Source organism: Eucalyptus grandis, chromosome 1 (assembly GCF_016545825.1).
Source record: "Eucalyptus grandis isolate ANBG69807.140 chromosome 1, ASM1654582v1, whole genome shotgun sequence".
NCBI lineage: Eukaryota > Viridiplantae > Streptophyta > Magnoliopsida > Myrtales > Myrtaceae > Eucalyptus > Eucalyptus grandis.
Window position 1 is genome coordinate 26,861,655 of NC_052612.1, and position 72,089 is coordinate 26,933,743.

At 39.5% G+C, this 72,089-nt stretch overlaps 3 protein-coding genes and 3 pseudogenes across 3 annotated transcripts; 4 read left to right on the plus strand and 2 right to left on the minus strand.

The window, feature by feature from the left end:
* The first annotated feature begins 3,394 nt into the window (after window positions 1–3,394).
* Window positions 3,395–6,680, plus strand: LOC104457109 (triacylglycerol lipase OBL1). The gene is made up of 5 exons (XM_010072049.3): window positions 3,395–3,805; window positions 4,853–5,046; window positions 5,275–5,308; window positions 5,396–6,000; window positions 6,306–6,680. The coding sequence occupies exons 1-5, from the start codon at window positions 3,502–3,504 to the stop codon at window positions 6,558–6,560; spliced, it is 1,392 nt and encodes a 463-aa protein (XP_010070351.2). The 5' UTR covers window positions 3,395–3,501; the 3' UTR covers window positions 6,561–6,680.
* Window positions 6,681–16,373: 9,693 nt separating this feature from the next.
* LOC120296286 lies at window positions 16,374–17,729 on the minus strand (annotated as a pseudogene).
* A 5,459-nt stretch (window positions 17,730–23,188) lies between these two features.
* On the plus strand, window positions 23,189–25,675 carry LOC104416785 (triacylglycerol lipase OBL1). Its single transcript, XM_018859928.2, has 5 exons — window positions 23,189–23,735; window positions 24,262–24,455; window positions 24,580–24,613; window positions 24,699–25,303; window positions 25,400–25,675. The coding sequence occupies exons 1-5, from the start codon at window positions 23,432–23,434 to the stop codon at window positions 25,658–25,660; spliced, it is 1,398 nt and encodes a 465-aa protein (XP_018715473.2). The 5' UTR covers window positions 23,189–23,431; the 3' UTR covers window positions 25,661–25,675.
* Window positions 25,676–30,746: 5,071 nt separating this feature from the next.
* Window positions 30,747–34,381, plus strand: LOC104416638 (annotated as a pseudogene).
* A 1,721-nt stretch (window positions 34,382–36,102) lies between these two features.
* LOC104416637 lies at window positions 36,103–38,558 on the minus strand (annotated as a pseudogene).
* A 1,187-nt stretch (window positions 38,559–39,745) lies between these two features.
* On the plus strand, window positions 39,746–41,945 carry LOC104416781 (F-box protein PP2-B1). Its single transcript, XM_010028129.2, has 3 exons — window positions 39,746–40,134; window positions 41,221–41,339; window positions 41,480–41,945. The coding sequence occupies exons 1-3, from the start codon at window positions 39,859–39,861 to the stop codon at window positions 41,943–41,945; spliced, it is 861 nt and encodes a 286-aa protein (XP_010026431.2). The 5' UTR covers window positions 39,746–39,858.
* The last annotated feature ends 30,144 nt before the right edge of the window (window positions 41,946–72,089 follow it).

Consider the following 72,089-nt stretch of genomic DNA (forward strand, 5'->3'; position numbering starts at 1 on the left):
TACACAACTTTCTCTCTCTCTCGAATGCATGAGATGAGGTTGAGAGTCGACTCATCAACAACATACATAATCCAAGAAAACCTTGGGAAGAATATTACTTCCAGGCCGAAATTATTGAGGTTTGAAGTTCAGGAAATAAACATAAAGAATACATACAAATGCCAACAATTGCTAGGATTATTTTGGCTGTCGCTGTCCTACTTTAATAATTGTGTAGCACAAGGCTCCGACACTCGCAGTGATATTCCTGTGTCTACGGTCAGAGAAACAGTAAACATAACAGTAACCCTTTAACACATGATATTCACGTTGACGAAAAATAAACAAAAATTGTGTGAAATCGTTTTTATTTCTGTGAAAAAAAAGGGCCATTTTTGTCGATGGTCTGCCAAATGCAAGTATGAATTATGATTAGCTATGATGGTACGAGTGCAGATTATCTTAGATTTTGTCGGTTAACTATCAAGACCCATTTGATCACGCTAATCTACTTTTAAAATGCGCCAAGAGTCAAAATCTTCGGCTGTGGATAAGTCCTCTCATCTCAGTATTTCCATCAATGAAGTTTTGAAGCTCTCTTTCAACACGAGTTTCTGCACGTGTGGCAGTCTTCCTATCTCGACGTGTAGCCCCATTAAATTTCGTCAATTTGCAACTATGGTAAGAAAGTTTTTATATATATATATATATATAATATTAGTTCAAACACCAGTGCCATGGGACGTCTTCCTTGTGATGACTTGAATGTTTCAAGCTGCGAAGTGATAGTTTGCGACCTATTTTATCGAGCAATTACGTGAGAATTTTATCCTCCTCTCGGTTGACTTGGATTGCTAGTTATGAGTTTATGCATTATTAACAACAGATTAGGTGGGTCAATTTTACCAAAAAAAAAAAAAAAAAACAACAGATTAGGTGGGTCAAGTTTTTTTTGGTCGATTAGGTGGGTCAAATTCAAACCACTGTATATGTATGACTTTCTTGTTACCATAAAAATGACGAAGCTGGGATTTAACCTCACCATTCAAACTTTGTCTTGGAAACACATGGTTTTACTTAATCGACGACCGACTGAAAAATGGATCTCTCAAATTAGTGAATCTCAATCGAAGCTTATGAAGATCGTGTTGTGGAAACCTACATATTATTAAGGTCATTTTGTCAATTGCACACCTCTTCTTTGACTTAGAGGCAAAACCACATTTTAACGATTTCCAGGGAAAACAAGTCTATGTTAGGAAAGTTTGAACTGGACTCTTGCCAACAGAATCCCGAGTGATGCAAAAATGAAAATTAATTTCCCCCAAAGCTTCTTATCCCTATTGGAGTTGAAGCCCATTTCGACGTCCGATAATGGCTTTCTTTTTTGTATAACAATATTCTTTTTGTTGGATTGTGGGTTTGGTCTCTTCAGCATAATGAGTACGATTTATAGCTGTTAATGTGCAAGAGCGCCGTGGCTTGTGCTGTTCGCTAATTACATTCAATTGTCATAATTTCTCTTTATGGTCTTATTGTTTGATATATAGTGAAATCATATGCTATTCTTTCCTTGGAGTAATTGGAAAACTAAAAATTACTGAGAATATTTACATGATTTTAGTGTGGTTGTAATATTTATTGTATCGCTTGATTTATAGTGAAATTTTGTATTGCTCTTTTTGTAAGGTATGTTATATCAACTAGATCATGTAAATTTAATGTCTTTTTTTTTTTTTTTAGTTTTTTTTTTAGTTTATTATCATGTGTTTGGTATCTTGATTCTACTCTATCATACATGCTGAAAATATCTAGAAACAAAGAAAATAGAAAGTTGGGTTGTATATCAAATTCAACCCACTGAAAAATCCCTCGGAACAATGATCCAAATAGCAATTGCATACTTTGGACACACGACATTTGATTCTCTGTTGTGTAAATTGAATTAATTTTCTCCATAAATATTAGGATATATATCTCCTATTTGAATTTAAAACTTATATGTGGGCCACATCACAAAAACCTGCACGCCTGATTTTTTTTTTGCAAAGTTTAAAGCGAATGATTCCTACCGTCTTTAGTGCAACGAATGATGGTAGGGCCTGCTTAGATCTCTCTAGTCGCTACCATCCATATGACATGTGCAACATTAAAAGTGAAGGAAATGAATCTCATGGGATAATATCAAATTTGAATGTGAATGTTTTCTTAAATAAATTAAGACATGCCGTAGCCAAGGCCACCGAATGGGTGGGTTTAGATTTGGGTTGGCTCGAAAATGATCTAATTGAAATCAATCCATTTAACATGTTTTGACTCATTTATATGCAATACAAAGTTAGTGATCCATACCTGGTTCATTTACTAACATACTTCCATATTTAATCCAATTTATGAAAATCTGTATCCATTAAGTTAGACCGCTTTAATCTTTCTATGTGTATATGTTATTTAGATATAGAATTGCGTAGAATTTTAATTTTTGTATTGATTCACAATGAAGAATGAGAGAAAGTTAACTTGGCAGTAAATTTATATAATTACAGTGGCAAATAACGTAAAGGAATTGAAATCTTAATTAGATGGAATATAAGATATTGAACAAGATAATTTATGTTGACTACGGAATGCAATGACAAGAACTAAGATTACAATATTTCCTAAAACATAACAATGCCAAATGCAACCAAGGAAATGTATATTGTAATAACTAACATATGAAACTTACAAGATTTGTAAAAATAATAAATAATGGGGTAAAAAGAAACCATCTTGAAATTTTTAATAAGGGTGAAGTCGGATTCATTTTGCAGGCTAATCAATATTTCTTTGAACTTAGAACGATATGAAAAGTCCATTATTTTCTCATAAAGGGTGAATAGAAAATCACGAAGGTAGGTTGTGTTTGGGTAAACTGTAAACTCATTTAACAACCATATATATTTAGGCTTTGCAATTCTTAATCCATTCATGAACATAACTAACCCATTAAATATGAGTTTAAAAAATTTTTTAGAATCTATTTTGACAGGTCTAGTCATCACCCCATTTCTTGAATAAATTAAATCGTGTTGTTACCACCTTCGAAATGCAGAAATGGGGTCGGAGATAACCACAGAAAGAGACCCTGCCTCTCAACGCGTTAGCTTCCCTTCACGAGCCCATCAAAGTTGATCAGCTTTCATAACAAAGAATTATAATTTTTTTTCGTTTGAGTAATCTCAAATACAGGTGGACAGCTCAAGAATTGGACCATGTACAATCAACACCAAGTCAAAAATTGCTTCTATGATTAATATATCAGTTTAATTGTCGACTTTAGTACACCTGTCACTTATTTATTTTCTAACCAGGAAGAACAAGAAACAGAGCTTTGTTAATCAGCCAAGGAGCCCTCTATAAATAACCCTTTGAAGCAAGTTCAAGAAGCAGCACAAGTCTCATCCAAAACAACAAGTACTCAGACCCTCAAAAACCAAAAAGAAACCTAGCTGTCGTCTCTCTCTTCTTTGCCTCAAAGCCATGGCCTCTGACAAGAGTTTCTCCAGCAGCCACATGCTGTTGAACCCAGAGAAAGCCGGTGTCCTTGATCTCTTTCGCATTTTGATCCACAGTGATGTGCACAAGAGAGAATTCGTGGACTCCTCCGAGGAAGGAAATGAGAGCTTCGAGCGGAGGCAGATCATGTTTGTATCCACTCTCGCGCAGAAGCTTCTGCTTCTCGTGGCCAAACCAATGGCTTGGAGCGGGTCGGCGATTGAGTTTTGGTTGAACCTCGTGTCAAGCAATCGGAGCTTCGGAAGGCTTCTTGTTAACTGCTTTCGAGGTCAGTCTGCATGATGATTTATAACCAATATGCAACAGCAATGCTTTATCAAAACAATTTGAAATGAGTCTATGTAGTTACGTTGTTGCTTCACTAGTAAAAAATTCATTGCTGAGCGAGGTGAATCAATTGGTAAATGTGTGTGTGTTTCTGCGTCAGTCACTACCTTGTGCTTTACTCAGCCTGTGTTTGGTATGAAGATTCATTTCATTTCACTCTGGCGTATCGCCGATACAGCATGATCCCACATTTCAGCGTTTTTTTTTATTTTTCTCGAAAGGGACAAAAGCAATAATGGCACATGATTAAAAATAAAATGCGCGGTTGGACAAATGATTCCATTTCAATAGTGGTGCATGATCATTTAACGTACCTTTCACCGATAAATACTGACATGTTCGTTAATGAACCATCTAAAGTCCCTTGGTTTAGAGTTTCCCATGATTACTTAAGATAAAATTAGCTTAGATAAGGTGAAAAAAAATCCTTTGGTTTAAGTGAAAACAAAGGCACATTGCATATTTTTTTTAACCCGAGACTCGATTTCATTGGCATAGAAGGCAAGGCAAGTTCATCGAGCTTCGATAAACTTCTTCAAGCTTCCCAACACAAAAAGCACTTCGGCGACTTCATTGTTAGTTCCGAGATAGAGTTGATCATGTATCCATTGGTCTACAGAGTTCATTAGGCTCAAAGTATAAATGGCCGAGCTTTTAAATATTACACTTTTTTTCGGATCCGGCTCGCTCAGATCCAAACATTTCCAGTGAGAATCCATTATAGTAAGAATGGCTGAGCTTATTTAGTACCTAATTAGGCTCATCTGCGCCTGTCGATCATGCCTACGCGAGAACAACTTCTTATGATTTAGTTTACCGACCATCAGAAGTTTTTAAAGACTGACCAATTGCTGTATCCTCTGGAAAATACGTGTGGGTGAAGAAATTGATCAAGCAGTTCACCGCTCACAAAGTATGAGCAATCTACCTAATCTTTGGGACACTTCACTTGGAAAGACGTTGACTTGTTATGTGTGGTTGTGAATAGGGAGGGTGGTGATGCCGCACAAAGAATCGGGGAGCTTCCTGTCCTTCATCGGCAACTTGGACAAGAGAGTGGAATTGGACAACCGCATCAGGCCTGGTGACGCCGAGTACCATGCGGCTCTCTCGATGATGGCTTCGAAAGCATCCTATGAGAACGAGGCCTACCTGAGAACGACGGTCACCCACCACTGGCAGGTCAAACGTGGGAGAGAGAGAGAGAGAGAGAGAGAGAGAGAGAGAGAATCTAAAGCAATATTAATCTCTAAAGCAAAAGTAAACTCGTACCCAATTTGAGGTTAATATATAAATGAAAGCATGGTTGATGTTTGTGACCAAGTCAAAACGACGACCAAAAACGAGAAATCACGAGCTAATCCATTCAATTACTCATTTATTAATAATAGTGTCCGTCCTTTTGTGCAGATGGAATTTTTGGGGTTCTACAACTTTTGGAATGGTACGGACGTATACCGCCATCACTGTAGGCATACATTATACGCCAAGATATTAGTTGCCAGATGCCTTATTCGTCCTTCTTTTGCAGATTATCAAGGGAAAGCATCCACACAAGCCTTCATGCTTCGTGACCGTGACACCATCGTCGTCGCCTTCCGAGGCACGGAATTTTTTGATGCGGATGCGTGGTGCTCGGACATCGACCTCTCATGGTACGAGTTACCAGGCGTCGGAAAAATACACGGTGGGTTCATGAAAGCCCTAGGGCTTCAAAAGACCCTGGGTTGGCCGAAAGAGCTCGACCCGCATCTAAAAACGCCCGCGCCGTTGGCTTACTATGCCATAAGGGAGAAGCTAAGGGCACTGCTCGGTGAGAATGACAAAGCGAAGTACGTGGTGACGGGCCACAGCTTGGGAGGCGCGTTGGCAATCCTCTTCCCGGTGATCCTGGCCATGCACGGGGAGAAGTGGCTGATGGAGAGATTGGAGGGGGTCTACACGTTTGGTCAACCAAGGGTTGGAGATGAGAAGTTTGGGGAGTTCATGGGGATGGTCTTGAAGGAACATCAGATTGAGTACTTTAGATTCGTCTATGGGAATGACATTGTGCCTAGGTTGCCTTACGATGATTCAGCTTTCATGTTCAAGCATTTTGGGAGATGTTGCTACTTCAATAGCAAATATCAAGGAAAGGTGAGGATCTCTCTCTCTCTCCAAGGCTAGTTATATTAGTTGGGGACCAAATGGTGCTCAGAGTAACTTTAGTTATACGATTAGTATATACATTGCATATTTTGCCGAATTGAGATGTGGATAATTAATGTTAGTGCCGGCCATGCTACATAGGATGGCCGACATTCACTTTATTGATTTCTGGCCAAAATTAGTTAGAAAGACTAAATTTCAAATTAAAATGTTTATGACTGAATTAATCATTACATAGCAAATTTAGATTTTTTTTTTTTTTTTGATAATTTTTCCAAATTTTTCGTACGCAGATTGTTCGTGAAGAACCGAATGAGAACTACTTCTCGCCTCGACAAGCGATACCAATGATGATGAATGCGTGGTATGAGCTCCTGAGAAGTTTCATGATTGCTCATGAGAAAGGACCAGACTATAGAGAAGGATCATTGTTGAGGATTTTAAGAGTGATTGGCCTACTAATTCCAGGCATACCTGCTCATGCTCCTCAAGACTATGTAAACAGTACGAGGTTAGGAGCGTCGCAATTGTTCCTACACCAACAATGACTATGAATTGTAATGACATATACAATGTAATTTTGTCTCTTAAGATTGGATTACCAAGATCAAGCGGTTGTATTGTGAGAAAAGAAAGAAATTAAAACACAAGTGTGGTTGATTTCATTAGGAGCGTAAGTAGCAAGTCCATCCCATTTTGTATACTTATGTAATATGTTTGCGCATTTCCTAATTGTTCGAAAATTAATGCGAACATGAGAAATAAATCAGTAACAAGAAAGAACATTAGAGATTTTTATGATTCGGTTCTAGTGTTGGTGACCTACTCTATCAAGAGAGTCAGCAGTCAATACTTTACTAATCACTATGAGAATTATAAAATAATAATTGCTTATACACTCCAGTATCTTTCAAGTCAAAATCACACATGAACCCACAATATTTGCAAATAAAACAACTCAATTTAAATTCACAACTCACAAGCGCAAATCCACCCGAGAAATCTCTCGTTTCCATTGAAGAAAGAAATCTCCACTCTCGGAAAAATCGCTGTAGTTTTTAAAGAATGAAAGTTGATCAAAATAACAAAAGGAAAGCTTCAACTGACAAGAAACTTCTTCTCGTTATTCCCCAGAAGATTCCAACTTCTCACAAACCACACATTAGGGGTGAGTATGGTCCGAGTTGAGTTGGTCCAACACCTAACCCAGGGACTAACTTGTATAGTAGTGGTTCTTAATTTTTGAAACCAATGACCGATCTTGTTGAGCTTGGGATTAAGGACCGGACCAACCCTATGGTTTAGTTTTGGTTCTAGGGTCAATCTTGGACCAATTGATTATTATTATTATTATTTTTTGCATTTCCTAAAATGACAAGCATATTATTTCGAATTTCATATCTATCAACAATGCAATATTGAGTAACTAAATTATGAATACAATACATATCAAACATATATATAAGACAAGGTAATAATAGAAAATTGTACTTCCTAAAAGCAACAAACCATAAAAACGAACACACGAGATGATGGAATAGAGGCGGGTGGTGAGGTGAGTGAATAGTGTCACGACCTCCCTTTCGAGTGCACTTACGCACGGGCACGTGTGGAGGTTAGTGGCTCATTAAGTATTAAGCTTAGTCTGAGCTCTCTTAAGCCCACTAATTCATGACTTATGGTATAAGTATTTAAACTGCAAGTCAATTTCAAATATGAGTCACCTCTAATCGATTTTGGGTGAGTCAATTAGAAACTCAAGTGAAATATCTAGACTCTTGGGCGACCAGAGAAATTAGGATTAGAGATTTAATTATACTAGTTAATCACTAATGTCAGCTAACTAATCTTATTTAAATATTAAGTAAAGCACTTAGGCAGCATTTTATGCCAATCATGAGTTCTAGGATTCAATTCCTAACAGGATTAATAAAAATCCATGCATAATAATGACGCAATTGGATAAGCCAACGGTTGCTTCCAATAACTTAAACTTGATTTCATTTTTTTCTTTTTTGATTTTCGAAGATTTTCCATGTATTTGTTTTAAAAAAACTATATTTTTGGCTTTTTTTTTTGGAAAATATAAAATATTTTTGGATTTTTTAACAAAAAATATTTTTTTAACATTAAAATAATATTATATCATTTTATAGGAAGAAAGCGGATCCGGGTTGGGCTATCAAGCTTGATCTGGCTTAGCTCGACCTGGATTGACCAGCGCTTGCCAAACTGGGCCTTTGTCTCGAATTTGAGGGAGCGGGCTCCAAAGAAAAGCCCACTTCGAATTTAATCTCCTAGGCCAATCTCAAATGAAAGAAAGGCAAGGCCCACAACTTTGCAAGCCATCGCGTGTTTGGCCCGAATTAGCTAGATTCCGACCCGGCTAAGACCCGCGTGCCCGACCCGATTCTTAGTCTCCGACTTGACTGTTAGTCACGATTGAGAGCATGCTCGGCTTGAAATGCGGGGGCGGTAGCGGCAACAAGTAGCAAGCTGCTCGGCCAATGAGGTTTGAGATGCAGGGGGTGGCGGTTAGGGCTTTCGGGTGTGAAGCTGATGGAGGTGGGCAGCAGTAGGGACAACGACGGATAGATGGCGACGGGAGTGATGCGAACAGGTGGCGTCGTCAGCTCTGGTGTCCTTGATCGCACAAGCTACAACGATGACGGCAACGGGATACCCAGAACAAAGAAAGGAGAAGCCAAGCAAGACATGAAAGGGAAGAATAAATGGGTGGCTGGTGATGTCCCCACTTGGCATGGCAGTGCAGGCAGCATGGTCTCGCTCGGGAGGCTTCTACCCTCGAATATCTCTCTCTTTCAGACCTGATTTCTTCCTTCACCATCAGATCTCGCTCGCTCACACAAACTTCTCTCGGATCTCAGCCTCACAAGTTCTCTCTCTATCTATCTCTCTCTCTTTGTTTAGATTTCAATCTCGCTCAAACTCGCTCACTCTTAGGACACCCCAAATATCTCTCAGGGCGATCCTCCGAGCTTGCTTCTTCGATCTATCTCATTTTAGATCTCGCTCGCTCTTAAGCCTCCTTTGATGTCTCTCAAGGGAAGTTCTTTGAGCTCGCTACTTCTATTGCCCCTTTTTGGTCTCGCGGATGTCCTATTTATAGGCGAGGAGGCCGATCGACGGAGGTGCTTGACTGCCAATCCTTGGCGTGCCGACCGTCTTTTCATCATCCACTTGCACTCCTTAGTTCGGCGGCATTGAAAATGCCTGCCCGCCGTCCCATTCATCACCGGCCTATTCCTCTTTTTCCATTGTAGGCTATAGGGGTGAGCATGGTTTGGGTTAAGTCGGTCGAACCTCTAACTATGACATCCTGAATTTCAGGTTTTGATTTCAATTGGATAAGATGGGTCTTTCGTCAACGTGACTATAGTGTTTTTCTTTGAGTTTGCCACTCACGAGATAACTGGCCTATCCGGTGAAGCCATTCAGGGATTTTAAACGCAATAGGCTTGATAATTCGACCAGGAATCGACTGCTCGATCGTGTTAGTCTGTAAGGGTCATTACGGCATTGTCAAACTTGATCAGAGACCGGAGATAGGTCGATTCGACTGAGATGTGTGATCAAGTGTGGGTGATGCCACCTGATTGTAAAGTTCTCATCGATCGACACTAAACCGATTTTCTGTCGTTTTGGGTACCCTGTGCCTGTATTTGAAATCTAGAGATTTTTACGATCATCAAGAGTCGCCAATGTGTCGGATGAGTTCATTGTGGTTCGAAAAAAATTGACCACGGGTCAATTGTATCAAAAATTCCTAGAAGCTACCCGGTAGGTAAGGTCACACTGAAAGCGCGTTTGATTAAAAATAACCGCGAATTTGAATTAGCTTTTAGAAATTTGAAGTCTTGTCGTGTCATGAGTCATTCTAGGAACGTCAACTCACCTTTTGAGGAAATCCGGTGAGTTCGGGATTTTTATGGAAAACTGAATCGGACAATGCGGAAAATGAGTGGAAATTCGGATTGGCTAATTTGAAGAAACTTTTGACATCCGGTGTAAGTGAATCGGTGGATGGAAGTTGTTTGGGTTTTTTTTTTTTTTTTTTTTTTTTTTTTTTCTGAATTCAAATTGGACCTCAACCGGATTTGTTTGTTCAGAAAATCGGATACCGAGAAAAATGAAATGGAAGTCAGTTTTGAAGAAAATTTGCGGGATTAAAGGACCGTCTTCAATTGGATTTCGAATGTTTAAGTCGGTTGAGAAATTGATCCTAGGGTGACCTAGGGCGCGTATGAAAAAATTTTTGTTTATTGATTTCTCTGTTTCTCTGTTTTCCGGACTAGGTTTGGAACATAAATCCGTTTTGTAAGGTAATTTGATTTCTCTATTTCTGAAACAGATTTCTATTTCAGAAATAGAGAAATTGAAGAAATTAGAAGCTGAAATTTTTAACTTCTCAGTTTCTGAAATAGAAATTAGAAACTGAAATCAAACCATATAAAAGAACATTGCGCTTTCTTGCTAACTTAATTTACTCATAACCACAACTTCACAAATTATTATTAATTTTCTTTTTCTTATTTTGCTCGTGTTTTTTTTTTTTTTGCACTTTTTTTCAATTTCTTTTGATAACTTCCTCTTTAGGATGAAATGCAATCGAATGGGTACCCAATTTTCAAAAACGACCAAAGTTCTTAAATGCTTACTTAAAAACAATTATGCTCTTTCCTCCTAGAAAAAGCACGCGCATGACCAGTTGAAGAAAAAGTTCTTACGTAATAGATTAATAAAAAACGTGCCTAGAAATTTAACCTTATTTTTACGGATTCAAAATTCTTACAAAATAAAAATAATTAGATTGTTACACAATGTTGAATTTTAATTTGAAGACAATAGATTCTCTTGAATCTCTCTCTTTGCTATGCAAGGGCTATTAAAGGTTCATTGAGCAACAATAAAGAAATTAGGGATAAGCAACTAGACTGATTCAATTTGAGAATCAAAATAAACCAACATTCCCTTGATTGGTTCCTAACCATAAACGTTACTTTAAGGTAAAATTCTTATATATTCCTTTTTCTTTTTGACTTTGGTTTTCTTTTGCCTTGATTGTTGACCGTGGGGCCTCACTTCTTCTTATCCGATTACGTACTTCTCTCTCTCTCTCTCTCTCTCTCTCTCTCTCTCTCTCTCTCTCTCTCTATATATATATATATATATATATACCCCACTATGCTCTCTTATCTTTTAACTTCTTTTTGTTCCCCTCTTCGGTCTTCCGCTGGAAGAAGCCAGCGACGTCGACACCTCCCCTTCGGTCTTCATTTTCATTTTCCTCACATATCTCTCTCCCTTATGCCTGCTTCTCCACCAAGCCGTGTCTTCTCGGTCAACAGCAACAACCCCCTTCCCCTTTGTTGACCACCAGCAAACGACGCTAGCCGATCGGCCCATCTCCTCTTTCGGTCCAGCAATCGTGACCATCAGCAGCTCCTCTCAGCCACGCGTCTTCAACGCCACAGCAGCAACGTTCGAAGCTGCCATCCTAGTCAACACGGCGATTTCTCTGCTGGTCTGTAGACCACCGATTCCCCTTTTTCGTGGCCGCACAACCGAAGCAGCTCTTGCGCCATCTTCAGTCCACGTCTCCAGTGAAACCATCTTCGCCGAGGCAAGTTTCGAAGCCCATCTTCAATCAACAGCCCACAGTTTGGCTAGAAGCCCAACCCGTGAGCAAGAAGCCCACGCAGCAGTCCAGCAAAATCAGCCCATTGTGAGCCCATCCCCACCGAGTCCAGCTCAGCCCACAAACTAATGGATTTCAGCCTGCGAGCTTAGTCCATTTCAGCCCATAAGAAGTCAGGCCCACCGAATCAGTGGACTTAGCCCAGCTCGAGCAGCGAGCTTGTAGGCCGATTTCGATCCCGGTTTAACCCTGGTTGGCAGACCTGCTTTGGACAAGATTGACCCTTGTTGTGTGCTCGTCGATTTGGTCCGATTGGCTCGTTAATCAAGTGAGTTTTGCTCACTAATGCTTTCTTAGTTTGCTAATGACACTTAAGGGTTGATTAGTGTTAATTAAGTGTAATTAGGTGGTTAGATTAGAATGTATTAGTGATTATTAGTTAATTGCATTGCATATTAGTTAGGTGGTTAGTGTACTTAGCTAAAGAATTGCCTATATTATTTATTGAATGCATATCGGGATTTTTCCTGACCCTTCGCGGGCTTTAATTAGGTATTACGGGCATAAATTGGATTTTTAGTATTTATTTATTTTTCGGAAATTAGGCAAAGATAGCCGATGACCAAAATTTATGCTGATTGTCGTGGTGCAGTTTGTTTATTTATTTGAGTTCTACGTTGTGTGGAATTGAATTAATTGTGGAATTTTAGGAATTGTCCTAAATTGTTTGTTATTGAATATTTGATTGGTAGTTGGCCGAATATGGGTATATAGTGCCAGTTATGTTGATGGGCTATATAGTAGAGAGAATTGTGAGAGCTAACTGAGAATATTATTGGCCGAGATCAATCGGGTACGATATTATATGACATACGTGGTTCGGTGATTGGAAGTATCACTGGCGAAAACGACGCCTTAAAGAACGCACGTGAATGACTTATAGACAAACGTGGTTCGATGATTAAGGAAATATTACTGGTGAAAACGACGCCTTAAAAATCTGACGATGTTGTCTATTGCCGATGTCACCTTGGTGAAAACGGCGCCCTAGAAAAGGACACGTGGTTTGGCGATCGATGATATCACTGATGAAAATGGCGCCTTAAAGAACACACAGTATCGGTGATCGGTATGTCATTGGCGAAAATGACGCCCGAGAAACACATGTGATTTGGTGAAGGAGTATACCATTAGGGAATTATGGTGTGAGTGGGAATGAACTAGAGGTGGTTCGAATGACATGTAATCGACTAAGTCGATTGATCAATGCTTGATTGTATGTCATGAATTGTTTGAATATCCGTGTTTAACCTTAAACTGCAGGTTGGAACTGACGCCAAGGTAAGTTCTCTAACTTGTGCTGTGCATAGGCAACCTAGACGGTGTATTGATTTACTAATAGGGTATTAGGGAGTAGACTTGCTGAGATGTTGTCTCATTAGTTATTGAATAACCATTTCAGGTCCTTGGATGTAATAGACTTGGATTTTGAAGATCTTGAAAATCCAGTGTAGAGGATGATGGAGAGGAGGATAGGGACCCGTAGTTTGTAGAACCCCACTCTTGTTTGTAGATCTTATTTTTACATTGGCTTAAGTTGAATTTGACTTAATAGTTCACCTTGTATATATAGGTGCACTGGTTTGCAATGTATATGTGAGTGAATGTTTTAAATGTTTGAAATTTAATTCTATTGTGTTATCCCAATGTTTTATTGTATGGGGATAATTTATATGCTTTCGCATGTGCATATGAAAAGAATGGGTCGGCGATGCGTTCTGAGACGCGCTATTAATCAACCAAGGTAAGGGATGTGTGCATGCCTAAGAATCGAGGCCGTGACACTAACCTTAGGACCAACCTGCACAGTACTGGTCCTCAATTTTTTGGACCGAGGACCGACCCTATTGAGCTTGGGATCGAGGACCGGACCGACTCAATGGGTTTAGTCCGGTTCCAAGGTCAACCTGGGATCAACTGATAATTTTTTATTTCATTTTTTGTACTCCTTAAAAAGTGATTAAAGACTGGAGTGACCCAATAGGTTCGATCCAATTTTAAGGTCAATCCAAGATTAACCAATAATTTTTTATTTCATTTTTTGTATTCCTTGAAAGGGCAATCGAGGACCGTACCGACCCAATAGGTTCGATGATGAGTAAGGTCAACTAAGAAAGGCAATCGATGAGGGTTAAGTGGGGTGAGCGTTGAACATAATGAGTACCGAATGTCGAGCGGGGAGCAACAAGCCAAGTGAGCATCGAGTGGCGAGCGGCACAGGTGACCCAAAGCGAGCGAGGCGAGTGTCTAGTGGCGAGTGGAGAAGTTTTTTTCGATTTTAGCAAATGGAAAACTAAGAGGACAAATAAGACAGAAGATAACGAATACTAGAGAAGGATGCCATAAGGTGCTTTTTTGGATGAAGTAAGGACTTCTCACAAAAACATTTTTCTCATTCGTAAATTATGATTATTGATGCCGTAAAAAACATTAAAAACCTAAGTTATTGAAGAATAATGGAAAATTATTTGAACTCCTCACTAAAGAGCTATTTAATATTGTTGATGCCGTTTATTTTAAATTTTTATCTATATAAAAATTATAAATAATATTATATATATAGTTAGAGTTGGTTCGGGTTGGACCAACCTGAAACTCTCAGGATCGATGATCGACCCGTACAGTGCTGGTCTAGGAATTCTAGGACCAATGACCGACCCAATCTCCCTAGGAACCAGATCGGGATCGGTAGGGTTGGGCTAGTCCAAGGTTGACCCTAGACTGATGCTCACCCCTAGTGGGCTATTCTCACGCACGTCATTGTCGCTTCGCATGAGTTGCAGAGGTGGAGAGGGAAGGAGAAAACGGGGAGGGGGCTGAAGAAGATGACTCCCCTTCTCTATATCTCTCTCTCTTCTTTTTTTCTTTTGTCTTTTTGTTTATTATTATTATTATTCCTTTTCTCATCCCCTTTCTCTCTTTCTCCACGCCGAGAGAGGGCTAGCCCCTTTCTTTGACTTTTCTACTATCTTCTCTCTCTCTCTCTCTCTCTCTCTCTCTCTCTTCTTCATGTGCAGGTGTCACGGGTTGGTCGAACACGAACAATCAAACACCGTGTGGCCTTAAATTTGGTGATCCTAAGTCAGCCATTTTACTCACACGCACAACACAAGGGTCATCAGCACAAATAGGTGGATTATATTCACTATGAATGAGCTGAGCTCAAATGAAGGGGAGGGACTCTTTTTATACAAGTTCGAGTCTAATGCCAACTGTTGATCGTCCATTCGATCCAACGGTGGGGTTTAAATGATGACCATAATTACAAATCAACTCAACAGGCTACTTAATGACTGTAGGCATTGAGAAACAACCACAGGAGATGGCACAAATTAGAAGCAAGATCAGGGTTAGCATGGGCGAGTTAAGCCGCTTGACACGGAGCAAGTGAACAACTCCCATTTGTGCAGGGGCTGGCCAAGCATTGATTAGGGGTTAGCCGCTGGTCGTGTATGGATCATCCCCCGTATCGCTCAAGGATGGATCGGGCATGGATCACAGATCGTGCAGGGGCCGATAGATGCATCGGTCAGGGATCGATCAGTGATCGATTGGGGATGCTGCGCATCAATCAGGGACTGATTAGTGATCGATTAGGGATCGATCATGGACTGATGCGGGATCGGTCAAGGACTGGTCAGGACAGGGATCGATTAGGGTTGTTCCCAGCAATGCCCTGGTGTGTGACACGGCCGAGCACGAACGGTCTTGGACATGCTTCGTCCATCGGCTGTGTCACGGACACTTGCTCTTCCTTCGTGTATGTGGGCAAGATTGAAGAGAGAGAGAGTCCACTTTGTGTCGGTCCATGTAAAAGAGAAAGAGCCCCCCTTTTTTAATAATAATAATTTTATATTTACTTGAAATGCAATAATAAAATGAAAAATAAAAATAAAAATTAGTTGATGTAATTAATATTAGTGCCCACGTGATGCAAAAATCCTTTTTGTTAGGCCCAATTGGTCCCTAATTTTTATACAATTTTTATCATAAATACTTGTTTAAAATTTAGATGTCAACAAATAGAGGCAAGTGAAGGGAGGCAAGTTGCGAGAGAGTGGTGAATAAGGTGAGCAAGGTTGAGGCAAGTGAAGATGGTTTAATTATTTATTTATTTATGGTCGAATTAAGGCTGGATTTCTTTCTATTTTCTAATTTACACACCAAATTAAAGTCTGAAGATAACAAAGGAGGAAGCGCTAGAATTTAAAGTAGACAAAAGTATATAATATATATATGAAAATATGATTGGTGAAAGAAGATGATGTGGAAGAGGTTATGGAAAATGCTTTTTTTTTTTTTTTTTGGTAAGGAGGAAAATGTTTTATATTTTTGAAAAGTGGAAAACACTTTCCCTACTCTTAACTAATAGCAGAAAATTGTTTTCATCAATTAGTTTATTTTCTGCGAAATAAACGTTAGAAAATCTGAAAAACGTTTTTTTTGGCAGTTATTTTTGGTAAAACGAACAGAGCCTAAATATAATCAATCAAAGATATACACTATCAAAAGAGATATATGCATGTGCTCATTTTCATTATTCAAAGGGACCAAAATCAGAGAGCCACCACAAAAAATAAATGAGCATCAGATTAAACCGCTCTGATGAATTAGATAAAAGGTATCTTCCCTCTGTAGATATCTACTCATCATCTTCCTCCACACTGCTTTCCTCATCTTCGTCTTCACTGTTCACCTCGGACATAGAGTTCTTAGACTCCTCTTCATCTGTTTTGGTACCTTCAGCCTGTCTTTCGATGTAAGCTTTCATGCTCTTCTCATACTCAACCTTCCATTCACCAGCCTTGGCTATATAAGGTTAGCATTAGCTAATGACAACCACTTGTCTACCCCGGCTTTGCCAACAGCAGCCACGGATTTATTATTAGGGTGTTTCTTCTTATATTGCTTTCTAAACTCTTCCATGAAGACGGAGAAGGCACTCGCAGGCCTTTTAGGCTTGTAAAACTGCATATCAAACAATCAGGCTTACGTCATAAAATTTGAGGCAAAATATATATAAATCATATTTTACCAATGTAAATATGTCATAAATATGAATCACATAATATAAAATTTGCTCATGGGCTAAGTTTTTAAATTAAATAGATTTATATTTACATCATGAAGAAACTACCATATTATATTCCCTTCCTTAATCCTTGTGGGTAAATTAAAAAAATAACACGATCTTTCATCCTAATTAATCATATTAATATAATGAAAATTCCCGTGAGATAAAATTCATCATATTAATAAAATTAATTACAATGAATGTCCATTTCCAAATGTAGTTCGGAGGCTTTTAATATATAATTTAATTAATTAAAGATGTTGTGGCTACTCTCTAACTAATTAAAATATATGGACCACTCGACATTTGATTTCATGTATAAAATATTCACAAAAATGCATGAAAGGGAAAAATAATAAATAAATGCACAAATGGACAAAATAGTAAATAGATCGGCCAATGGCATAGTTGTAAAATTGTAGGAAAGGCAAAATGGAAATTTTAAATGCGGCAAAGGGGCAAAAGAGTAAATAAAGCGACCAAGTGCAGAATCATAGAAAACGCTGGAAAAGGTATAGAAGCGCATCAGGCGCATGCCATGCACCCACCTGCCAGGTGCGCGGGTGCGGGAGCGGGCGTGTGGCGCCCACGCGCCAGCGGTTCTGCGTGCATGAATCCCACGTGTTTCTTCCTCCGCGCGAACATAAGGCCTTTTCTAGCCCTTTTTGGCCATTTCGCCGTCTGTTACTTCTCCGGTGGCCCAATCTCAGACCAAAATAAACGATGGATTTTGAAGACCACGTTGGCACGACCATATAGGTCCAAGTTTTGACAAAAATAATAAAGTAATTGGCCCCGAATCAAACAAAATTCCTCAAATGCAAACCTTGAACTACTCTGACTTCCGATGCCTGATTAACATCCGGTGAATATTGATATGCCGAAATAACTTACACTTACTCTTCCCCATGGCGGTGTGACCATACTAGTTCGAGGTTGAGCAATGGGTCGTCGGAATTTGGCTGGAATCAGAGATTTTCCTGTTGACCCCAAAATGGTCGAATTACTGTTCATCTTCAAAAGGCCCGAAAAGTACACCAAAAATTCGACAAAAATAAAGAAGAGGCACTAAATAAGCTATGATACCAAATGTTAAATGTAAAAATCAAATAAGGAAGAACAAGATCAATGTAAAGCAAACCTTCAGCCATTGTTCATATTGCGCTTGTTAGAATTCATGGAAATTCAGCGAAATTACGGGCACAGTCTATTGACCTAATCCCCTCGCGTATTGATGGTGTATTCCAAAACGAGAGGGTTTACGTTAGATCTTGTGATTACCCTTAAGAAATAAATGATCATTCATTTTATATGCCGTCTCATATCAAAGTGGTAATCAAATGGGCAATTGTCACGAAGAGATACAAAGTGTGGAAAAACTATCACTCTAAAGAAAAAATGTGAGTCCGAAAATGAGAGATTACATTATATATAAAAAAAAACCACCAAAAACCAAAAACCAAAAACCAAAAACCAAAAACCAAAAACCAAAAACTTTGCCTAAAGTGACAAATTTACTCCAAACTTTTTTCTATGACATAAAAACCCCGAAGTTATCTAATCATGACACATTTACCTTGAACTTTCATTTGTGACACAAAAAACCCTGCACATTTACCTTAAATCATAGGGGCATTTTGGTCTTTTTACTTTTAAAAACTTTTTCTTTTTCTTCTTTCTTCCCTTTGCTGGAGCTGGCAAAGGGAAGTCGATGTCTGGCGAGGGCCGCCCTTGCCGATGTTAGGTGAGGTCAGCCCTCGTTGGCATTAGGCAAGGGCCTCCCTCGATCCGCGAGGGCACCCTTGCCCAACGCTGGTGAGGGCCTCCCTTGCCAGATCTGGCGAGGGCACCCTTGCTTGACGTCGACAAGGGCCTCCCTTGCTAGATCTGGTGAGGGTCTGGCGAGGGAGGCCCTCGCCCGACGCCGATGAGGGTTGCCCTTGCTGCGTCGAGCGAGGGTGGCCATCGAGGGACGCCGGCAAGGGTTTGGTGAGGGAGCCCTCGCCCAACGCCGTGAGGGGTGCCCTCGCCAAACCCTCGCCCAATGCCAACATGGGCCGCCCTCGCTTGTGTTGGGTGAGGGCACCCCTCGCCGGCGTTAGCCTAGGTGAGGGCGACCCTCACCAGACGTTGACGAGGGCAGCCCTCGATTGATGCTAGCGAGGGTAGCCATTGCCAATGCTAGCTTCCCTTCGCCGGGGGCCGGCGGAGAGAAGAAGAAAATAATAAAAATAAAAAAGAAAAAGAATAAGACGAAAATGCTTTAATGGGGTAAATGTGTTACAGTTTGCAAAGTTTGAGATTTTTCATATCACAAAAAAAAAATTTGGGGTAAATTTGTCACTTTGGGCAAAGTTTGGAATTTTTGGTGGCATTTTCTCTATATATATAATAGTCATGTGGCCGAAAAATTGAATTGATGCAAGTAACTTAAGTAAACAGGAAAAGTGCAGTCTAGTATGACTATCATGGAAATTGTAGAATTGATTTGCTTGGATATTTGATGGATGTCGCATTTTTTTTTTCGAGAAGAAGTGCCATATTAATGCTAATAGTTATGGACGACTACTTGAAGATGACTTGGATGTTTATGTTGGGGCAAAAGTTTGGTGATATTATCAAGATCATACTGTCGAGAGTTTTGATCAAATAGAGATTAATAGGACCATCAAGCATCTTCATTTAATATAGGCTCCAACCGTTGAAGTACTCCGTGCCTTTCATTTTCATTGGCTTGACTTTGAAGTACTTATATGTTCCTCAAATTTTTTTTCAAATATACATTTTTTATTCACGATTCACGTTAGATAAAAGTCATGAAAATAATTGAGTTGAAGATGGAGATGGCCTTCCATTATTCATTGGATAGCTTTATGTGTACCAATCATTGGATGACAAACGTTAAATTTGGTGCATTTCTTGCAAACCGTAATTGCATAACACACTCTCTCTCTCTCTCTCTCTCTCTCTCTCTCTCAAGAATGCGTGAGATGAGGTTGAGGGTCGAGTCACCAACGACATACATAATCCCAGAAGAATTTGGGAACAATATTACTTCCAGGACGAAATTATTGGGGTTTGAAGTTCAGGAAATAAACATAAATAATACATACAAATGCCAACAATTGCTAGGATTATTTTGGCTGTCGCTGCCCTACTTTAATAATTTTGTAGCACAAGGGTCCGACACTGAAAACACATGAACTCACAGTGATATTCCTGTGTATACGGTCAGAGAAACAGTAAACATAACAGTAACCCTTTAACACATGGTATTCACGTGCACGAACAATGGACAAAAGTCGTGTGAAATCGTTCTTCTTTCTGTGGAAAAAAAGGGGCCATTTTTGTCGGTGGCCTGTCAAATGCAAGTATGGACTATGATTAGCTATGATGGTACGCATGCAGATTATCTTGGATTTGGTCGGTTATCTGTCCAGACCCAGTCAAAATCTTTGGCTGTAGATAAGTCCTCTCGTCTCAGTATTTCCATCAATGAAGTATCGAAGCTCTCTCGCAATACGAGTTTCTGCACGTGTGGCAGTCTTCCTATCTCGACGTGTAGCCCCATTTTAATTTCGTTAATTTGCAACTATGGTAAGTATAATATCAGTTCAAATACCAGTGCCAGGGGACAGCATACACGTGAAGATTGCCACGTGATATTATTCCCTTAGCTCAAAGATTTTAGATCTTATATCTTAAAATCGTAAGTGATGTTTATAGCTTCAACCCATCAGAGATTTTTGAGGGTTTGTGAAGCATTAAACCGACGACAAGGACAAGCCTTTCGGCAACACTAGGCATGTCACGCAAAGCAATGAAGTCATTACGTTTACGTATTTAAGAGGTTGATTCCTCAGGTTACGATATATACAAGGGTTCCCTTGTCAAGAAAGTTTGAAGAATCACGTAATTGGCTCCATAATTGACCAATTTGTTTGGGTGTGAGCTGGATCAAGTCAATATCTCTGGATATGCACACAAGACACACCAAATCAGATACGAATAGCCGATCGCCATAAGTAGAAATGAGATCTTCGGTCTTTTAGCAAGCTCTTTATTCTTCTTATCAAGTATAGTCTATATTTGCAGGGTCAAATTCAAGCGATCAATACATACAGACTCATTTTTTTTCGAGGTAAATTAAAAAGGGTTAGAAGCCATAAAAGTCACAAAACTGGGATCGGACCTCTGTCACTCATACTAACGACCTAATAAAACTCGATTTAACTTAATTAGCAACTGACTAGAAACTTGGATATTAAGTCGATGGAGCGTGAAACTCTTGCGATATCTCGAACTAATGAATTTCAATTGAAGTTCATGAATATCGTATTGTGGAAGTCTTCGTTTTGTATATTGGCACATCTCTTCTTAGGCTCAGAGCTAAAATCATATATTAGTCAACTAAATGCTCTTGTACACAAATTCTTAGAAATCTGATCCAGTCATCTAAGTGACCGAGGGACTTTTTTTCTTGATTGGGTAATTCAATCGATTCAGGTCACTAAATTGACATCAAGGATGTTGGGATGGTGCAATGAAATTCCAATATTTTTATCCAAGGAGATCGCCAAGCGAAAGTTCAAGTCCGAACTTATCAATATATTCAGTTGGATCAATTTTACTCCAAAACTTAAGTCAATGGGTTATGAGCTAATTAAGATACATTAACTACTCTGAATCACACCAATTTTCACATGTGAATCTCAACAATCACCCTCATATGTGGAATCAGTGTTAGGTTTACTTTCCCTTAATTCAGATATCATTCTATATTAATATATCTTAAATTGAATCTCTAGCGCCTATCTTCATCAATGGTCTCTTTCCCCTAACCACACCATGAAGGCTACTATGGGGGACCATGTTGCTATTTCATAATGCTCACTACTTGGATCACAAGATTTCTTCATTGATATATCCACCAAATACCTAAATAGATTGAGAGACCTGCCAATCTACTATCGGTTTTGATGCCACTTATTGGAAGCGTGCAATAGAGGTACGATAATTCAATTAAGGGTATCACCAAGAGAATACCCAAGTCCAAGCCTAAGCTTGTCAACATATTTAGTTAGAGCTGTCTTCATTCAAAAACTTAAACTAATAATTTATGAACCAATTAAGATATATCAACTGTTCCAAATCACACCAATTATCATGTGTGCATCTCAACAAATGACCCTATATATTAGAATTATATCTTGAGCTCAAGCTTGAGAATGGATACAAACCATATTTTTTTCGGTTGAACGACCCATAGTTGAATTAAAAGGCAAACCAAGACATATTTGGAAAGTTCTAACTGACTCTTGCCAATAGGATTGTGGCTAATGCAAAGATGAAATTTAATTGTCCTACCGAACTTCTTATCCTTTTAATGTGCAAGAGCGCCCTGGTTTGTGCAGTTCGTGAATTACATTCCATTGTCGTAATTTCTCTTTGTGGATTTGATCCGAGATAAAGTTTATTGGTGTCTGAAGCCGTGAGAAAATCTTATGGTGAGCTTTGTGTACTCCTCTCTTCATCTCATTGCTTGATTTATAATGAAATCCTATGCTACTCTTCCCATGGACTAATTAGAAATTGAGAAACACCAAGAGTGTTTATGTATTGCTCTTCCCATGGAGTAGGTCAAACCAGCAAACCGTCTATTTCTTTCTTTTAGTTTATTATAGGGTTTGATCGCTTATTTTTACAACTCTGTGCATGTTAAAAATATCTAGAAAACATAGAATAAGTTCGGTTAAAAATCACATTTAATCCACTAATTCCCCTCATAACAAATACCAATTGCAGACTTATTATTAGCTCATTGTTCTTGAACTTGGAGAAAAATTGTATCATTCCCTAATTTGTGATGTCCCTTGCTACAAAGACCTTTTTCTTCTGTCAGCTTTTTAATCTATAGTATGGCTACTATGAATCATTAGTGTTAAGTGAGTCTTCAATGTTTGTTTATGATGTATCTGTAACATGATTTCTAAAACTCCTCCTTCATGTATTTTCTTTTTGCTCCCGAATGAATCACATAACCTAATATTTAATTGAAAGGTGAATGTTTTCTTACATAAATCAAGATATGTCGTTATCTCGTTTCTTAAAATAATTGAATCATGTCGGTATCTACCACCTTCGAAATGCAGAAATGTGGGTCGGAGAAAACCCCAGAGAGGGACCCCACATCCACAACGCCTTGGCGGAACTTCACGCCATCAAAAGTCGACCAGCTTTCGTACCAAAAGGTAATGTTTTAGCTTCTTTGAGTAACCTTAAGTACACCAAGACTAATCTACAAGCCGACATAGTTAATGGGTACTTACCATGACGGTGTGTAGGTGGACATTTAAGCAATTGGACCAGACTATCAACACTTAATCAGAATTTGCATGTACGATTTTAGTAAATTAATCAAACTGTAGATCGACTTCAGTACACCCAGTATTTATTTATTTTTCGAGTAGGAAGAAAACGAAGCCTTTCTAGAAGCCTCTATATATAACCCTTTGAAGACAAGTCCAAGAAGCAGCACGAGTCTCATCCAGGACACTAGGAGCACAGACCCTCAAAACAAAAAAAGGAAACCCAGCCATCATCTCTCTCTTCTTTGCCTCAAAGCCATGGCTTGTGACAAGAGTTTCTCCAGCAGTTACATGCTGTTGAGCCCAGAGAAAGTCGGCGTCATCGATCTCTTTCACATTTTGATGTACAGTGATGTGCACAAAAGAAAATGCGTGGACTCCTCCAAGGAAGGGGAGGAGAGCTTCGAGCGAAGGTGGATCATGTTTGTATCAATTCTCGTGCAGAAGCTTCTGCTTCTTGTGGCCAAACCCATGGCTTGGAGCGGGTTGGCTATCGAGTTTTGGTTGAATCTCGTGTTGAGCAATCGGGGCCTCGGAAGGCTTCTCGTCAACTGCTTTCGAGGTCAGTCTGCATAACTATTTATCACTTATATGCAACAACAATACTCCATCAAAACAGTTTGAAACGAGTCTATCTGGTTATGTTGTTGCTTCATTAGTAAAAATGTTCATTACTGAGCGAGGTGAATCAATTGCTAAATGTGTGTTATGGTTTCTGCGTCAGAAGTCCCACTACCTCGTGCTTTACACAGCCTGTGTTTGGTATGAAGAATCATTTCATTTCACACTGGCGTATTTGCAAAGCTGATGTGATATGACCAATAAAGCACGACCCCACATTTTCATTTTTTATTTTTTATTTTTGGAAATGGGACAGAAGCAATAATGGCATCTGATCAGAAATAAGATGTGTGGTTAGATTCATGATACCATTTTAAATAGGGTGCATGATCATTTAGAGTACATGTCGCTCACCAGTACTGGTAATGATCAAGCACTACACTGCTCAAAAAGAGGGAGTAGTCTACCTAATTGTTTTGACTTTTCAATTGGAAAAATGATGAGTCATAACATGGGGTTGTCGACAGGGAAGGTGGTGATGCCGGATAGAGAGTCAGGGAGATTCCTATCCTGCCCTGGCAATTGGGACAAGAGAGTGGAATTGGACAAGAGCATCAGTCCTGGTGACAGCGAGTACTACGCGGCTCTCTGCATTATGGCTTCCAAAGCAGCCTACGAGAACGAGGCCTACCTCCAAACCACGGTCACCCGCCACTGGCAGGTCAAACTAGAGAGAGAGAGAGAGAGAGAGACTGTACATAGTTTGAAATTAATCTATGAAAGCATGGATCAGATCGGGACCAGGTCAAGACAACTAAGCATAATTTGTCCGTTCTTATGTGCAGATGAAATTCTTGGGGTTCTACAACTTTTGGAATGGTACGGAGCTACACCGACATCTCCGTAGCTGTAAATAATACCAAGATAATGACTGCCATATGTCGTATTCGTTTTCCTTTTGCAGACTATCAAGGGAAAGCAACCACTCAAGCCTTCATGCTACGTGACCGCGACACTATCGTAGTGAGCTTTCGAGGCACAGAACCTTTCGACGCGGATGCGTGGAGCTCGGACTTCGACCTCTCGTGGTACGAGTTCCAAGGGGTTGGCAAAATCCACGGCGGGTTCATGAAAGCCCTCGGGCTCCAAAAGACCCTGGGTTGGCCGAAAGAGCTCGACCCGTGTCTAAAAACGCCTGCGCCGTTGGCTTACTATGCCATAAGGGAGAAGCTAAGGGCACTGCTCGGCGACAACGACAAAGCGAAGTACATATTGACGGGCCACAGCCTGGGAGGCGCGTTGGCGATCCTCTTCACAGGGATCTTGGCCATGCATGGGGAGGCGTGGCTTCTGAAGAAATTGGAGGCAGTCTACACATATGGTCAACCTAGGGTTGGAGATGAGAAGTTTGGAAAGTTCATGGAGAGGGCCTTGAACGAATATAAAATTGAGTACTTCAGATTCGTTTATGGGAATGATATTGTGCCTCGGTTGCCTTACGACGATTCAGCTTTTATGTTCAAGCATTTTGGGAGATGTTGCTACTTCAATAGCAAATATAAAGGGAAGGTGAGGATCTCTCTCTCTCTCTCTCTCTCATATCATGCTGTGATTAAATTAGACAACTCATTCAATTTTCTTATTTGCTTAAATTTTTATACACAGATTGTCCGGGAAGAACCGAATAAAAACTACTTCTCGCTTCGACAAACAATACCGATGATGTTGAACGCTTGGCATGAGCTCATGAGAAGCTTCACGATTTCTCGTGAGAAGGGACCAGATTACAGAGAAGGATCATTCCTAAGGATTTTTAGAGTGATTGGTCTGCTAATTCCAGGCATACCAGCTCATACTCCGTATGATTATGTAAATGCTACAAGATTAGGAACGTCTCAGTTATTCCGACCTCGACAAAGACTATGAATAGTTATAGTTTTGTACAATGTAAGATTGGCTTTTGGGATTAAATTGAAATACAACTTCGTGGCCAATTTCATTAGGACTGTAATTAGCGGTCTATCTCGCTCCATATGCTTTTTTGTAATATGTTATACAGGTATTGTCTGTGCATTTCCTACTTCTTAAATTTTTAGATAAAAAGACCTATAAAACAAATTTGGTTGCAAAATACGTGTCAATGAGGTTAAATCTATATATTGGGTGGGGGAAAGAGATGTAGCCTTCATATGGAATTGATTTTTGTGGAAATTTTTTAAGAAATTGTTTGGACCTAGCGGGGCAAGGGCCACTACCGGCCCACCCTTAGGTCCGCCACTGCCTCCTTGTACTGTCGTGGTGGCGAGCATCACTTGCTAAACCGCATTTCTTCTTAAAGGCATTATGGATGGATCAGAATCCACACCTCTAGACTTATTTGGACATCGCCACCTCGGCATTCAAGAGCAAGAGTAGAGCCTTACTAGGCATGTTTCCGAGAGAAAACGATCTGTCTTATAAGAGTTTTCTAGCTTAGCTTTTGTGTGATCAGAACAAACTACGTCATCGCAGCTGTTATAGATAACTTAATGTAAAAAATCACCTGGAGTCTCAATTGATATTAAACTTTCCACGTAAACAAATCTATATAAAGGTAGCCATCTGTACTGCCTTAGCAAACGCACTAATTAGATAGGCACCCTTTCACAGCCTGCAGGCAAGATCCCTCGAGACGGTTTTTCAAACTGGCGACGAGAGGTTTGTTAGTATTTTCAAGAGGACGGTTCTTGTTCTGAGCATTGTGGTGACGGCAACTGCAGTTGGGTTGTTTGGATAGGTTATGGCATTTACCTGCGCTCTTGCTACCGTCTTGATATATCTCATCGTTCTATTTGCATGTTATTTGAAGATTGAAGGTGCCATGCTGATTAGTAAGGAGTAGCTTGTGGCAAACACGGAACCAACTGAGGAGGGCTAGAGGTTTCACGGATCGAATCACGTCAACCCGATATCCGATTTATTTTGTTGAATTATTTATTTTATTGTTCGATCGCTTGAATTTCACAATAGCTATTGTTAATAGATGCTCTTGATTAATTAGCAAGCTGGATCATGAATTTTTTTCATCCTATTATCATGTCTTGAGTTGTTATATATTCCATAGCGTGGTTTGCATTAAGGCAAGTGATCAATTTCGAGAATAGTTATGCGGATGTTTCGCCTTTTGCTGCTATTGGTGTATGGATGCCTTGTTAATGTATGTGAACGAGTTGATTTGGTAAGATCTATCTTCCTTGGGCCTCAAGTTCCTTAAATGACAAGTCATGAAAAGATTGGGTTAAAGATAGAGAAGGCTTTCCGTTATTGATTGTATAGTTTTGGGCGTACAATCATTGGATGATACACGTTGAATTTGGCCATTGCTGAGCCAACCACAGGCAAGAAAGAATTTAAAAGGAAAGGAAAATAAACAAAAGATAGAAAAAAAACTAAAAGGAAAAAAATAGTAAAATATTTAGAAATTTTTTTAAAAAGTTCCGAAAGTTGTCCAGGTCAGTATTAACCATACCATGTAGGATGACTGGTGTTCACGTCCATGTCAAGTCGACAATATCATGTCAAAATTAACTGGATTGATTCGATTGGCAAATTTTTACAAAGTCTATGATTAATTTGGACAAATTAAAAGGTTTATGATTAATTGGCCACTAATGTTTTTAACGATCTTCCCCAACCTTATTTCCTGCATTCTTTTGGCCATACCATTTGAAATGGGAGAACAAAACCCGACCTGAAATTATTTAAGAAAGCCTGGATTATTGAGAGGGATATAAGGAAATAAACGCCCTTGCATCAGTCGGCGATTGACAAGGAAGTTTCCTCGACTGGTTTCCAAGGAAGAGAAAGACTCCTGAAGGGGCACACATATTGCGGTTCGTATGTTTATTGTTTCTGTTCAAAAGAAGAAAATAACAATTTACTCGTGTTTTCTGAAGTTTATTTTTCAGGGCCACAGGTGAGCTCTGAAAACAAGCCGCACATGGTGGTTTGTGCAGGGAGTTTATGTCCATTTGAGAAGTCTCCTCTGCGAAGACGTGAATGTTTCAAGCCGCAATGTAAGACTTCACGATCTATTTTGTCGAGCAATTACGTGAGAATTTCATTCTCCTCTCGCTTGACTTAGATTGCAAGTTGTGAGTTTCTGCATTATTTAACAACACATCAGGTGGGTCAAATTCAAGCCACTGTAATGTTCGAGTTTTCTTCTTGTTTGGTAAACGGAATGGGCAAGAAACCATAAAAATAACTAAACTGGGATTTGAACTCACCATTCAATCTTTGACTTGGAAACATGGTTTTACTTAATCGACGACCGAGTAAAAAATGGATATGGAACTAGTGAATCTCAATCGAAGCTTATGAAGATTGTATTGTGGAAACCTACATATTATTAAGCTCATTTTGTAAATTGGCAAACCTCTTCTTTGACTCAGAGGCAAAACCACATTTTAGTGATTTCCAAAGAAAACAAGTCCATGTTAGGAAAGTCCGAACTGGGCTCTTGCCAATAGAATCCCGAGTGATGCAAAAATGAAAATTAATTTCCCTCAAGACTTCTTATCCCTATTGGAGTTGAAGTTCATTTCGACCGCAGATAACGATTTTATATATATATATATATATATATATATATATATATATATATATATTTGGATTGTGCGTTTGGTCTCTTCAGCATAATGAGTACGATTTATATTTTCTGTTAATGTGCAAGAGCGCCATGGCTTGTGCTGTTCGTGAATTACATCCAATTTTCATAATTTTTCTTTGTGGTCTTATCGTTTGATATATAGTGAAATCATGTCCTGTTCTTTCCTTGGAGTAATTGGGAAACTGAAAATACTAATAATATTTACGTGATTCGAGTGTGGTTGTAATATTTTATCGTTTGATTTATAGTGAAATATGTATTGCTCTTTCTATAGGGTATGTTATACGAACTAGGTCATGTAAATTTGATGCCTTTTGTTTTTCAAGTTTTTGTTTAGTTTATTACGTGTGCTCAATAGCTTGATTCTACTCTACCATATGTGCTCAAAGCATCTAGAAACAATGAAAATAGAAAGTTAGGTTGTATATCAAATTCAACCCATTGAAATCCCCCAGAACAATGATCCAAATGGCAATTGCATACTTTGGACGCATGACATTTGATTCTCTATTGTGTAAATTGAATCAATTTTCTCCCTAAATATTGAGATATATATCTCCTATTTGAATTTAAAACTTATATGTGGGCCACATAACAAAAAACTGCAGGCCTGATTTTTTTGCTAAGTTTAAAGCGAATGATTCCTGCCGTCTTTAGTGCAAAGACTGATGGTAGGGCCTGCTTAGATCTCTCTAGTCGCTACCATTTACATGACATGTGCAACACAAAAAGTGAAGGAATTGAATCTCATGGCATAACATCAAATTGGAATGTGAACGTTTTCTTAGATAAATTAAGACATGTTGTAGCTAGGGCTGTCAAATGGGTGGGTTCAGGTTTGGATTGGGTCGAAAATGGTCTAACTCAAATTGATCCATTTAACTCGTTTTGACTCATTTATATATAATACAAAGTTAGTGATCCATACCCGACTCGATTTATTTACTAAAATACTTCAATATTTGATCCAATTTATAAAAATCCGAATCCTCTAAGTTAGACCGCTTTTGTATGAGATGTTAAAGAATTGGCTTTTACAATTGCATAGAATTTTTATTTTTTGTATTGATTCACAATGAGAATGAGAGAAAGATAACTTGGTAGCGAATTTATAAAATTATAACAGCAAATAACGTGGAGGAATTGAAATTTTAATTGAATGGAATATAGGATATTGAAAAAGATGCTTTATGTTAACTATGGAATGCAATGACAAGAATTAAGATTAGAATATTTCGTAACAATAACAATGCCGAATGCAACCAATGAAATGTATACTGTAATAAGTAACATATGAAACTTACAAGATTAATAAAAATAATAAATAATAGGGAAAAATGAAACTGGCTTAAAATTTTTAATAAGGGTGAAGTCGGACTCATCTTACAAGCTAATCAAGATTTCTCTAAACTTAGAACAATGTGAGAAGTCTATTATTTTCTCATAAAGACTGAAGATAAAGTCACGAACGTGGGTTGTGTTTGGGTAAACTGTAAACCATATATTTTTGGGCTTTGCCATTCTTAATCCATTTATGAACATAACTAATCCATTGAAAATGAGTTAAAGAATAAATTAAATCGTGTCGTTACCACCTTCGAAATGCAGAAATGAGGGTCGGAGATAACTACAGAAAGAGACCCCACCTCCTCAAGGAGTTAGCTTCCCTTCACGAGCCCACCAAAGTTGATCGGCTTTCATAACAAAGAATTATAATTTTTTTTTCCGACGAGTAATCTTAAATACAGGTGGACAGCTAAAAAATTGGACCAAGTACAATCAACAGCTATCAAAAGTTACTTATTCATTTTCTAACCAGGAAGAACAAGAAAACGAGCTTTGTTAATCAGCCAAGGAGCCCTCTATAAAGAACCCTTTGAAGCTAAGTTCAAGACGCAGCACAAGTCTCATCGAAAACGACAAGTACTCAGACCCTCAAAAACCAAAAAGAAACCTAGCTATCTTCTCTCTCTTCTTTGCCTCAAAGCCATGGCTTGTGACAAGAGTTTCTCCAGCAGTTACATGCTGTTGAGCCCAGAAAAAGCCGGTGTCGTTGATCTCTTTCGCATTTTGATCCACAGTGATGTGCACAAGAGAGAATTCATGGACTCTTCCGAGGAAGGAGAAGAGAGCATCGAGGGGAGGCAGATCATGTTTGTATCCACTCTTGCGTGTCTTGGAGCGGGACGGCGATCGAGTTTTGGTTGAATCTCGTGTCGAGCAACCGGAGCTTTGGAAGGCTTCTCGTCAACTGCTTTCGAGGTCAGTCTGCATGATTATTATTATTATTATTATTATTTTTGGTGACCCGAGAAGCGCCATACGCTCCCACCTCCTACGTGCCGCAGGTAAGTCGAGCAAATGACGAGGTGGGGAGTTGAACTCTGGCCTTGCGGGTGGCTAGCGTGCAAGTCCACCATCTTTGTCACCAACAGGATGGGTAGTCTGCATGATTATTTATTACCAATATGCAACAGAAATGTTTTTATTAAAACAATTTGAAAATGAGTTTATGTAGTTATGTCGATGCTTCATTAGTAAAAAGTTCATTGCTGAGCGAGGCGAATCGATTGGTTGTTGCGTCAGTCAAATACCTTTTGCTTTACTCAGCCTGGGTTTATTACCAACGTGCCATTATTTCGAGGTCAGTCTGCATGATTATTTATTACCGGCAGTTATGTTGTTGCGTCAGTCAATACCTTGTGCTTTACTCAGCCAGGGTTTCGTATGAATATTCATTTCATTTCACACTGGCGTATCGCCAAGACAGTGATCCCACATTCCAGCGTCTTGTTTTTGTTTTTGTTTTTTGTTTTAGTGGGACAAAAGCAATAATGGCACATGGTTAAAAATAAAATGTGTGGTTAGACAAATGATTACATTTCAATAGTGGTGCACGATCATTTAGAGTACTTTTCGCCCGTCAATACTGACATGTTCATTCATGAATCATCTAAAGTCCCTTGGTTTAGAGTTTTCCCCAACTACTTAAGATAAAATTAGCTCAAATAAAAAAATTGCATTTGGTCTGAGTGAAAACAAGGGGACATTGCATATATTTTTTTTTTTTTTTTGAAACCGAGATTTGATTTCATAGGCATAGAATGGCAAGTTCAACGAGCTTCAATAAACTCCTTCCAGTTTCCCCACACAAAAAGCACTTCCGCGACTTCATCGTTAGTTCGTTAGGGTCGAAGAATAAATGGCCGAGCTTGTAAATATTATATCATTTTTGGATCCGGCTCACTCAGATCCAAACATTTCCAGTAAGAATACATTATACTAAGGATGACCGACCTTATCCAGTACCTAATTAGGCTCATCTGTGCCTGTTGATAATTCCTACACAAGAACAACTTCTTATGATTTAGTTTATCAACCATCAGAAGTTTCTACAGACTAATCAATTGCTGTATCCTCTAGAAAATACATGTGAGTGAAGAAATTGATCGAGCAGTTCACTGCTCACAAAGTATGAGCAATCTGCCTAATCGTTGGGACACTCCACTTGGAAAGACGTTGACTTGTTATGTGTGGTTGTGAATAGGAAAGGTGGTGATACCGCATAGAGAGTCGGGGAGCTTCCTGTCCTTCATCGGCAACTTGGACAAGAGAGTGGAATTGGACAATCGCATCAGGCCTGGTGACGCCGAGTACCATGCGGCTCTCTCCATGATGGCTTCGAAAGCATCTTATGAGAACGAGGCCTACCTTCGAACGACGGTCACCCACCACTGGCAGGTCAAACCTGAGAGAGAGAGAGAGAGAGAGAGAGAGAGAGAGAGAGAGAGAGAGAGAAGTCGAAAATAAACTCGTACTTGTTTGAGGTTAATGTATAAACGAAAGCATGGTTGATGTTTGTGACCGAGTCAAAGTGATGACCAGAAACAAAAAATCGAGCCAATCCATTCAATGTACACTTTGTGTAGCTTAACAGTCCGCTAGAATTAAAGTCAAAAGGAGTAAAGCAATTAATCTTACTTCATACTAAAGAACTCAATTAACCAAGTTCCTAATACTTGCGCAATTAACAGTAGAATTGCTCATTTATTAATAATTGTGTCCGAACTTTTGTGCAGATGGAATTTTTGGGGTTCTACAACTTTTGGAATGGTACGGACGTATATCGCCATCAATGTACCCATAACTTATAAACCAAAATATAACTTGCCAGATGCCTTATTCGTCCTTCTTTTGCAGATTATCAAGAGAAAGCAACCACACAAGCCTTCATGCTACGCGACCGTGACACCATCATGGTCGCCTTCCGAGGCACGGAATTTTTCGACGCGGATGCATGGTGCTTGGACGCTGACCTCTCGTGGTACGAGTTACCAGGCGTCGGGAAAGTACACGGTGGGTTCATGAAAGCCCTAGGGCTTCAAAAGAGCCTAGGTTGGCCGAAAGAGCTTGACCCGCATCTGAAAACGCCCGCGCCGTTGGCTTACTATGCCATAAGGGAGAAGCTAAGGGCACTGCTCGGTGAGAATGACAAAGCGAAGTACGTGGTGACAGGCCACAGCTTGGGAGGCGCCTTGGCAATCCTCTTCCCGGCGATCTTGGCCATGCATGGGGAGAAGTGGCTGATGGAGAGATTGAAGGGGGTCTACACGTTTGGTCAACCAAGGGTTGGAGATGAGAAGTTTTGGGGAGTTCATGGAGATGGTCTTGAAGGAACATCAGATTGAGTACTTTAGATTCGTCTATGGGAATGACATTGTGCCCAGGTTGCCTTATGATGATTCAGCTTTCATGTTCAGGCATTTTGGGAGATGTTGCTACTTCGATAGCAAATATCAAGGGAAGGTGAGGATCTCTCTCTCTCTCTCTCTCTCTCTCCGTGGCTAGTTATATTAGTTGGTGGACAAAATGGTGCTCATGGTAGCTTTAGTTAAACGATAAATATATGCATTGCATATTTTACCGAATTGAGAAGTGGATAAAGCATATATCATTGGATTAGCATCGCTTAAGAAAAAGAATTTGCCATCCAGAGCGTCTCAGCAATAAAATTCCTCCAAAGTAAGAAACATGGTCACGTCCATGAACTTCATCAATTGGAGTGCTAGGAAACAATTTGCGGTGTAGTGAAGGCGAAAAAAGAAGGAAGAAAGAATGAATTAACCTCACATAGCATGTTGTGATTGGATTACATATTCAGTCTTCTTGTTTGCTAATTTTTTCGGGAAATTTGTCCAAAAATCCTAAACCTGTTGTACCATGGGTAATTTTTTCTTATCTTTTGCCAAGTTAGTTTTACAAATTTTGACAATTTGTCACTGGTTATCCTACGTAGTACAACAAGCGTTGATGTGGACAACTTTTGCTATTTTTTTTAATTTAAAATTTTCTGTTATTTATTTATTTTCTTTCTTTCTTTTCTTGCTTTGGGCCGGTGAGGTTGAACCTCGCTTGGTGTGGGCAAGGGTGTCATAGCCCTCACATAGATCCAAGCAAGGGTCGACCGGAAACCTTGCTCAAACCAAAGCTGAAGAAAAAAAAGAAAGAAAGGAAGAAAAATAAAAGAAAAATTAGAGAAATACAAAAATACAAAAATAATCAAACTTAATCAAAGTTAGCACCGGTCATGGCATGTAGTATAACCAACGTTCACTTTAGTGATTTCGGCCAAAATTAGTTAGAAAAACTAAATTGCAAATTAAAAGGTTTAGGATTCCATCAATTGCTACACAACAAATTTAGAATTTTTCTGGTAATTTTTCCAAATTTTTCATATGCAGATTGTCCAGGAAGTACCGAACAAGAATTACTTCTTGCCTCTACAGGCGATACCAATGATGATGAACTCGTGGTATGAGCTCCTGAGAAGCTTCATGATTGCTCATGAGAAGGGACCGGACTATAGAGAAGGATCATTGTTGAGGATTTTAAGAGTGATTGGCCTACTAATTCCAGGCATACCTGCTCATGCTCCTCAAGACTATGTAAATAGTATGAGGTTAGGAGTGTCGCAGTTATTCCTACACCAACAATGACTGAATAGTTATGGCATATATAATGTAATAGTGTCTCCTGAGATTGGATCACCAAGATAAATTAGTTGTATTGTAAGAAAAGATAGAAGTTAAAACACAACTGCAATTGATCTCATTAGGAGCATAAGTAGCGGTCTATCCCATTATGTATACTTATGTAATATGTTTGCACATTCCTAATTATTAAAAAACTAATGTCAAAGATATCAGATCTTACAATTCAATGAGAAATCACTAGAGAAATAAATCAATAATAAGAAAGAACACTAGAGATTTACATGATTCAGTTTGAATGTTGGTAACCTACTCTATCAAAAGAGTTAGCAGCGAATAACCCACTAATCACTATGAGAATTATAAAATAATAATCGGTTACATACTTGAGTATTTTTCAAATCTAAATCACTCTTGAACCCACGGTATTTGCAAATAAAACAACTCAATTTGGATTCACAACTCAGAAGCACAAATCCACCCATGTTCAGAGAAAATTTTCATTTCTATTGAAGAAAGAACTTTCCACTCTAGGAAAAATCACTGTAGTTTTTAAAGAATGAAAGTTGAACTAAATAACAAAAGGAAATCTTTGACCGACATGAAACTTCCTCTTGTTATCCCCTAGAAGATTCCAGCTTCTCACGAACCAGAGATTAGGGGTAAGTATGGTTCAGGTTGGACCGATCCAATACTTAACCAAGAAACGAACAACCAACCTGCACAATGTTGGTCTCCGATTTTTGGGATTGAGTACCAATCTTGTTGAGCTTAGGACCAAGGACTGGGTTGACTTTATGAGTCCGGTCCGATTCCAGAATCAATCTAGGATCAAATGATTTTTTTTTTTCACTTTTTGCATTCCCTAAAATGACAAACATATTATTTCAAATTGCATACTATCAACAGTGAAATATTGAGTAACTAAATTATGAAAAAATACATATTAAACATAAATATAAGATAAAGTAACGACATAAATTTACATTTCCTAGAAGCAACAAACCATAAAAACAAACATGTGAGACGATGGAACAAAGATGGGCGGCGAGGCGAGGGAATAGAGGCGGGAGGCAAGGTGAGCGGTGAATAAGGCGAGCGAGGCGAGCAAGGCCAGGAGGCAAGTGAAGAAGATTTTTTTTTTTTTTTAAGGTTGAATAAGGGTTGGCTTTCTTTCTACTTTCTAATTTACATGACAAACTGAATTGCGAAGATAACAGAGGAGGAGGCACTAGAATTTATATAGACAAAAGATATAGTATATAATGTATAATATATTAGATAATATATATATATATATATATATATATATATATATATTTAATGTACAGGGTTGGTCCGAGTTGGACCAACCCAAAACTTTCAAGACCGGTGACAACTTACATAGTATAGGGTTCAAGAGTCCCAAGACCAAAGACTGACCTAGTTTCCCCGAGAATCAGACCAGGATCAGGGGTTGACCTTGAATCGATGCTTACTCCTTCTAGGGATAACAGTAACCATTTAAAGCCTCATGATGTTTATCACATGCGTTTCAGTTTGGGTTTTATGTTGATTAAAAAATTAGTTTGTGGTTTTTTTATGGTATTAGTTTAAATATTTAACGTCAATAATATAAAAAAAATTTGGACCTAGGTCTGCCACTGCTCCTTGTATTTGTCATGGCAGCAAGCATCACTTGCTACATTGCATTTCTTCTTAAAGGTATTATGGATAGAAGGGAATCCTCACTCCAAGACGTATTCGGGCATCGCCACTTCGGCATTTAAGAGCAAGGGTAGAGCCGACCGAGGGCTTGAGGTGGTTGCTGTTCCCTGTTCCCTGTGTCCCAAGGAGCCTGGATAAGCATCCTCTTCACCTCGTCCATCAGCTTCGAGATACCATGTTCTGCCCTGCCTACTGATCGTGACCATCTTCCTACACTTGAAGATGAAAACACATGTTAATTTTACTGTGATACTAAGTGCATGAGAGGTTCATTGGCACAAGACCTGTCCTTATAATATTTTCTTTAGTTTATTTATTTTTTCCCTTTTCTAATTTAAGCAACTAATCCATTTTGTAATAACATTTTGCGACGCGAAATTACACTGAAAAAATTTGGAGCAACTTAAGTCTGGGGTGGAGGGAGAACCATTTTTCCGAGGTAATCACTCCCCAAGAGCTCGGATGATAATTTACCGACCCGCGTTTAACAATTTGGCTTTTCTCTTTAGCAGGGAAGAGGATGATTTGCTGAAACTTATAAAAGACATTTTTGTTCCCCTTTGTAGACAAATACAAAATGAAGAACAAGAGAGCCATTTACTCGTGTCTTGCAAAAAAGTCAGTGGAAGGGAATTTTTAGACAAAACCTACACTTAATGATGCTAGAAATGAAGTAGAGCAAAGCTTAAAAAGCTCCGGTTCTTCAAATGTGTTACAGACTTCAATGGATTACACCGATGTAAACGTACACTGCTTTCACTTTTATCAATATTTTTCTACACTTGAACAAATTTTTCATGAAATTGTACTCTTTGAAATTAAGTAGCAGCCTTCAACATTTTTCTACACCCTGAACAAATTTTGTGACATTGACCGTCTGTTGTGCATTAAATCGAGTGCTTTTGTGTGGTCCATGGAGAAGAGATGAACTCTTTTTTTCTTTTTTTGGCTAGAAACTAGAGATGAACTCGTTCTACACACAAACTTAACTCTTGGAAGGAAAAGTAAACAGCATCATAACCACATTTTTTTCTTAAGGTATTATAGATGGAGCAATGCATACGTCTTGACCAATACATAGCTTAATTTCACAATGCCGATTTTCTGATTTGCTTATATTGCTCTTTTCGACATATGAGATTCTTCCCTTTGAAATTGACATTTCTCAAATACTATGAACATAGACAGATTTGTGTTTTCCACTCATGAAAATCCAGCCTTAAATGATTAATGCAAAACCGTACTTTTTGACAAGTACAATACTTCATCGATGGTCCAATACAACTGCATATAAAATGTTTCATAGTTGAACATTGAAAATCTTTTAGTTTCGAATCAAGGGAAAAAGGTCCGAGTCAAGATTTTATCTTTTCGTCCTACTATCATGTCGAGTTCTATATCTTTTGTGGCGTAGTTTGCATTAAGATGAGTGATCAGTATCGACATTACTTATGTGGGCGTTTTGCCTTATTGGCTCTTGATGTATGGATGCGTTGATAATGTAAGTAGATCAATTTATATCAATGAATCTGTTTTCATAGGGCCTGAAGTTGCTCTCGTTGAAGGTCCTATTGCATAGAGAACCTAACATAGGGCGACTCATGGCATTTGTCTTCACTAGAGGGAATTTTGCGGTAGTGTTGGACCATCGATGAAGTATTGTACTTGACAAAAAGTGCAGTCTTGCATCAATCATTTAAGGCTGGACTTTCGTCAACGGAAAACATAAATCTGTCTACATTCATAGTATCTTGAAAATGCCAATTTCAAAGGGAAGAATCTCATATGTTGAAAGAGCGATATAAGCAGATCGGAAAATAGGCAATGTGAAATTAAGCTATTTATATAAATAAAAATATTTGTTTATCAAAAAATGAATGATTGAAATTATTTTCTTAAAATAATAATCGATTGTGGTATCGAAGATAACTTTTTAAGGTAATAAGATAAACTTAATATCAAATATAAATAATCAAAGATATGCAAGATATATGCATATACTCATTTCATTATTCAAAGGGAACAAAATAAGAGGGCCGCAAAAAAAAGAAAAAAAAAAGAATGAGTATCAAACTAAACCGCTCTGATGAATTAGAAAAAAACCATCTTCCCTTCCTAAGTATCTGCGCATAATCCTCCTCCACACTGCTTTGCTCATCTTCCTTTTCACTGTTCACCTCAGGCATAGACTTCTCAGACTCCTCTTCATCTGCTTTGGTACCTTCAGCCTGTCTTTCGATGTGTAAGCTTTCATGTTCTTCTCATACTCAACCTTCCTTTCATCAGCCTTGGCTTTATAAGGAGCCTTCTCAGCATCGGATAACGACAACCACTTGTCTACCCCAACTTTGCCAACAGCAGCAACGGATTTATTATTAGGGTGTTTCTCCTTATACTGCTTTCTGAACTCTTCCATGAAGACGAAGAAGGCACCGGCAGGCCTTTTAGGCTTGTTAGGATTCTTCACCTTCTTCATAATGCAGAAAAGAGACTTGAGAATTTCTATATATTTCGATGTATGTAGAAAGAGAAAAAAGTACATGAAATCTATTTATAGACTTTATTAGATGGCTATTGGGAAAATTATTAAAACAGTCTTAAATCTATTGCGATTTTTTCAATTAAGTCCTAAATACTTTTTTTTTGGCCAATTTAATCTTAATTTTTTTGCAATTGCGTCAATTCAATTTATCTGGCCAAATTTGGCTGGCGAGTGCTAACGTGGATGCCAGCTGATGCTAATGTGGTAATTTTTTTTATAATATTTTATTTTTTGAAATTTTTTTGAAATTTTTTATTTATTTATTTTTCTTTTTCTTCTTCTTTTGACCGGCAAGGGGCAAGGCCTCGCTGTCGTGGGTGAGCTCATCCTCACCGTTGCTGGTGAGGTCGACTCGCCCAGCCATGGCGAGGGCAAGACCCACCGTCGTGGTGTTGGGTCTGGGCGAGGGTGAGACCTCGCATCGCAGCGGTGGGCTTTTGTTTTCATTTTTAGCCACAAGAGATGTTCATTCTTGAGTTCACGCAGCCCATCATAAATCATGCCTGTTGATTTCTTTTTGTCTTGATGGAGGGATTGTCAACACAGTAATCAATTTTATTAATACTTTAACATTCTCGTTTTGAATATTTCCACGGCATTTTAATAATCAATTTAACATTTCTATCATTAGTAAAAAAAAAGAGGGTAATTGTGAAAAAGGAAAAACCCATTAAAAAAAAAAATTGTAACTTGCAATACTCTACATCTTTCTTGAGTTATGTGTGATTAATGCATCGAAAAAATGTTTTTTTATGAAGTATATATATGACAAAGTCCCCAGACACTTGTTAACAAGGACCGTTATTAGCACGACCTAGCAATTTCACTAGTTTTTAAGCCTATGGAAGCGCGAAGTTACCCTTTCATTTACTTCTCTGATAAGAAATGATTTGCTGTGCAAACACAATGCAATCTTGGTCAACCTCTATTTGGAGATATATCCATCTAAAATACAATATATTGATCCCTTGTTTAAATTTTTTCCTATTTCTCCTATATCTTTTCCACTTCGGGGGTGTCCTATTCCGGCATGTGCTGATTCAGAGACCCTCACTCACCCAGAGCCTTAAACCACGAAGGACTTCACCGTCCATTGACACCCACCTACCCCATCTCTCTCTCGCTCGCGCGCTCTATATAAGCGCACCGAATCAAGCTCTGAATCATCATCGTCTCTCCGAAAGGCGTCAACTTCAAGCCGTTTTAGCTACACCCATTTCTTTCAGTTCTTCTAATGGCAGTGACCGAAGCGACGGGTCGAGACGGTCCCGACTTCTCCGCGTTGCCCGAAGGGTGCATCGCCAACGTTGTCTCCTTCACGAGCCCACCCGACGCGTGCAGGATCGCGTCAGTCTCGCCAGTTTTCAAGTTGGCATGTGATTCCGACGTGGTCTGGGCGTCGTTCTTGCCGGCAGACTGCCGCTCGATGGCCTCCCAGAGCGCTTCGTCGATGAAGGAGCTCTACTTCAGTCTCTGCGACCACCCCGTTCTCATCTGCGATGGCAAAATGGTAAGTCTTCCCCCGTCTTGCCGCTTCAAACCGCCTCTTCCTATTCTTTTTCTATTGTTATTATTGTTTTGCGGATTGAAGGGGGTGATATGCGATAACTGTTCTTCATGTTTGATTTTATAGAATATCGAAATGTGATTCATGTGATGTGCTATAGCCTGCACGTTTTGAAACACTGCGAGTTTGGCTTGGCAAAAATAAAAAATGTTCTTTCAATTGTCGAGTAGTTGAATTGAAAGGTGGTGTCTTCAGCACATGTTTCTTGGCCTCTTCCCGCCTGAACCGAATGAGTGTATTTTGTTTCTTTAAGGAGAAGCCTTTGTCATATTATAATCATGCTGCGGCTTCCCCTGGACATTTTTCTTTTGCACACAGCCACGATCTGAATGTGAAAGGTTGATTGAGTTGTATGAATCAACTCAGGGTTTACGTTGGCAAGATAGAGAATGATAAATGAAGGGTGAATAAAAAAGAAAGAAAGGATCTTTCATCTGAAAATGAAAAGATTCGAGTGGTTGGGAGCAAGGAATGGATAGATATATTGAATCATTCTCTTTTGGTATAAAAAGATAATGATAATAAGGAAGCGTACTTTCACTTTATATATAATGCCTCTATAGATAGTATAACTGGTGACTGCAACAAAAAATAATCAAAGTTTAGGGGGATAATTTGTAAATTCACAAAATTTTTAGGGGTGATTATGCAATGGTTTTGAAGTTGAGGTGGTTTTGAACAATTATCTTTTTTGTTCTTCTTCTTCTTCTGGTCAAATCTCATGTTACCGCTTCTATTTAACTTGAAACGAGTTTTCCTACTTTAAAGTTTGACGAAGAAGTCCATAAACAACTTTTGCTTAAAAAGGCCAAGACAAACACCCTCGCTATAATCTTACCCTTACCCAGAAAAAAAAAAAAAAAAAAACACCCTCGCTATTATATTGGAAAGGGGACAGCATAGATGGTGGAATAAGTGCTAAGCTTTTTTGCTTTGCGCATGCTATATTTGCTGAAACATTATATTTGTTTTCTCAAAACCACGTCGGCCTGATTCTTGTTGTTTATGTGAATCCAACATGCTTTGCAGAGCCTTTCGCTGGACAGGCATAGTGGGAAGAAATGCATCATGCTATCTGCGAGGGCTCTGTCTATAACATGGGGTGATACTTCGAGATATTGGTCTTGGAATCACTCGCCCATCTCCAGGTAATACATTATTTCCTCCACTCTCTCTCACCTTCATGAAGAAAATGGGCGTAGCATTGATTCGTTTGTCTCGAGATAAACTTTCTTTTGTGTCTCCCTCAAAGGTGATGATTATATGGAATGTCCTTGTGAATCAACAGATTTGCAGAAGTTGCTGAACTCATCAGGGTATGTTGGCTCGAAATCAGAGGCACCATTAGTTCTTGCATGCTGTCGCCGGGAACCCTTTATGCAGCGTATTTGGTATTCGATGCCAGCACGTCTGAAGGATTTGAATTGCGGCCTATAGAGGTTGGAGCTGGATTTGCTGGTGCTGAAGTGGGCAAACAGGAGCGCGCTGCTTATGTATCCAGAGCGATGACGGCGAGGTTTGGTTTTCAGGGCAGGTCGCCATGGTTTGCATCTGCATGGCTAGAGTTATGTGAGAATGGGAATTTTCCTAAAGAGAGGCGAGATGGGTGGTCAGAGATAGAGTTAGGTGAGTTCCTAACGAAGGATGGAGAAGATGGGGAGGTTGAAATGCTTTTCAAAGAGACGAACGGTGGTAATTGGAAGTCCGGACTGGTTGTGGAAGGGATCGAAATTAGGCCCAAGGATAGGAAATAAAAGTGCCTTTATGCAGGGCATGGGCAAGTTTGGATGTATTATCCCTTGATTAATAGGTTTTTTCTCTTCGTTTTGCTGTTGTTCTTTCGATGTTCTTTTATCAATTTTTAGTAGCTGTCTACCAAATCAGAAGGCGTGCTTGTGACCTAACGTAAGTGGGGAAAGCATATGTCATGGAGCGAATGGTTTTCGATCGGCTCCTTTTGAAACATCCATAAAATGATTCCTCGTCTTCCCATTTCGACAACCAAGAATATTTTCGACAAATTAAAGCGAGGTTCAGTCTTTCCTTTTCAACGGCAAAAAATATTTTAGACTGATCCTAATAATCGATCGTGCTTCGTTTCAAACAAAAATAAGTTGTATATGGCCAAAAGAAAATGTAAGAAAAGAGAGTACTAGAATTTGACCTCTACCACTGAATAAAATCAAGCCAATAGAAAAAAAAAAAAAAAGAAGAAGAAGAAGAAGAAAAAAGGAATCTCGTGAACTATTTTTCACTTTATAGTACAAAAACAATATGCACATTGAAAAACAGAAGCATCTCCAGATCGGATGGCAAATATTAAATACTAAACACAACTTAGAATCACAAAAAAAAAAAAAGAGGCGAGTATAGAGAGAATAAGGTTTGTTCGAGGTCGTGGGGACTCGTGGCTGCTATTGGTGACTAGTGGAGTGACAATGGTGGCCGTTACTTGTGAATGACGCCGGTGAAGAAGATGAAGATGGAAGAATAGAATAACGATAGGCATTTAGGAAAGGATGAGAGAACAAGTGAGTGTGAGTTCGAAGGATGAAATAAACCCTAATTTTAGAAAGATAAGATTCTTGTTGTGACTAAGTAATAGAATGGTAATCTTTTAAGTATAGAAAGGATATTTTTTCGGGTAAATTTGTTCAAAAAGTTCTATAGTTATTACATTTTAATCAATTTATTTATAAACATTTATTCTTCTTTTTTTTTTTGGTCGAAAGTTATAAACCTTTCAATTGTATCAATTGAGTTAATCTAGTCAATTTTGGCCAAAATCGTTGACATGAACACCAGTCGTGTTATGTGGCATGGTTGATATTGATGTGGATAATTTTCAATAATACTTTAATACTTATCAATTTTTAATATTTTCTTTCATTTTCTTTTCTTTCTTTTTTCCTTCCCTTCTTCCTCTAGTTGATTGTCGGGCCTCGGGCGACTGACCAAAGACAAGGGCCAATGAGATTAACTTTGCCATCGCTAGGTGCAGTTGGCCTTGCTTAGCCATTTGCGAGGTCGAGCTCACCAACCTAACAATGACAAGCCTTGCTCGCCCTGGCAAGGTTGAGCCTTACTAGAGGTTGGTGAGGTGGGTTCAAGCCTCGTCCAACAATCACAAGGTCAACCTCCCCTACCCTTGCCTCTAAGAAGTCAAAGAAAAAAAAAAGATAGAAAATAAAAATAAGATAAAAATTAGTAAATATCTAAAAATATTATTAAAAATTATCAACATCAGTGCTAGTTATGCTACATAAAATGGTCGGTGTCCATATAAGCAATCTTCAATCAAAATTGGTTAGATGGATTCAATTGGCAAGATATGAATCCATATTTTTAATAATTTTTCCATATTTTTTCTATGCCAACATTTATATAAATCACGGGGCGAGATGAGACGGTGTGAGATCTTATCTATTTGTATTCATGTCTTGTGCGGGACATGTAACAACCATTTCTTCCCCATCCCCATCCCCATCACACACCCAGCACCGAGCGGGGCGGGGTAGCCTAGGGCCCTGAATGAGGCCGGGCCCGACGGGGTCCGGCATGATGGCAATATTTTACCATCCCTGTCAACTATCAGTATCTTACATTTAAGTAATTCACGACACTCTTTGTTCGATCTCACGTTCATTACTCCATGTCATATTCGGGCCTCATATATACGTATTTAAGTCATCAATAACTTCTGCTATTACATCAGTTTTAAAATCAGATTGTGCTATGTATTTAATCCAATAAATTATTCCCTTTTCAAGTCATCTATGTTATCGACCCCAAAAAAAAAAGTCATCTATGTTATACTGCATGATCATTACAATTCAAATAAGTAACAGTTGATATTTCATTGTGTCCCTTTGCGTTACGATACAAAAACATAACTATAGACAATTGCACATTTTCGATTAAAAGAAATGGGATGGCTACTAACAATGTGACGCTATCACTGTGTATAAGAAACTCTTCTTTCACCTTAACATATTTAAATGACGGCACTACATCAAGCAGTTTTTAATAATTGTCATTTAGCTAGATTGGAAGAGGAATTTATTATCAAATTTCTACGGTTTTTTTTTTTTTTTTTTGGTAAAAAGAAGATTTCTACGGTTTGTTTCTAATAAGGAAACCGAATATTCCATTATTTCTGTTCCTTGTAGGTTTTGAATCGTTTTGACTTATTGATTGACAAATTTGAAGTGTTTCAAGCACAAGACAACTTTCGCCTTTTAATCTGTTTTAACAAAATTGATTTTAACATGATCGACAAATTTGAAGTCTTTCATTGACGAATTGATTTTCACCTTTTAGTATGTCACACTAAACGAAAAGTTAGTTTGAGATTTTTTTATTTCATCACATTTTCAAGCCAACATTTGTCGATGAATCACCATATAGTCTGTACACATATTTTAAAACTATGAAAACTACACAGGGAGTCCTAAATTTTATCACGTATTTCAATTGAGTCTTACAACTTTTGATTGTTCAATTAAAGCTTGAATTTTTCACTTATTGCAATCATGTTCTTTCGATAAATAATACGTTAAATTAACCACTGACACTCATTACTCATGTGGCATCCTTAAATTGCAATTTCTAATACAATTAAAGCACTTGATTGCATTTTTAGTGAAGATTCGGGGCTTAATCAAACTTATTTAAAGTTTTAGCGCTTAATTGCATTTTTGGTAAAGGTTTAGGTTTGATTAAAACAATTGAAAGTGTTAAGACTCAAATGTATTATGTACATAAGATTTAGGATTTATTGCAATTTTTCTCATATACTCACGAAAGTACGATAAAATGATTTTCTCATGTTACTAATAGATGTTACAATCTATTAGCGTATTGTTATTCATTGAACTAGATTCTCGTGTTTTACGGTTAGCATTTCGAATGAACAACTGAGTTTATTTAGGTGTTAATTGAATCAATTTACTCTCTAGCTATTGAGATTCTTCACGGCTCCAATTCAAATTAGAAACGTCTATGCGGGCTGCATAATAAACTGCACACCTGATTTTTGACCAAATAATTGATGTTCGTGTTCTAAATGATTTTTGTACAAATTTGAAGTGAATGACTCATGCCATCTTTAATATAAAAACCTCTGATACCATATCAAAAACTTATATTAAAAGTTTAAATTAACAAGCGGAGGGAGGCGATGCAAATATGAAGAGCATATATAATCTGTTATCAAACGATGTTGGGTAATATTTCAATAATGACAATTGTACTCGACATGATGGAGTGCAATTTGCGAGCAATATGTCAACTCATCACATTTTGAAGGATGCATAATTTATCATAACTTTTCTTCTTAAACACTGCTCGAACGGTATGATTGATAGTAGGGCCGTGCAGCTAGATCTCTCTAGTAGCTGCCGAAGACATGAAACGTGCAACATGAAAAGTGAAAGGAATGAATCACATCACCTAATATTAAATTGGATGGGATTGTGGTCTTAAATTAATAAAGGCCCGTGTGTCGGAGAAAACCACTGAGAGAGAACCCACTTCCACGACGTGTTGTCTGATCAGCTTTTCATACCAAAAGGTAACGTGTTTCTTGTGCTTGGACTAATCATAATTCAACTAAGGCTTGCCTGTAAATTGGTATAGTTAGCGGACACTTACTATGACCGAGTAGATGTGGATAGTTAAGCAATTGGGCCATTCTGACGACACCTAACCAAAATTTGCATCTACGTTTGGTTCCTCAATCTAATATTCCATCGACCCTCATATACCTAGTATTTATTCTTTAACAAGGAATAAAAAGAAACCTTTGTTGTTAAGGCTCTGTTTGTTTGTGTTTCTTTTTTTTTTTTTTTTTTTGAACACTTTTTTTGTTTTTTTGTTCTTTTGTTCCTAGGAACAAAAAAGAAACAGAAATAAGAAACAACAAATTTGTGTTTCTTATTTCTGAAACACATTTGAGGAACACTTTTCTAATTTCTTCTTCTTTTTTCTTTCGCCGGTCGCCGGCCTCGGCCATGGCCGGCGACCAGCCAACGAGGGCTGGCGGCCTCGCCAGCCACGGCGAGGCTCGCCGGTCCCGGCGAGGCCGAGCCTCGCCGTAGCCGGCGAGGGTCGGCCACTCCGACCTGGCGGTGGCTCGGCGAGGCCGAGCCTTGCCGGCGCGAGCGAGCTCGCCGCCAGATCCGGGGCGAGCTCTGCCGCGGCGAGCTCGAGCTCGCCCAAGGCGAGGCCAACCTTGCGCCGGGCTAGGCGAGCTCAATCTCGCCCAGATTCGGCGAGGCTCGAGCTCACGGCTCATCGAGGCTCGGCCTCGCCGGATCTAGGCGAGTCGGCGTCGCCTGGTGGTGGCCCGGCGAGGCTCAGCCTCGCCGGCCGCTGGGCGAGCTCAGCCTCGCCGGATTTGCGCGAGCTCGAGCTTGCCCAGCCAAGGCGAGGCGCCGGCCAAAAGAAGAAAAAAAAAAAAAAAAAAAGATAAAAAAAAATAGAAAAAATAAAAGATAAAAAAATTATATAAATTTACAAAACGTGTTTCTGTTTATTTTTCATTCCTGAAACAAGTTTATCAAACGCGTTTTTTTGTTCAAAAATTGTTCCCCGGAACAGAAACACTTTTTTCTATTTCTGTTCCCTGGAACAATTTTTAAACAGAAACACAAACAAACGCACCCTAAATGGCCAAGAAGTCTCTATCAATAACCCTTCGAAGCTAAGTTCAAGAAGCAGCACGAGTCTCTTCCAAAACAACAATACACTGATCCTTGAACCATAAGCTCTCTCTTATTTACCTCGAAGCCATGGCATGTGACAAGAGTTTCTCCAGCAGTTACATGCTGTTGAGCCCGGAGAAAGTCGGTGTGATCTATCTCTTTCGCATTTTGATACACACTGATGTGCACAAAAGATATTTCATGGACTCCTCCAAGGAAGGGGGAGAGAGCTTTAAGCGAAGGTGGATCATTTTTTTTTTTTTTTATAACCAAGGATCCGCCGTGCCCCCTTACGGGGGCCCACAGCCCTAGAAGCGCCTGGTGGTACATTCGGGCCCATCAAGACTGGGAAACTAACACAAGACCCCATCACCATGCCCTCCACTTACAACGCTAGCAACTGCGGGTTTCAAACTTTCAACCTTGATGATGAGGGAGGGACTTTCAACCAACGCAGCCACCCACCGGTGGATAGGTGGATCATGTTTGTATCCATTGTCGCAGAAGCTTCTACTTCTTGTGGCCAAACCCCTGTCTTGGAGTGGGTCGAAGATCAAGTTTTGGTTGAATCTCTGGTCAAGCAATCAAAACTTGCGATGGCTACTCGTCAACTTCATTGAAGGTCAGTTTCCGTAGTTACTCATTTTCACCTTCCATTTTTGAATGTGTTGCGAGGCATGGCATGCGGTCTTGGTATATATGCTACAGCGTCTTCATTAAAACAATTCGATAAACGTCTATGTAGTTATATTATTACTTCGTTAGTAAAAATGTTAGAAAATCCAACCCAAAAACTTAAATTTTTGAATATTTGATAATAGTTCCACAAAATCTTATGTGATATTAGAATAGGAAATCTGAATTTAAATCTTTTCTCATCCCTATTTAACTCCCCAATTACATATGATTTCACCTATCTATTATTGTTCATTTTCTTTAAATTTTTATATGTTAAACCTCAGGATGTCCTTTACATCTTTTGTTAAGAAATAGAAGTGAAATTTCAACAAAACGATAACTTACAGTCCATGCATTCATCAAAGGTCGTTACCGAAATCTCCAGATTCAATCTCCGAAAAATAAAGATTTCACCAACTTATACTTGTTCGTTTTGTCCCAAATTTGGTATGTTATTTTTCAAGAAGTCCTTAACAACTTTAATGTAGAAGTCACGGCCAAAATCCAACTCAAACAACACATGAAAGCCAATAGAACATCCAAGGTCGAGCTGTTTTCTGAAGAACAGTTTACTAGTCTCAACCATCCCTCTTAAAACTTCAACTTTTAACACCCTAAACATCCAAAATCTATCACCATTCAAGCACACATACTAGGAACGACATGCAAGAGCAGATTAAGTATCCCAACTTGCCTCTAAACTGAGCAAGCAATGAGCACACATCGACTGGACACGGCAGCGACGAATGACGGACAATCGGCTTCCTTCTTCTTCCGCACGCTCACTCTCCCTTTCTCTCTCGATTTCTCTCTTTCTCTTGGTAGCTCTCTCTTTCTCTTCGGATGAAGCCCTCTCTCTCCCTCTCTTTCTCGCTTAAGCCAGCCATCATTTCCCTAATTTTCTTCCCTCAATGATGAGCAATCATTGGATGTGCATGGGGGACACTTGGCAACTAGGAGGGACAAATGACCTTCTTCATGCAAGATGGGCCTCTCATGGGCCAGTTCCTCCTTGGTTGACAGCCCAATGGGGCTCCATCCGGCCGGGCTTGAGGCCAACCATGGGCCGACGGCTGCTTCCTTTGCTTGGGCTTCGCGCTAGGCCTAAATGGCTGAAGGGTGGGGCTTCTTATGGGTTGGTCGAGAATGGGGTGAGGCAATTGGGCTGGTTTCGGCCTTCAATTATCCAGCCCATCCTTATCCTATTAATTCACCTAATCCTTAATTATATAAATACCTAATTGGAATTTATAATTCACAAAACTTTGTGACCTATCTTAATAAATTCCAATCCATAATCCCCCATGGCCAAAAATAGCATTTTTCTATTAAATAATTATTCACCAAAAGCTTGGCCAAAGTCTTAATGCAAGACATGAATTAGAACCCCCTAAAGATTGGCAAAGAATTCTAGGATGCCACATGAACTCACCCTCCCCTTGTTAACCTGACTAGCTTCATCTTCCCCTTGCGTCTTCTTCTTCATTTCTTCCTATTGCAGCACATTCCACCCAACTCCAGCCCGCCATCTTCATCCCGGCGCCACTAGCCTCCAACGTCAACACGTCACCATCTCCACCATTTAGCTCTCCACCTTCAGCTCATCACCACCGCCAACACAACTAGCCGCTTGTCCACCCAACTCCGAGTCCAGCTGAGTCATCGCCTAGCCGCTAGCCTCGTGAACCGTCCGATGCCCCTAGCCCGTTCGTCTACCCAGGCGCCTTAGCCCGCAGCCTGTGTCCAGCCTAGCCATGTCCGTGAGCCACTTCGTCGCCAGCTCATCCTAGCAGCCACCACACAGCCAAGACCAACCAGCTCCATAGAACTAGATCCCCTCTGGCAGAGGCTTGTAGGGCTGATTCACTTTGTCGTTGGGCCTCCATTGGCGAGACGATAGTCTTAGGTTTTCACGGCCGTCGCGTTGCCGTCGTCGTGAACTCGTCACCATCTTAACTGGTAAGTTAACTGCATAATCCTTGATTAGGTTGTCAATTGCGCTTAAGGAGTTAGATTAATGTTAATTAGGATTAGTTAGTTAATCCTAGGTTAGTGTAACTAGCTTAGTTAGGTTAGGTTAGTTTAGTTAGCTTGGTTAGGTTAGTAGCTTAGGTTGAGTTAGTTAACCATGGTTAGGTTAATTAAGTTTGATTAGCTTAATTTATTGCAATTAGCTTAATAAATTATGATTTAATTAATTAATCGTAATTAGCATAATTAGTGACAAATTAACCGTTTCGTGAAATTTTACACTCGTTCTCGTGGATGAATTTATACGTGGATTTGATGGCTTATATGTGCTATGATGTACAATTGAGTGCTTGGTGGTAGTTATTGATTATTATTGCAAACTCGATTTTTTGGGCATTTAAATAGAAAAAATGCTAGGTGTTAGTTTTTGACGTCAATTTTTATGTACTATATAAAATCGTGGAGTTTTGAAATTAGAGTGTACTCAATTTGATAGTTCGATTTAAATACGTGACCACATACGATTATTTTACCGAGATTTTTAATATGAAGAAAAGTTGCCAAGTTCATTATTTGAAAATGAGGTATTTGAATGCAAAGCATGGTGTTCTTGGCCAAGTATGTGCATGTATGGTCACTATCGAAACCCGTAACCCGACGAGAGTTGGGGAGGCGATGCCTAATTAAATTTGGATGCCCAGTGTTAACGGATGCCGGTTGCGATGAAGGTCGGGCCAATGCTCCTTTATGGAATGACGTCTAGGTGCGTAGTGCTAGACGTTGCCGTGTCTGACAGAGTGGGATGATGCCCAGTTACGCGGGATGACTACCGACTGTTTAGTTGGCCCTGGTCAATGGGTCGTAATAACTAGAACACACCTGAATGGTTGTGATAGCTGTGCCTAATTATGGGGCAAAATTGTGGCATGGTATGAGACATGTCATAACTGTTTTACCTTATAATCGAGACCCATGTGAATGAATGATGTGTTCCGGTTATTAAATTACGCTTGTTGCATTGATAATAGCATGTGTGATGAGCTAACATGTAGGGATGTGTTGAGGCGAGGTGTGTTTTGTATGGTGCGTGTTTAGGATTGCCTTGAGGTGAATTTGCATCCCTAATTGGGGTTTAGGGTCTTGACTCACTGAGATTTATCTCACTCCGTCGTAGTTAACCTTTTCAAGTCCTTAGTATGGAGATACGTCCGTTCGTTTTGGGGTTCCGTGGGAGATGGACTACGAGTCCTCCTTTTTCCCCATTCCCGGGATCACCTAGACTCGCGAGCTAGTGGTGACCATGATTTCCAGGACCACCAAAACTCCTAGGGTTAACTTGGTTTGTTTATAAAGTGTGGTTTGTGAAAAATTGCTAGTGTGTTTTTACTATCCTTGTGTTTGATTGTTGGCCGGGTGTTTATTTAATTCACTTCCGCATGTGGTTAATTAAAAGATACAAAGAACGAGTCGGCGGCACATCCTGGGATATCACACTTTTGGCACGCCTCGAACCTCGGTGCGCACATCCCTCAATGGTTTACTGATAATGCGACGTTAAGGCAGATCGCCGACACCCCCCCCCTTTTCCCATTAAGCACATACATAAGTGAATTAAATAAACACTTGGCCAATAAACAAAAGAGATAATCAATCAAAACAAAAGTTGCCAAAAACAACTTATTCACTTATCAACTGTTAACCCTAGGAAGTTTAATATTTACAAACTTTATACCGGCAACTTCCAACCAACCAACAAAACCAACAGTGGTTTTAGTGTTAACCTAAACTTCACTAACGACAAGCCAAGCCCGTACTTGGTAGATCTCTACACTACGGCCCTGAAAAGGTTAACCACAACAGGGTGAGATAAATCTCAGTGAGTTAAAACTCTAAACCTTGGTTAGGATGCAAATTCACCTCGGCGGTCCCTAAACACGCACGACACCTTGCCTCTGCGCGTCCCTGCACATTAGTATATCACATATAATATTATCAATGCATCAAGCGTAATTTAATAACCAGAACACATCAATTCAATCACGTGGGTCATGATTATAAGACCAAACCGTTATGGCATATCTCATACTTTGTGCCACACAATTTTTTCCCATAATTAGATGCAACTATCACAACCACTTAGACGTGTTCTAATTATTATGACCCATCGGCCACGGCCAACTTGAAAGTCGGCGATCATCCGGTGTAATCAGGCATCGCCCCGCCTCGTCGGGCATAGCATCGTCTAGCATCCTCCGCCTAGACGGCATTCCACACAGGAGCATCGTCTTGCGTATTCATACGCATTAGGACAAGTTCCACTTAGTGACCATATTGAGATAGCTAGTATAAGCACCTAGAGGGGGGTGAATAGGTGTAAAAATAATTCTTCGTGATATAAGAACAATACTAAGCAGACAATAGAAAGGAAGTTCTTCTTTGGTTAACAAGACGAATTATGATCAAAGTAAAGTAGAGAGTAGGGAAGAAAATTGAACACAAGGTTTATAGTGGTTCGGCTTATTCCAAGCCTACGTCCACTCTTCCACCGACAGCCCACCGGCTGGATTTCACTATGAACAAAAGAGTTGTTACAGCAAAGCTCTCCCTTGATTCCACAGTGTAGAAACTCTACTACACTTCCTCAAGGTCTCTCAAAGTATATACTCTCTTTTGCGTACAAGATTTCGCTCAGTAAATAAATTGACTAAGAACAAATAAGTTCAGACTTTGGAATTCTTCTATCGCGCACATACTCGAACAAGCTGGAACGTCTTCCTTTTATACTCCCTTTATGCCATCATACCCGTTGGCACTTACCAAAGGAATTCCTCCAATCTTCCCGTTGGACGGAATCAATTAGGAAGATCATTCGAGCTATTAAAGGAACATGTCGATAGCCCATCAATCCTGCTCGCCCATACAATTAGGATCTTGGTTTCCATAAGTAGAACCTTCCAAGTATACTTCGCCAATCATCGGATCCTTAATCTCTGAATCAATCATGATCAAATAAAGGATTCCGTTATGACATATCCAGCGAAGAGATCTTCTCCAGTCAATAAGGTTAAATCCTTAATGAAACACCCAATTATGGATAACCCATCTTCGACGGATTAGAAACTGTCAATGAGAATAGATTTTGAGTCTTGAGTCTGGTAGTCCGGAGGTCTTCAGACTAGACTGATGGAAACGTTTTGTCAGTTTCAAAATACTCCAGGAAGATTTCTCCAACACATACGAGCATGTCATCAATTAACCCATTTCTTATCTTTCATCAATTAGCCCAAAACACCAAAATTCCTTTAAAAACAATAAACCTTGCAATTCTTTTTTTTTTTAAAGCTTTTTGAAATAAATTCGTATGGGGTCACGTATTTGAAATTAACCCACCAAACTTTGCACACATCTAGTATAAAACTTCCTCGTTTTATGGAGCACATATAATTTGGCGTCCAAACCCGACACCTCATTTATTTTCTATTTTCTTTTCCAACCATCTCTTTTTGGAACTAAACTTGGGTAACCCCCTTTTTTTTGTTCAAAACTTTTAGAAATAAATTCGTAGGTGCTCACATGCTCAAAATTAATCCGTCAAAATTTGCACACACTTAGTTTAAAACCTTGTTGTTTTATTAAGCAAATAAGTTTTGGTATCCAAACTCGACACCTAATTGTTTTCTAATTAATTGCTCATAAGGCCATTTTTGCAATAGTGATAAACAATCACCACAAAAAACCATTCACATATTATCATGCATAAGTTCTACATCACCAAATACACATTATTCAGCAAGTATGACACTAAGAACAACCACAAAACCACAACCGGTCTTAATTGGCAGAAACCGGTCCACTCACGCGTCTACAGAATTAATTCTAGATACTTAACCAAATGAGTTCAGAAAATTCTCAAATTTGAATATGTTATAAATGACATTTATACAAACACTTTTTATGAAGACATCTTGACCCAAATATTTTAAGAAAGAGAGCAGTAAATCGCTCAAACCGTTGCCAAAACCGTAGCCGTGTCCATAAATTATGTTCTCCAAAATCAGTTTGGTTTGAGATCCAAAACTTGTTTGTTTGATCTGACATTTGAATATGTTAGACTAAAAGATGTGATAAAGACATTTTGTGAAGGAACTTTTGCAAAAATCGGACTCTAAGAGTTAATAAAAATCCTTTCAACATTAAAAGGTTATTGGTTCCAACACAAACCGAGATTCTGCCTTGCCTGTAACAAAGCTGAAATTTTGTTTCTTTGATTCCATAAAATCTTGAGTAAAATATATGTCATAACTGAAAATTTTTAAAACTTTTTTCAAGAAGGAAGTAACTTCAAAATTGTGACACATTTTAACCCACAAAAATCACAACCAACAAGGGTCTAGTAAACTGATCTACAGAGAAATCCACTAAACTAAGCTAAACCACCCTCATTTACTATTCTAACCAACTAGATTAGTACTAATTCATCTTAAGGATAATCTAACCAAACTAGATTAACACTATTTAATCTTAAGGCTAATTAACGCTAATCTAACCCTTAACCGTAATTAACAACCTAATCAAGAATTATGGAGTTAACTCATCGAATTCAACGGCGGTAGGCTCACAACGATAGCAACGCGACGACGGTGAAAACCCGAGACAACCATGTCTCCAACGAAGGCTGAAACCGGTCCTACAAGTCTCGGCCAAGGGCTGGAAGTTTGGTTCTGTGGGGTTGAGCTGCTGGGCTTTGATGGCTGGTCGGTCTCGGTTAAACGGTGGAGGTTGGCATTACTAGCTGCGAGCGGTGAGATAGTTACTGGTGGGTGTGGTGTTGGAGGAAGTGGGTTGGTGTGTTGTGGGGGACATGTGAGGTTTGAGATGGCTGTGTTGGTGGTAGATGGATGATGGAGCAGAGGGCAGTGAAGATGGGATGATGAAGTGAAGAGGTGTGATGGTGGGTGAGTGATGTGGTGGTGGTGGACGTGGTTGTGGCGAGGTGGTGCCGAGTTTTGGCGGGTGGGGGCTATGGACGAGAAGGAAATGATGATGGTGGTGTTGGGCTATTCTAGCGTGGGTTGTTGGTGAAGTTGGTTGAATAATGATGGATGGTGGAGATGGAGGTGCTGAGGTGGAGGCTTGAGGCAGTGTGGGACGTCGGTTGGTGGAGGAAGTGTGTGGCAACAATAAAAATGAAGGGAAGTAGAATGTGGAAGGAGAACGGGGGTTTGGCGGTAGGGAAAGAAGGAGAATGGAGAGGAACCGGTTAGCGTGTGGAGGAAGATGGGATGAGGACTTGAAAGAAGGAGAATGTGAGGGAAATGGGCAGAAGGAAAAATAGATCAGCAGAGGGGGAGAGGGATTGTGCATGAGAGAGACGGAGAGAGAGAGAGAGAAAGGGAAAATGAAAGTCAATGCTTCAACCAATCCCAAGCTTAGCCAAAATATCTCAACACTCATTATATTCCCCTAAAGTCTTCATGCCCAAAAGTCCAATGCTCAACCAATAAGAAATTTGCTATAATTCCCCCAAAATAAGCCAAATTAGGGGTAGAAAAATTCCAATTTTCAGCCATCCAAATTTCCCTTTTTCCTTTTCGTTTTGTTCGAAAACTGATTTTTGCAAAAATTTTGGACTTGACGAAATTTCTCGAAATATGAGATGACGTCCTATAAATGAATCGTGACACGATCGAACGTCCGATTCCCAAAATCGATTTTCGTGATTAAAATCGACCGAACGCGATTTTAGTACAACCTAACCTATTTGGTAGCTTTTAGGGATTTTAGCGTGTTTGACTCGTGATTGATAATTTTCGATTCACGTTTATGTATCTCTGACTCGTAGGCAACTCTTGATTGTCGTAAAAATCACAAGGTTTCAATTACGTGTCTCGAGTATAATTTCATTAGAAAATCGGTTTAATGCCATTCGATGCGAATTTTACAATCACGCGGAATCACCCGCAATTCAATTACGTAATTTCATCGAATCGACCTATATCCGATCACAATTCAATTATAACGGTGTCGTATTGACCCTTGCTGATTTTTATGGTCGAGCAGTCGATTTTCGATCGAATTCTCTAGTCTTTCGCGTTTATATCCCTTAACGGTCTTGCCTAATAGATTAGTTAACTCGTGAGTGATCAGTTTTGAGTAAAATGACCATAAGCGTGTTGACGAAATGCTTATTTCATATATTCGAGACGGGGTTACATTTCAGGATGTCACACTTTTAATCGACCGCCGAGGGATGTACGCGTGCCCAGGGTTCGAGGTGTGACATCCCCGCTTGAAGTGGCATCGGAGCCTGGTTAGTGTCTGGAGTGATAAGGTGCGACGGGTTATGGGATAGTTAATAGGAAAAATATTTTCCTTACAATGATGCTTGTGATTAATTAATTGTTTTGTGTGGGTCACTCAGATTTCTAATTCTATGTTAGAATTGGAAAGCAGGTTTCTGTAAAGATTCTACAGGATGAGCAATCCCAAGCAAAGGACTCCTTGGAAAAGGGCAGTTGCATCTGTTACTCGGGGAAGGACGCTGACTAAGATCGGTGCCCGAGGTAGAGCGCCGGCTCAGGCTAGTGCGAGGGAAAGAGTACCGCCGCATGTAACGACCCGGGCTCTATTGTGTAATATTGTCCGCTTTGTACACTAAGTCCTCATGGCTTTAAAACGTGTCGTCTAGGGTAAAGGCCTCGGCCCACGGTCACCTTCCCCCAACCCAATATTGCTCGCTTTGGAGGCATGCACGCAGCAACCTCCTCCTCATGGGTTTGTTTTCAGCGTAGTGGAAGTGTACATGAAATGTGTCACATAGATTAGAGGGACCTATGCCTTATAAACTAGCCTCATGACTCCCCCCTAAGCAATGTGGGATAGGAGACGCGCTCCGCGCTTGGGCTGTCACACTCTCCCCCTTGGGAGCACAGCGTCTCGTTGGGGCCTCACACGCGGTCGGGATTTGGCTCGATACCATTTGTAATGACCCGAATTTTGTGTAATAATTTTCGCTTTGGACATTGAGTACTCACGGCTTTAAAACACGTCGTCTAGGGTAAAGGCCTTAGCCCATGACCACCTTCCCCCAACCTAATATTGTTCGCTTCGGAGGCATGCACACAACATCCTCCTCTTCACGGGTTTGTTTTCAGCGCAGCGGAAGCGTATGTGAAACACGTCACACAGATTAGAGAGACCTAAGCCTTATAAACTAGCTCTAGGACTCTCCCCTAAGCGATATAGGATAGGAGACGCGCCCCTGCGCTTGGGCCGTCAAATTGCAGGCTGGTACTGGGGTAGGAGCACCAGGCAATCCTAGGATAGATGGGATCGTGCAGGCACTAGAGACCCTAGGGAATATGATGGGTTAGCAAGCTCATAACCAGGCTGCTACTACTGCCACCGCCATTGATGCTGCCAATGCCGTTGCTGCTATTGCCGCGCACCTGCTAAAGTCCCACCAGGAAATGGGAATGGTGAGTGGCCGATGCACAAATTGGTGGAGCAGTTCTTAAAGCTAAATCCGTCAAGATTCATTGGAGCAAGAGATCCTGAGGCTGCAACCCTTTGGATCCGAGAGCTGGAGAAGGTCTTTGCACTGCTGAGGTGCTCTGAGAAGGACAAGGTAGTCCTGGCAATCTACCAGTTGCAGGGGAATGCAAGCACTTGGTAGGAAGCCACCAAAGGAAGAGTGTTTCCCGAAGGTACGGTTTCGGTGTGGAATGCCTTCATGGAAGTCTTCTATGGAAAGTACTTCTCGGACTGTGCCAAAGAGCAGTCCCAAGGCATACATTTGAGTCTTCACGTTCATTAATATCTAATGACATAATGACAAATATAGATTATTAGCAATGAAACACATCTCCTTAAAGTAAAAGTAGCAAGACTAGTAGGTCGCATTTGAAATAAATCGTTAATTCCATGGCTAAAATAATAGACGAAAAGACTGTCATGTTCCCTTTCATTTCCAGTAAATTCCTATCGATATAATCAATTATGTTTGAAATTGCATTCACTTTGTGTTAACTCAAATAGGGGGAAGAAGAAAGGCTGGAAAGCATGTATGTGATAATTAAACATCGTGAATGCATTATTTTTAGGGAAAAATCAGGGAATGAACAAGCCACTTCATTATGATAACATCAAGTAAGTTACCTTGGCATCCTCAATAAGATAGGATTTGGATTAAAGAACACTGTTCACAAATCCTCAAAATGCTATAAGCCACTTCATATATATTAGCGGGATGAATTCAAAGCTCTTTCTCATTGGCATATAAATAGTGTTATAATATTGTAGGCACATAAATTTTAGCTAAATATTTAAGATTAAATTACATAGAAAATTATGAACTAATAAAAAGAGATTTTCACTTCTAAATGAAAATGACTTGTAGGTTTAAAACTTGGATCATAAATCACAAATTGATGGGTTTGGGAGAGTTTGGACTAAGCCTAGATCTGGCGTTAGCCATTAATCTCCGTGCTCGTGGGAGGGTTTTAAAGAGGTCGCGACAAATACTTAAGTCAAAAACCAACATTGAACGAGAGAAAATTTGGACAAGGAACTATTCAAACACCTTTTTTTTTTTTTAACAACACCACCAACAAGGAAATAGCTAAAACAAATGGTCTATAATTGACAAGTCGAAGGGCAAGTTCCCCCTTATTTGTTAAAGTTTAAGAGGGATGGGTAAAGATCAACTTTGATGCAACTTGTATATTTGAGTCATTGGCCTATGCATGTATAGCTAGAAATTGTTGTGGAGATGATGCCGGAAATTGTTGTCTTCACCATGATTTACAGTGTGCGAATGGCTGCACATCTAAAAATGTAGTTACACCTGTGTCCACGAAAGACTTGCTAGATGCAAAATGAGAGTCATGAGATTTAGCGGCCTCCATATTTTCTTGATTTTTTTGGAAGCTCGAAGAGCTTGAGCTCCGTATTCCCTCCAACTCCATTGCCACTTCTTTCATCATCGGCGATTCCTCCCGATCGAGCCCAAACACCTTCTTGCAAGGTTAGCAATAAATGCAATCTCTTCTTTGTTGCCTTCCTCTATAACCCAAGGATTAGCAATATCGAACAAGCATTTTCACTCCATCGAAATTACAAAATAGGCTGCGAGGCTCCTTTCTTCTTCTTCCTAAGCTAAGAGATTGGCATTTGCCCCATTAAGAGTTCAACAAGGACCACTCCAAAACTATAAACATCATTTTTGTCTATGAAATAGCCTGTTCTAAAGTACTCAGGATCCAGCTATCCAAAAGGATATTGGTTACATGAGTTTGAATAGACGGAAATTCCTTAGGATTTCTCCATCACACATTCATCTCCCGTTGGGTTGAACTCATTCCTTGAGTTGAAGTCTTTGTGGCTTCAATTCTATAATATTCCTTCAAAAAAGCCACTACAAGTTTCTTATAATCAAGAACCGCGATAACCTCCCATAGGCTATTCAATACTCCTTGCCATTTAGATGGAAGAGTGTTAAGAAGAATCACACCATCTCAAAAGCTGGCATGGGATAACCTTTCCAAATGACTTGTATTTTCTTATAGACCTTGAGAACATGTTCAATTATATCATCACTTTCCCATCGATAATTAGCCAACTCAACTGTTGTTCCCTGCAAGTCTCACCTTTTGTCTTTTGACTATCGTGAATTGGTGTACACATACGAAGGGAATGCATTGTTCCTACAACAAATGCAAAACAATAAAAGAATTACTTATAATCCATAAGGACATAATTGAAAAAGAAACACATTTTCCTTTTTATTTTTAATTAAGGTCAACGGTCAATGTAGTCAATGGATGACTGGGTTGGGTCAAAGTGGCCGACCCAACAAGATGACGTCATCGGCACGTGTCCCGCATGTGTGCGGGCATCGGCGGCTGACATCACAATGACGTCAGCAGGCGCATGTAGCGCACGCATGGGGCATTACGCACGCGCTTGGGAAACTCCTCAGTGCGTGTGTTGCATGGGCGATGAGTCAGAAACTTTCGATGGCGCGTCCGGTGACGAGCCACCCATCGTTTTCTCATTTTGATGAGAACTACGACCTTGCACTTTTAAAAAAGAGTTTTGACTCATGGAAAATAAAAAAAAAATGAGGGGTGAATAGAACTGATTTCTGTCCCTGAGCATCCGACAGCAACATTTCTCAAAATTTCAACCAAAAACAAATTACAAATGTCAACAGTGGTAAGGAAACATGAACATTGCTCTAATATCAATGTAGGAAACAAATTCCCAAAAAAAGAACCGATACCTAAATGATCGAATACTAAAAAAAAACGTGGAAATGTGTCTGGAAACATGTAACACCAATCGATAGATATATCACGAAGACAGATATACCTTGTTTGCCACAAATTAAGTACTGTTGCAGTCTCTGAGAAATTAATTGAGGCCCTGGAATTCCGTTTGTCAAGAGAGAAAACATTCTTGTCTAAGGAGAAAAAAAGTACGTTCTATTTTTTTCTGTATATCATTCAACGTTCTCCTCTTTTATATTTATACAACAGTAACTGCTCTCTCTCTTATGGGCCCTTCATTTACGGGTTGGGTTTTGGTCCAACATGGGACGGACGGGCTTGACTTGGCCCATCAAATAAAAAATCCATCAATGTTGATAATGGCCCTTGTGGTCTTTGAGACTGTTATTGACTGAGAACTTATATTAGAACAGGCCATAGACTTGGTCTCCATAAGTGATAAATTAGAGAGACCATCGTTCCTTAGCTATTAATTCCGCTGAAGATGACTTTCCTTAGCCCACAAGCTTCTTAGTGGTGGCCCACCGGTAAGCTTGGCTGGGTCGATGGTCTCGTGCTCGCCTATTGTCCATAGGATCACAGGCTGTTACTATGTCGTGATCGAACCTCTGGCGAATTTGTGCTCGTGGGCATTGCTGCATTATGTGGAGAGAATTATAGACTGTTGACACGTCGGTGGGGCTATGTTGATAAGCCTATCTCGAGGATCTCATGTGGTACTGAGTAGTTATAACTCAAACTTAGTATTTAATAGTGGATGATAAAGATCGCTCACGTGGCTAATCAATCTTCTATGTTCTTATATAATCACCATTCCGAACTCCCAATCTAACACAAATTCTTTGAACACCTAATAGTTGAAAAGTTTGCGAATTGGAAATGGACAAATATCTCAACGAAGGACAAGCACATTTATGGTTTAACGAAAATTTAGGAATGGAGCAGCAAATCAATGGTATGCCCGATCTTTTAATCGAGGATTCATATTTCCACATGAGATTTCAATTCCATTTCTTTGTCGTTTTCTGGTTCAGTGTTCGGGCGAACCTGGTGAGCTGTATTCCGTATATTCAAATCGCGAGCTCTCGTAGTCCGGTTGATGCTGCTCCTGCTCGTCGTCGCCAACTGGAGAAGGCGTCGTCACTGCCAACAGCGGCGAGGACGAGGACAAGCTGTGGTCGGTGGAGCTTGCCAGCTTCGGACGCCGATTCCCTCTCGCCATCTTCATCCCTCCCTCCCTCCCCCTCCCTCAACGGTAACTGAACCAGAAGGATTTGAAAATGGAGGAAGTCAGGAGGGTTGAAGATTTGAACTCCCCCATTCATAAGCTAGACTATGGCCTTATCCTTATGCGTGAAAGTATGCAATTCGGGAGGCAAATAAGGGGTTTGAAAGATTTGAACTTTCGAGCTCCCAACTTTTATACCATGTGAGATGTTTGTACTGTTAGACGAATGTATAGTTTATTATTTAAATAATTTTGAATACTATTACGATCATGTCTCAGGATGCTTCCTTGAGGCTAGAAATTTTAAAGCTTGCTAAGTAGATGATCCCAATTTAAGCCGGCAAGTGAGACTTTTCCCGTACAGAGGAGATACTTTTGTCATCATCTTTCTGGTGAGAAAGACTTGCAGAATTACCATGATGCGTGCCTTTTTCAAGACCCTTTATCGTGATCTCGTTAATCGCATTAGAATTGAGATATTTATTCCTTTCCTTACCGACTTGAATTGTTCCTTGTACACATTGGATCTTTTTAATTTTTGCTAGACCAAAAATCATGTAAATTCTTCTTTGTTCACATTCGATTAAATATTTGTTCCACACTTTTGCTTCTTGCCTCAAATATCACATCTCATCGCCAATGTTATTTTTCCCTCGAATTGATTAGCTCGGTCACTTAAAATTTCAGATTTAACATTAATGAGATCTTTCTTTAAATTCTAGGATAAACTTAGTCTAGCATTGTTTATGTTATTCAATAAATTAATTAAACATAATTTCTTTTGTTGGTCCTATTCTATTTATACTCTAATTCTCACTCTCAAACTTTTACTCTACTTCCTTACTGTGCATGGGAGTCAAAAACCACACCTAAAGTTAAATCATCCCTCTCAATCCCGCCTCCTGACGAATTCCCCTCCCCCTTCCCATGTGAGAAAAGTAGCCACTAGAGCAAACCCCAGTGATTAATTAAACATCATTTAGTGGTAGCTTTTTAGGTTCTTAGCATTGTGTGTTTATAATTTGTTAAAAGCTTTTAATTTTGTTAGTTAGATGTAGTTTAGTAGTAATTCTAAAGTTTTAGTTTGCACTTTGTGCCATGTCCTTTCCTCTTAGTATATGTAATTATTTTCAATTGAATCATTTTGGTGAAAATGTGGCTAGAAGCCTATAAAGTTTAGTTATTCAACTTTTTTCTGGGGATAAGTACACTAATGGTGCCATAAGTTGTGTACGGCGCTCACTTTGGTGCCAAAAGTTTCCGTCGGATCACTTAAGTGCCAAATTTTTTGAAAAATGCTCACTTTGGTGCCAACTCCAATCCGATTGGCCGGAAATCTGACATGTCACTTTTTTATTAATTTTTTAAGTTGATGTGGCTCACCGGAGAACACAGTCAGCATCCTAACACCAAAATGACACCGTTTGGTATCTCCCCAATTTCAAAACCCTAATTTCCGGCCGTCGCCGTCCTCGACGGTCCTTGTGCTCGGCGGCCACAGCTTCGACCCCGACCCCGACCTCGACCCCAACCCCGACGATGGCCACTCAACGGTAGCAGCTTCGACCTTGACCCCGACCCGACCCGACCGACGATGGCCACTCGGCGGCTGCAGCTCCGACCCCGCCCGACCCGACCCCGACCGCGACAATGGCCACTCGGCCGAGCTCGGACCACGACCCCGACCCCGACCACGCGATGGCCACTCGACAGCGCCCGACCCCGACCCCGACCCGACCTTGATGATGGCCACTCGGCGGCCGCAGCTTTGACCCCGACCCTGACCCCAACCTCGACGATGGCCACTCGACGGCCAAGTCGAAACCCTAATTTCAATCCCCAATGAGTTAAACGACGTCGTTTTTGTGAGGCTATCCATGTAGGACGGCAAAACGACGTCATTTAAGGCCTTGTCGATTTAAAAAAAAAAACAAAAAAAGTCACATAATTATTTTGGCCGGAATCTTTCGCCGGTGGCCGGAATCTTTCGCTAGTGGCACCAAAGTGAGTGTTTTTCTTCCGATTTGGCACTTAAGTGATCCGACAGAAACTTTTGGCACCAAAGTGAGCGCCGTATACAACTTATGGCACCATTAGTGTACTTATCCTCTTTTTTCTGACTTAAGAATCCGGACTTAAGAATAGCAATGATGAAGCTTCTTAACGTCATTTTTCTTCACCATATTTTTTAATATATTTTCTTTTGAGTTCGTAGAAAGTCAAAAAGAGGAAAAAAGGTTTAATATGGAGGACATACGTCTTGCATATTTAATAACTTTCAATTGATTGGTAAAAATATGGTCAGAAAATATTACTATTTACCCTTTACCTACTTAAGTATAGCAATGTTGAAGCTTCTAAGGTTATTAAAAAATGCTTTTGAATTTTCTTTTAGAGTTTGTGAACAAATAAAAAGAGAAAAGAAAAGTTCGATGGTGGGACATGTGTCAAAAATAAAGACGACCACGAGTTAAAGACGTCATTGACTTCTCCAAAGACCACCACAATTCATATATTTCATTAGATTTGGAGGTCGTTGTCTATCCCCCCACCCCCCTCCCCGCTTTTCCAAGACCCTTCTTTGTGCTGACCAATATTTAACAAGGTCAGTTTGATTGGTCAGCTTAGAAGATTTCCACACCAATTGCATATTTAGGACTATGTTATGTTTTAGCATAAAAGAAAATCAAAGACTTGGTCGACTGACTCGAGCCCGTGAGACATCTTTTGAGCATCTGCGTGTGAGAAGCTGACTTAATGGTGGAGGCAGATAAAACAAAGATGCATGTTCGCTTGAGTATTTGTATGACTGACGTAATTTCTGCAATAATAAAATTAACAAGTACATATGGATCTCACAATGAGGTATAATTGCTGCATCTCGAGCTAGATGATTGCAATCTGCAAAGTGTTTCAGAATTGGCACATACACATTACTATCATTCCTAGCTAATTACAGGAAGTAAAGAATAATAGTTTTCTTTTTCTTTTTTTGGTAAAGAAGTAAAGAATAATAGTTTGTTGATTCATAAACAATAAATAACTAACAAAGTCCTATTAGTAAACAAACAAATTTTCCTCCCTTCTTTCTTTTGCTCTGAACACCAATTTCCATGAAAAACACAGCAATATGACTCGTAAAGGTAAGAGGCAAAGCAGATCTTCACCACGTCTTACTAGGCAAGAGCAGCTGCACATCCGAAAACGTAATGATATCCATGTCAATGTTTGGCTTGCTAGATGGAAAAGCAGCAACATAAGATTCAATTGCCTCACGGTCCTCTTGATTTTGCTAAATGCCCGAAGGAATTTCGAGCTTCCTTATCTCCAACTCCATTGCCACTTCTGTCATTATAGGTTAGTTCCTCCCATTCAAGTATAAACACCTTTTCACAAGGTTAACAACTGATGCAATCTCTTCCTTCTTACCTTCTTGCAAAATTTGAGCATCCAAAATGCCAAACAAGCAATTTTCCTCCATCGAAATTATGAAATAGATTGCAAGGCTTCTTCCTTCTTGATCCCTCAAGGATGAAATTGGCTTTTGACCCGTTAAGAGTTCAACAAGAACAACTTGAAAGCTATACACATCACTTTTGTTTATAAATTGACTTGATTGGAAATACTCGAGATCTAGGTAGCCTAGAGTCCCCCTACACCAATGTGGTTACATGAGTTTGATCGAGAGAAACAAACTTGGAAGCACCGAATTTGCCACTTTTGCCCGATGTTTCTCATCCAATAGGATACTAGTGGACCTAATGTCTCGATGATAAATGGGAATGGAGAATCCTGCGATTTCAATTGCATTTTGTAGTCGTGTATCCAACATACACAAAACTCTTCATTTGAATCGTGCATGTATCGCTATAAAGTCCCATTTGGTATGAACTCATATACTAAAAGCTGGACTTATGTCTCCAAGCAACAGCCCAATAATTCAACCATGTTCCTATTGTTGATTTGTGAGAGAATGAGAATTTCATTTATAAACTATTCGAGTTTTCCCTCATCTATCACTTTTGATTTCTTAAATCACAACTATTTTTCTATCCATTAACATTCCCTTGTAAACAGTACCTTGCCCACCTTGCCCGAGAATCCTATTCTCATTGAAATAGCCAATAGCCTTCTTTAAATCCTTGGAATAGAATGATTTTCTTTTCTCAACATTGTCTTGTGGTGAAGATAGCTCACTTTCCAACAAATGACTGCCATTGCACTTGAAGTACTTCTCTTTGAGCTTGATTTCTTTTCTCTTCTTGATGAATTTGTGCAACCTCCATAAGAAAAGATACAAAAGTAGTGCCCTAAGGCTTGCCCCAGCCATTGCATTGCAAAGTATTATTCCAGGCATTAATGGCTAAATTAAATACTTGAAACAGTTTCATTGTCACGCCCTGATCCTTGGGCATACACTCATCTCTCACCTTGGTCAATTTATAGCAACGTTCCAAGACACATCATCGACCATTTCATTTTAATATGCATGCGGAAGTAGATAAAAATCCCCAAACAATAAAACAATGGGATATAAAAGTAGGACTAAATTCCGAACTTTCAAAAACAACCATGCTTATATACATTGCAAACCAGTGCGCATATATATATGGTGGACTACTACTCCAGATTCAACTTAAACAAGTTCAGAATCAAGGTCTACAAATGAGGGAAGAAGTGCACTATCAGTGCCATAAGTTCTGTACGACGCTCACTTTGGTGCCAAAAGTTTCCGTCGGATCATTTATGTGTCAACAAATTTGAAAAATAATCATTTCAGTGCCAATGCCGATGAAATTGGATAGAAATCCGACGTGACACTTTTTTTTATTAATGTTTGAAGCTGACGTGGCTCGTCGGAGAGTACAGTTAGCCATCCAAACAACAAAATGACGTCGTTTTGCGTCTTCCCCCAACATAGAAACCCTAAATCCCCAAATTGACAGAGAGAGAAGGAACAATGTATTCTTCTTCCTCGAAGACCTACGCAAGCAACCAGTAATGACACCAACAGCAGCACCAGTAGCGCACCAGCATCGGCACCACCACCACCACCACTAGCGCATCGGCGGCACCTTCGACCCCTCTTGTAATGACTCGGGCCCCACTGTGTAATATTGTCTGCTTTGGACACTGAGTCCTTATGGCTTTAAAACGCGTCACATAGATTAGAGGGACCCCAAGCCTTTATAAACTAGCCCTGGGACTCCCCCTTAAGCGATGTGGGACTATAGAGGACCCCTCCTCTTCCTTGGGCTGTCACACCTCTTCTTCCTCCTCCTCCTCTGCCCTGCTTCCTATTCTTCCTACCAATTCTTGCTTGAGCAACAATCTCAATCTCTCCTCACTCACACGATCGAGCAACTACAATGGTGGCGAAGCGACAGTGGCCGAGCGTCTTCCCGCAACGTAGAAACCCTAAATCCCCAAATTGACAGAGAGAGAAGGAACAATGTATTCTTCTTCCTCGAAGACCTGGCACCAGCATCGGCCTGTGTAATATTGTATGCTTTGGACACCGAGTCCTTATGGCTTTAAAATGCGTCACATAGATTAGAGGGACCCCAAGCCTTTATAAACTGGACTCCCCTTAAGTGATGTGGGACGAGGACCCCTCCTCTTCCTTGGGCTGTCACACCTCTTCTTCCTCCTCCTCCTCCGCCCTCGCTTCCTATTCTTCCTACCAATTCTTGCGGATCGAGCAACTACAATGCGATGGCGCGACGATGGCAAGCGGCGGAACCTTAATTTCAATCCCCGAAACCCTAATTTCAATCCCCATGAGCTATACAGCGTTGTTTCTGTGAGGATGTCCACGTATAACGGCAAAACGACGTTGTTTCTTGAAGAGGATGGAAAATGATGTTGTTTTAAAACCATTGAGACTTTTGTTTTTAAAATATAAAAGATATGCAATTAATTTGGTCGGAATCTCTCGTCGGTGGCACCAAAGTGATCGTTTTTTTCTCCAATTTGGCATTTAAGTGATTCGACGGAAACTTTTGGCACCAAAGTGAGCGCCGTACATGGCTTATGGCATTGATAGTGTACTTCTCCCACAAACGGGGGTGGGGTTCCACAAACTACGGGTCCTCATCCTCCTCTTCATCATCCTCCACACTCCAATCGGAGCCTTCAGCGTATTGCACCGGACTTCCGAGATCTTCAAAATCTAGGTCTACTGCATCTAGGGACTTGAAATGTTGTCCCACAACTGGGATGCGACTATATCTCAGCAAGTTCTACCCCCTAAGACTTGATTAGGAAGCTAATACACCTTAGGGTTGCCTAAGCACAACACGAGACAGAGGACTTACCTTGGCCTCAGTTCCCCCCTATAAGTCAGTATATATATCAGATATACACGAACATATTGCATCACACCACCCAATAAATTGTGATCAAACCATCGATCAATCGACCTAGTCGATTACATGTCATCACAACCATTTTTTGGTCGGCCCATTCCATACTATCTATAAGTCTTATCAACATTCAAGACTACTCACCCTAGGTGATATATAGATAGTATATTATCTTATCTCCATATGACATATAGAGTCATCAAGTTGTCAAATCATACCGTACCGTCTCAAGATGACCTATAGAATTATTGAGCCGGTAGATCATACCTTACTATCTCAAGATAATCTATAGAGTCACCGAGTTGGTAGATCATATCGTATTGTCTCAAGATGACATATATAGTTATTGAGCTGTCAAATCATACCATACTGTCTCAAGATGACCTATAGAATTATTGAGCTAGTATATCATACCATACTATCTCAAGATAATCTGTAAAGTCACCGAGTTGGTAGATTATACCGTACTGTCTCAAGATGATTTGTAGAATTATCGAGCCGGTATATCATATCGTACTGTCTCAAGATAACCTGTAGAGTCACTGAACTAGTAGATCATACCATCCTATCTCAAGATGCTCCGTAAAGTCATCGAGCTAGTATACATGCCATTCCAAGCAAACAATCAAATAACCATTTTTATCTTTTTTGATAAAATGTTTTGTGTGGGTACACGGTCAACCCTAGCCAAAAAACATAAGGTTTTCACTTTTAAAATCTCCCACTATTTTCAGCAGTTCCAAAATAGATTTTTGGTACTATAGACCGGTGCCTGTTAATTTTCCAATTAATTATCCAAAATTAATTAATTTATAAATAAAATATTTTAATCACGATTAATTCAATTAAGCACAAATCAATGCTCAAATAAATAAACAGACTACACCACAATGATCAGCATAAAATTTTGGTTGTCGATTATCCCTGCCTAATTTCCGGAAAATAAATAAATAAATAAATAATTTCGAAAATTATTAAATAAATACAATAAATCCAATTTAGGCCCGTAATGCCTAGTTGGAAGCCGAGACGGACCAGGAAAAATCCCGAGGTTCGTTCAATAAATATTAAAAGCTCTCTACTTGCTAATAATTAAGTCTAACCACCTAACATGCATCAATAAGTCGCTAATTTAATTATTCTAAACTAATCTAATCACTTAATCATGCTTAATTAACACTAATCAATCATTAAGCATCATTAGCATACTAATAAGGGATTAGTGAGCTAAATTCACCCGTTTAACATTCTGCTCGGATTGAAACGTCGGGAACGTCATGGGGGACGTTTTTCTCTAAAGCAGACCTAAGGTTCGGGGCCCGAAAACACCTCAAAATGGGCCTAAGAGTTGTTGCGAGACCCACTTTTCTTCTTGCTATTCTTGGTTGGAAATGAAGGGAAATCAACTTGGTTTAGGCGGGAATTGCTCGGGAAAGAGATAATAGGCCAAAATAGGCCTAGATGTGAACTCATGGGGGTCGAACGGGACCAGGATGGCTTTGGTTGAGCTCCACCAGCTCTGAAATAGAAGCTGGGATGGCGTGAAAGGCAAGAGGGGTGGACAGCACGAGCGATGGCTTGTGCGTGGACGACGAGCGGTTCGACAATCTGAGCGGCAACGTGAGGCGGCAATGGTGGCTCCGGCTTCTTCCTTGACTTGCTGGTTTCACACAAGGCAAATGGAGGAAGAGAGAGATGGGGAGGATGGCAATGAGGGAGAGAGAGATAGGAGTGTGGGGCAAGTTTTGGTTTTGGTGGGTCATTTGGCCAAGTTTTTCCACCAAATTGTACCTTAAAAGCCTTGCCCTCCAAACCAAGATCCATGGCCACCATTGAGCCACCAAGACTCACCTTTGGACATGTGAAATGCTCCATTTTGCTAGGCCATGGGGGGAGTTACGAATTTTTAAAGTCTTAGCTTCAAATGAACACAATTCCTTCACAATCCAACCTCATATGGCCTTCATAAATTCAATTAATACTTCAATGCCTCCATTGATGTTTTTCCTCACCCCATAATCCATCTTGCATCTCAATTTTGCAATTAAAAATAATCCTCGGCCTTGATTGAACAAAAACGGTCATAAACCAACTTTTTTTTCAAAAAGTTTCGGTTGTTAGAAAAATTTTCTGCGACTGAGTTGACGCTTTTAGAATTTATTATGACATGAAAGAATTTTCAATTTCTGAAATCGGACTTGAATTCGTGATTACTTTTCATTCGACACGTTTTTAGCGTGACCTAAGCTACTGGGTAGTTTTCAGAAATCTTTCGTGCAAATGACCCGTGGTCGATTTTCTTTGAGTCACAATGAACCCTCTTCAACTCAATGGCGACTCTCGATTGTCATGAAGATCCCGAGGATTCAAATACGGATACAGGGTATCAAAACGACAGAAGAATCAGTTTAAGGTCAGTCAACGAGAATTTTCCAATTTAGTAGTGTCACCCACAATTAGCCACACATCTCAGTCGAATAGACCTATCTCTGATCTTTAATCGATTTATATATGTGGCATAATGATCTCAGTAGAGCACAGTCGAGTAACCAATCCCTAGTCGAATTCTCAAGTTTATTGCATTAAAATTCATAAATGGCTTCCCCAGATAGTCTAGTTATCTCGAGAATGATTAGTTCTGAGAACAGCCCTATATGCGCATCAATAAAATGCTTGATTTATTCAGTAAACATGACTGAAAATCTGGGATGTCACGTTCATACTTAATGGTAATATTAATGTTCTGAAATGGTTTTAGACTTAATGACCACATCAATTATCTGAAATGATTTCAGATGTAACAATAACATTAATGATCTAAAATGGTTTCGGATTCAAATGACCAATTAATGTTCAAAAACGGTTTCAGATGTAATAGTCAAATTGATATTTGTAATGGTTGCAAAGTTAATGTCTAGAGTAAAGATTTGTTACGGTTACAAATTAATGCCTGGAATAATACTTTGTAATGATTATATAGTTCATACCCAGATTAGTATTTGAAACGGTATCAGAACTTACATCCATCAGGTGTTATTGCCAAATTAATTTTAAAATGGCTTTAGAGTTAATAAGCCATGATTTGGACTGGATATAAAAAGGCCATTATGAGAGCAAATCACAGGAGGATCGACAATCGACGATTGAAAGTGTTGATAGTGATTAACCAAGTCATCACACACGAGAGCAATTGCTAGCTCAATTGTACCTGTGAGATCTCTCAATTTCTCTTTTATGTTCAATGTTAGTGGCGTATCTGATCTAAAGGCCCGATACTTGTGGGGCTATATCTGAAGAACATTAGAATCTACGTTATGAAGAGATAAGATGTACTGCATCTGAAGAACATCAGAACCATTATTACCAAAATACATTAGACGTTCGTGGTCAAAATTCCAAGAATGTTAGAATCGATGTTACTAGAAGATCAATGTTCGTGGTCAAAACTTGAAGAACGTTAGAACTACTATTGTGAGGATAGTAAACGTTCATGATCAAAATTTGAAGAACGTTAGAACCAAATTTTTTTATTAAGGACCAAGGGTGATGTGATTAGCCTACTTCTCATATCTATGTGTTTTTATAAAATGCACAAAAATACTTTGAAAATACGTGTATAAACATTTTTACTTCACTATGATCAGATTTTGATTTTAATTTACTAATGCACGTATTTTTATTTAGCGAAATAAAAACCAACAATGGTATCAAAACTAATCCTTAGACATTTTCGTGCTTTTAATTGTTGATTAGTTTATGTTGTTTGTGTGATATGATAACCGATTCTCATTTATGATCAGAATTTTTTTAATGACACTTTCAAGTTTTTATTTGATATGCATATTAATCGATTAATATGCAAGGTAAGACCAATGATAATAAAGAAAATCTCCTTATTTTTTATAATAAGTTGTAATGGGTGTTTGAACTTGTGACCTACCATCGTCGTGGTTTACTCCTATGTTCTAATGGTTGATTAGCTAATTATGGCTACATTGGAGTCAGTTGCCATTCAAGAATATAAAACCACTCCATTATACATTTGATGGTGTAGGGTTTAGGCTAAATGATTTCTAATAATTGTTAGATGATGAATCATTTATGTCCTAAATACTTGCATGAGATGATGGGGTAGACTTTATTATGATCATGAGGTCAATAATTGTCAAGTGAGACTTCCGTGATCTAGAAGCCGAAGTATGATTGGGACTCTTATGCGATGCATTGAATATGTGATCCACTCACTAAGTTCAGATGACAAATAATTATCAGGTGATGTAGACTATGAAGTGATGGGACTCTAATCCCCACTAGTGATCTTCTCCCAACGAAGAATGCTATTTCCCATACTAAGGAGTATGGGATTTGAAAAGAATAGTGGGATATAATATTTCATCCAAAGGCCAAAATGAAATATTTGTTGAAAGTCAACAGCTAACAATTTATTTTTTTGCATAGATATTTTATCACTTCAAAAATGGTTACGACAAACCCACTTGCTTTTATTCTTAACAAGAATTGTCTGATGGGACCCAACTATACTGATTAGGTAAAGAATTTGAGAATTGTTCTCAATTCCGAGAAAATTGAGTATATGCTTAATTAAAATTTGCTAGAAGACTTTTTGGGTGGTATGAAAGCAGAGCGCGAAACTTATGAGAAG

Coding starts and splice junctions, on each gene's coding strand:
- LOC104416785 (XM_018859928.2), top strand. CDS start 23,432: ATGGCTTGTGACAAGAGTTTCTCCAGCAGTTACATGCTGTTGAGCCCA. Junction 23,736..24,261: donor TCTCGTCAACTGCTTTCGAG/GTCAGTCTGCAT, acceptor GGTTGTCGACAG/GGAAGGTGGTGATGCCGGAT. Junction 24,614..24,698: donor GTTCTACAACTTTTGGAATG/GTACGGAGCTAC, acceptor TTCCTTTTGCAG/ACTATCAAGGGAAAGCAACC.
- LOC104457109 (XM_010072049.3), top strand. CDS start 3,502: ATGGCCTCTGACAAGAGTTTCTCCAGCAGCCACATGCTGTTGAACCCA. Junction 3,806..4,852: donor TCTTGTTAACTGCTTTCGAG/GTCAGTCTGCAT, acceptor GGTTGTGAATAG/GGAGGGTGGTGATGCCGCAC. Junction 6,001..6,305: donor ATAGCAAATATCAAGGAAAG/GTGAGGATCTCT, acceptor TTTCGTACGCAG/ATTGTTCGTGAAGAACCGAA.
- LOC104416781 (XM_010028129.2), top strand. CDS start 39,859: ATGGCAGTGACCGAAGCGACGGGTCGAGACGGTCCCGACTTCTCCGCG. Junction 40,135..41,220: donor TCATCTGCGATGGCAAAATG/GTAAGTCTTCCC, acceptor CATGCTTTGCAG/AGCCTTTCGCTGGACAGGCA. Junction 41,340..41,479: donor AATCACTCGCCCATCTCCAG/GTAATACATTAT, acceptor GTGAATCAACAG/ATTTGCAGAAGTTGCTGAAC.